Consider the following 72,089-nt stretch of genomic DNA (forward strand, 5'->3'; position numbering starts at 1 on the left):
AGCCACTTTACATGTTTCCTGTCATACATAAGGGAAGATTTTGGCAGTACCTGTATGGTTAGTGAGAAAGTCCATATTGCAAATGTACGGTCCCTTACTAGACGTCCGAAATCGTTTGTAAAATTCGCGGACGGCGTCGGGCCGAGAGGCAGGGCCGGACCTACCAGGAAGTCATCAAATGAACTTTGTCGGACATTCGGTTTCCGTTTTACAAAAATAATAAGATTTAGGTCATTTTTCCGCCGTCCCGGAAATTCCCACAAGAGGGCATAAGCAATCATATTGGTATTGGACAAAACATCACGATTCACGACGGGGCCTTATCTCGAAAACTGAAAATATTTAGAAGGCGAAACTCGGTGAGCGTAGGGGCGGCATAATGGGCAGTTGGCCCCGAACAAGATGGCGTCTAGGCCTCAACGGTTTTGAGTTATGGCCATTCATCTGGGATTAAAGGTCCAAAATGAAAATAGAGAAATTATTTTTCCACTTCACGTCAAAGTCAAGGAGCCTCCGGTGTCAATACAAAAAAAAAGAACCAGCCATTTATCTATCGTCATTTAAGAGAAATCGTACAACGACACCTAGGTGATGTTCACGGATAGGTTTTTTTTTTTCAACGGTTACAGATCCAGTTGCAGGGTGTTCTTACGAATCTTTTTAAAGTGTGCTGCGGAGCTCTGCAAGATTTCTGTGATTTTCTATGATTTTCTGAAATAACACACACTCACTAAACCCTCCGTAAATAACTCAGTTCTTAACGTAAAGACTTCAAACTCAGGATTCTGTAAAGGCATACCCAAATCATGATATGAGTTTATTTATAGCTTCCTGTGCCAACCGGAAGTGCCTTAAATGGTGTCACAGTGGCAGTTTCCAAGGGTTAAAAAGGTCAGATCTTTTCAAAACTTCATATGTGTGATTAGGCAACCCCCATAAACTGTAAGTCAGTCATTTCTCCCAACAGATGTCAAAGAAAAGCTCTCTCTCACACACACACACACACACACACACATAAACACACACACAGCAAGGATGGAGTGACAAAGTGCGGTGCTTAAAGACACACAAAGCCTATAATGGCATTTCCATATTCTCTAGGCCGTGCCGAGTTCAACAAGATGCCCCGCTTGACCGTAGCTCGCTCCAAAATTAAGCCTAGCCCTAAATATAATTTGTTTTGGGTGACAGTGAGAGAACCGTTAGGGTGAGAAGCACAATTCGACCTTAGGTACGTTCCTAAGGTCCTCCCGATCCGTGCAAGCCTAACCTTGACCATGTGGCATTAACCCTTAACAGTTAAAAGGTGTTTACATCAAACAGTTTGCATTGACCTCTCCCCATAGGAATACATTGCCTGCACCTCTAAATTCAACCTGAAGCCTATGTGGGTTATGAATGCCTAATGAACCTGTCTTCTATGACAGTCCATCAGACCACTATGAGGTCTATCTGTGTCGATCCTAAGCTTCCTGGAGCAACCGGAAGTGGTTAAATTGACCCAAAATGAGTTTTGATGTACATAACCTTCAAAGGTGAAAATGACTGCATTCAACACTGTGTAGATCGTAGATCAGTCAATTCTTAACTTAAAGACTTAAAACTCAGGATTCTGTAAGTGTTTATGTCAATCAAGACATGTGTTTACTTATAGCTTCCTGTGCCAACCGGAAGTGCCTTTAATTGGGTCACACTCTCTGTTTTGAAGGGTTAGAAAAGTCATATCTCTCCAAAACTTCATATGTGTGACTAGGTAACCCTCTAAACTGTAAATCAGTCATTTCTCCCAGCAGATATCAAAGAAAAGCTCTCACACACACACACAGCAAGGATGGAGTTAAAAAGTGCGGTGCTTAAAGACACAGAGAGCAGGCAATGGCATTACCATAATCTCTAGGCCGTGCCGAGTTCAACGAGATATCCCGCTTGACCGTAGCTCGCTCGGTCTGAGCGCAGCGACCATTAGAAAAGTAGGCCCAAAATGAAGCCTGCCCCACAACGTCATTTGCTTTTGGGTGACAGTGAGAGAACCGTTAGGGTGAGAAGCACAATTCGACCTCAGGTGTGTTCCTAAGGTCCTTCCGATCTGTGGAAGCCTAACCATGACCGTGTGGCGTTAATTAACCCTTAATAGTTAAAAGAATGTGTTTACTTCAAAGAGTTTGCATTGACTTCTCTCCCCATAGGAATACATTGCCTGCACCCCTAAATTCAACCTGAAGCCTATATGGGTTATGAATGCCGTATGAACCTGTCTTTGGTAACAGTCCATCAGGCCCGTATGAGGTCTACCTGTGTTGATTCTAAGCTTCCTGGACCAACCGGAAGTGGTTAAAATCACCCTAAAAGTGTATATCCATACCCTGCCTACAGTTTGATAGACATAGTGCATTCAACCCTGTGTAAATCAGTCAATTCTTAATGTAAGGACTTAAAACTCAGGATTCTGTAACAGCATACCCCAGTGAGGATATGTGTTGACTTATAGCTTCCTGTGCCAACCGGAAGTGCCATAATTGGTGTCTCAGGGGCTGTTTCGAGGGATTAAAAAAGTCAGATCTTTCCAAAACTTCATATATGTGATTAGGCAACCCCCATGAACTGTAAATCAGTCATTTTTCCCATAAAATTTCAAAGGAAAACTAAATCGCACACACACACAGCTTGGAAGTTTTTATTTTTATTTTTTTTATTTCACCTTTATTTAACCAGGTAGGCTAGTTGAGAACAAGTTCTCATTTGCAACTGCGACCTGGCCAAGATAAAGCATAGCAGTGTGAACAGACAACACAGAGTTACACATGGAGTAAGCAATTAACAAGTCAATAACACAGTAGAAAAAAAATGGGCAGTCTATATACAATGTGTGCAAAAGGCATGAGGAGGTAGGCGAATAATACAATTTTGCAGATTAACACTGGGGTGATAAATGATCAGATGGTCATGTACAGGTAGAGATATTGGTGTGCAAAAGAGCAGAAAAGTAAATAAATAAATAAAATAAAAAAACAGTATAAAAACAGTATGGGGATGAGGTAGGTGAAAATGGGTGGGCTATTTACCAATAGACTATGTACAGCTGCAGCGATCGGTTAGCTGCTCGGATAGCTGATGTTTGAAGTTGGTGAGGGAGATAAAAGTCTCCAACTTCAGCGATTTTTGCAGTTCATTCCAGTCACAGGCAGCAGAGTACTGGAACGAAAGGCGGCCAAATGAGGTGTTGGCTTTAGGGATGATCAGTGAGATACACCTGCTGGAGCGTGTGCTACGGATGGGTGTTGCCATCGTGACCAGTGAACTGAGATAAGGCGGAGCTTTACCTAGCATGGACTTGTAGATGACCTAGAGCCAGTGGGTCTGGCGACGAATATGTAGCGAGGGCCAGCCGACTAGAGCATACAAGTCGCAGTGGTGGGTGGTATAAGGTGCTTTGGTGACAAAACGGATGGCACTATGATAGACTGCATCCAGTTTGCTGAGTAGAGTGTTGGAAGCCATTTTGTAGATGACATCGCCGAAATCGAGGATCGGTAGGATAGTCAGTTTTACTAGGGTAAGCTTGGCGGCGTGAGTGAAGGAGGCTTTGTTGCGGAATAGAAAGCCGACTCTTGATTTGATTTTCGATTGGAGATGTTTGATGTGAGTCTGGAAGGAGAGTTTGCAGTCTAGCCAGACACCTAGGTACTTATAGATGTCCACATATTCAAGGTCGGAACCATCCAGGGTGGTGATGCTAGTCGGGCATGCGGGTGCAGGCAGCGATCGGTTGAAAAGCATGCATTTGGTTTTACTCGCGTTTAAGAGCAGTTGGAGGCCACGGAAGGAGTGCTGTATGGCATTGAAGCTCGTTTGGAGGTTAGATAGCACAGTGTCCAATGACGGGCCGAAAGTATATAGAATGGTGTCGTCTGCGTAGAGGTGGATCAGGGAATCGCCCGCAGCAAGAGCAACATCATTGATATATACAGAGAAAAGAGTCGGCCCGAGAATTGAACCCTGTGGCACCCCCATAGAGACTGCCAGAGGACCGGACAGCATGCCCTCCGATTTGACACACTGAACTCTGTCTGCAAAGTAATTGGTGAACCAGGCAAGGCAGTCATCCGAGAAACCGAGGCTATTGAGTCTGCCGATAAGAATATGGTGATTGACAGAGTCGAAAGCCTTGGCGAGGTCGATGAAGACGGCTGCACAGTACTGTCTTTATCGATAGCGGTTATGATATCGTTTAGTACCTTGAGCGTGGCTGAGGTGCACCCGTGACCGGCTCGGAAACCAGATTGCACAGCGGAGAAGGTACGGTGGGATTCGAGATGGTCAGTGACCTGTTTGTTGACTTGGCTTTCGAAGACCTTAGATAGGCAGGGCAGGATGGATATAGGTCTATAGCAGTTTGGGTCCAGGGTGTCTCCCCCTTTGAAGAGGGGGATGACTGCGGCAGCTTTCCAATCCTTGGGGATCTCAGACGATATGAAAGAGAGGTTGAACAGGCTGGTAATAGGGGTTGCGACAATGTTTCAGAAATAGAAATAGTTTCAGAAATAGAGGGTCCAGATTGTCAAGCCCAGCTGATTTGTACGGGTCTAGGTTTTGCAGCTCTTTCAGAACATCTGCTATCTGGATTTGGGTAAAGGAGAACCTGGAGAGGCTTGGGCGAGGAGCTGCAGGGGGGGGCGGAGCTGTTGGCCGAGGTTGGAGTAGCCAGGCGGAAGGCATGGCCAGCCGTTGAGAAGTGCTTATTGAAGCTTTCGATAATCGTGGATTTATCGGTGGAGACCGTGTTACCTAGCCTCAGTGCAGTGGGCAGCTGGGAGGAGGTACTCTTGTTCTCCATGGACTTCACAGTGTCCCAGAACTTTTTGGAGTTGGAGCTACAGGATGCAAACTTCTGCCTGAAGAAGCTGGCCTTAGCTTTCCTGACTGACTGCGTGTATTGGTTCCTGACTTCCCTGAACAGTTGCATATCACGGGGCTATTCGATGCTATTGCAGTCCGCCACAGGATGTTTTTGTGCTGGTCGAGGGCAGTCAGGTCTGGAGTGAACCAAGGGCTGTATCTGTTCTTGGTTCTGCATTTTTTGAACGGAGCATGCTTATCTAAAATGGTGAGGAAGTTACTTTTAAAGAATGACCAGGCATCCTCAACTGACGGGATGAGGTCAATGTCCTTCCAGGATACCCGGGCCAGGTCGATTAGAAAGGCCTGCTCACAGAAGTGTTTTAGGGAGCGTTTGACAGTGATGAGGGGTGGTCGTTTGACTGCGGCTCCGTGGCGGATACAGGCAATGAGGCAGTGATCGCTGAGATCCTGGTTGAAGACAGCGGAGGTGTATTTGGAGGGCCAGTTGGTCAGGATGACGTCTATGAGGGTGCCCTTGTTTACAGAGTTAGGGTTGTACCTGGTGGGTTCCTTGATGATTTGAGTGAGATTGAGGGCATCTAGCTTACATTGTAGGACTGCCGGGGTGTTAAGCATATCCCAGTTTAGGTCACCTAACAGAACAAACTCTTGAAGCTAGATGGGGGGCGATCAATTCACAAATGGTGTCCAGGGCACAGCTGGGAGCTGAGGGTGGCCGGTAGCAGGCGGCAACAGTGAGAGACTTATTTCTGGAGAGGGTAATTTTCAAAATTAGTAGTTCGAACTGTTTGGGTATGGACCTGGAAAGTATGACGTTACTTTGCAGGCTATCTCTGCAGTAGACTGCAACTCCGCCCCCTTTGGTAGTTCTATCTTGACGGAAGATGTTATAGTTGGGTATGGAAATCTCTGAATTTTTGGTGGCCTTCCTGAGCCAGGATTCAGACACGGCAAGGACATCAGGGTTAGCAGAGTGTGCTAAAGCAGTGAGTAAAACAAACTTAGGGAGGAGGCTTCTGATGTTGACATGCATAAAACCAAGGCTTTTTCAATCACAGAAGTCAACAAATGAGGGTACCTGGGGACATGCAGGGCCTGGGTTTACCTCCACATCACCCGCGGAACAGAGAAGGAGTAGTATGAGGGTGCGGCTAAAGGCTATCAAAACTGGTCGCCTAGAGCGTTGGGGGCAGAGGATAAGAGGAGCAGGTTTCTGGGCATGGTAGAATATATTCAGGGCATAATGCACAGACAGGGGTATGGTGGGGTGCGGGTACAGCGGAGGTAAGCCCAGGCACTGGGTGATGATGAGACAGGTTGTATCTCTGGACATGCTGGTTGTAATGGGTGAGGTCACCGCATGTGTGGGAGGTGGGACAAAGGAGGTAACAGGGGTATGCAGAGTGGGTCTAGGGGCTCCATTGTGAACTAAAACAATTATAACTAACCTGAACAACAGTATACAAGGCATATTGACATCTGAGAGAGACATACAGCGAGGCATACAGTAATCACAGGTGTTGAATTTGGAAAGCTAGCTAAAAACTGTCGTTCTGCCCCTGAACAGGCAGTTAAATCCGCTAGCACAACAAACAGCAGGTAAAATCACAGGTGTTGAATTTGAAACTAGCTAAAAACAGTAGGCGAGGGCTAGCACAACAAACAGCAGGTAAAAAGACAAACAAGCAGAAAGGAGTACCGTGATTAATGGACAGTCCAGCGTCGTCAGCTATGTAGCCAAGAGATCAGTGTCCAGGGGCAGCGGTGGATGGGCAGGGGGCTGGCGAGTGTTATCCAGGTTTTTTTTTTTTTTTTTTTTAAACTAACAATGACTAACTAGCTTGTAGCTAGTTAGCTGGTTAGCGTCTGGAGGTTCTTGAGTGTGTCATAAAAATAAAAATAAGAGTAAAAGTAATAGCGATTCCGTATCACATTGGGTGAGGCAGGTTTCCGGAAGGTATAAACAAATTAAAAATCAAAAAGAGATAGAAAGTAAATGGGGTCAGAGAGTGATTGGGACGCGGTGGTACAGACGGTTAGCAGGCCTGTGCTAACAAGCTAACAGTTCGTAGGCCCGAGCTAGACAAGGTAGCAGTTAGCGGACCGGAGCTTGACAAGCTAGCCGTTAGCAGGCCGAATTAGCAAGCAGGGAGATAGCGAGGGCTAGAGAGTTAACCTTTGGGGACGTCGCGATGGGGTGAGTCTGTTTATTTATCTTGCTCTGGGACAGAGCGTTAGCCAGGAGTAGCCACTCGGATTGCAGCTAGCTATTTACGATGATCGGTATAAAGCTTCAGAGCTTGCGGTAGGAATCCGGAGATGTGGTAGAGAAAAGCAGTCTGATATGCTTTGGGTAGATGTCGCTGGTGTCCTAGTTAGCGTTGAAGACCGCTAGCAGTGGCTAGCTAGTTAGCGGCTAGCTTCTGATGAGGGTTCGATTCTAAAGCATAGAAAAGCAGATCAAGTACCACATTGGGTGATGCGGGTTGCAGGAGAGTATATTCAGCCTGTGGTTGGGAAGTGAGATTAAAATATGCGAAATATATACTGAAAAAAGAGGAAAAAACTATATTTACACTATACAGGACGGACAAGACAAAACACACGTCCGACTGCTACGCCATCTTGGACATAGTGAGGAGAGTGGGTATAGGCTTAACTCTACATATAATGAGAGAGAGTGAGTATAGGCTTACCTCTACATATAATGAGGAGAGTGGGTAAAAGGCTTACCTCTACATATAATGAGAGAAAGTGGGCTTACCTCTAAATATAATGAGAGAGAGTGGCTATAGGCTTACCTCTAAATATAATGAGAGAGAGTAGCATATAATGGGGAGTGGGTAAACCTCTACATATAATGAGAGAGAGTGGGTATAGGCTTACCTCTACATATAATGAGAGAGAGAGCACCTCTACATATAATGGCTATAGGCTTACCTCTACATATAATGAGAGAGAGAGTGGGTATAGGCTTACCTCTACATATAATGAGGGAGAGTGGGTAAGGCTTAACTCTACATATAATGAGAGAGAGTGGGTATAGGCTTACCTCTACATATAATGAGAGAGAGTAGGGTATAGCTTAACTCTACATATAATGAGAGAGAGTGGGTATAGGCTTAACTCTACATATAATGAGGAGAGAGTGGGTATAGGCTTAACTCTACATATAATGAGAGAGAGTGGGTATAGGCTTACCTCTACATATAATGAGAGAGTGGGTATAGGCTTACCTCTACATATAATGAGAGAGAGTGGGTATAGGCTTACCTCTGCATATAATGAGGGAGAGTGGGTATAGGCTTAACTCTACATATAATGAGAGGAGAGTGGGTATAGGCTTACCTCTACATATAATGAGAGAGAGTGGGTATAGGCTTACCTCTACATATAATGAGAGAGAGTGGGTATAGGCTTACCTCTAAATATAATGAGAGAGTGGGTATAGGCTTACCTCTACATATAATGAGAGAGTGGGTATAGGCTTACCTCTACATATAATGAGGGAGAGAGAGTGAGAGAGAGTGGGTAGGCATATAATGGAAGCACACCTCTACATATAATGAGGGAGAGTGGGTATAGGCTTACCTCTACATATAATGAGAGAGAGAGGGTATAGGCTTAACTCTAAATATAATGAGAGAGAGTGGCTATAGGCTTACCTCTACATATAATGAGAGAGTGGGCTTACCTCTACATATAATAGGCTTACCTCTACATATAATGAGAGAGAGTGGGTATAGGCTTACCTCTGCATATAATGAGGGAGAGTGGGTATAGGCTTAACTCTACATATAATGAGGAGAGTGGGTATAGGCTTAACTCTACATATAATGAGAGAGAGTGGGTATAGGCTTACCTCTACATATAATGAGAGGGAGAGTGGGTATAGGCTTAACTCTACATATAATGAGAGAGTGGGTATAGGCTTACCTCTACATATAATGAGAGAGAGTGGGTATAGGCTTACCTCTGCATATAATGAGGGAGAGTGGGTATAGGCTTAACTCTAAATATAATGAGAGAGAGTGGTATAGGCTTACCTCTACATATAATGAGAGAGAGTGGGTATAGGCTTACCTCTACATATAATGAGAGAGAGTGGGTATAGGCTTACCTCTACATATAATGAGAGTGGAGAGTGAGGAGAGTGGGTATAGGCTTACCTCTACATATAATGAGAGAGAGTGGTATAGGCTTACCTCTACATATAATGAGGAGAGTGGGTATAGGCTTACCTCTACATATAATGAGAGAGTGGGTATAGGCTTACCTCTACATATAATGAGGGAGAGTGGGTATAGGCTTACCTCTACATATAATGAGAGAGAGTGGGTATAGGCTTACCTCTACATATAATGAGAGAGAGTGGGTATAGGCTTACCTCTACATATAATGAGAGAGTGGGTATAGGCTTACCTCTACATATAATGAGAGAGAGTGGGTATAGGCTTACCTCTGCATATAATGAGGGAGAGTGGGTATAGGCTTAACTCTACATATAATGAGATAGAGTGGGTATAGGCTTACCTCTACATATAATGAGAGAGAGTGGGTATAGGCTTAACTCTACATATAATGAGAGGAGAGTGGGTATAGGCTTACCTCTACATATAATGAGAGAGAGTGGGTATAGGCTTACCTCTACATATAATGAGGGAGAGTGGGTATAGGCTTAACTCTACATATAATAGATGTATAGGCTTACCTCTACATATAATGAGAGAGAGTGGGTATAGGCTTACCTCTACATATAATGAGAGAGAGTGGGTATAGGCTTACCTCTACATATAATGAGGGAGAGTGGGTATAGGCTTAACTCTACATATAATGAGGAGAGTGGGTATAGGCTTAACTCAAACATATAATGAGGGAGAGTGGGTATAGGCTTACCTCTACATATAATGAGAGAGAGTGGGTATAGGCTTACCTCTACATATAATGAGAGAGAGTGGGTATAGGCTTACCTCTACATATAAAGTGGGAGGCTTACCTCTACATATAATGAGAGAGAGTGGGTATAGGCTTACCTCTACATATAATGAGGAGAGTGGGTATAGGCTTAACTCTACATATAATGAGGGAGAGTGGGTATAGGCTTAACTCTACATATAATGAGAGAGAGTGGGTATAGGCTTACCTCTAAATATAATGAGAGAGAGTGGGTATAGGCTTACCTCTACATATAATGAGAGAGAGTGGGTATAGGCTTACCTCTACATATAATGAGGGAGAGTGGGTATAGGCTTACTCTACATATAATGAGAGAGAGTGGGTATAGGCTTACCTCTACATATAATGAGAGAGAGGAGAGTGGGTATAGGCTTAACTCTACATATAATGATGAGGAGAGTGGGTATAGGCTTAACTCTACATATAATGAGGAGAGTGGGTATAGGCACCTCTACATATAATGAGAGAGAGTGGGTATAGGCTTAATGATGAGAGAGAGTGGGTATAGGCTTACCTCTACATATAATGAGGGAGAGTGGGTATAGGCTTACCTCTACATATAATGAGAGAGAGTGGGTATAGGCTTACCTCTACATATAATGAGAGAGAGTGGGTATAGGCTTACCTCTACATATAATGAGAGAGAGTGGGTATAGGCATATAATGAGGAGAGAGTGGGTTACTCTACATATAATGAGAGAGAGTGGCTATAGGCTTACCTCTACATATAATGAGAGAGAGTGGGTATAGGCTTACCTCTACATATAATGAGGGAGAGTGGGTAAAGGCTTACCTCTACATATAATGAGAGAGAGTGGGTATAGGCTTACCTCTACATATAATGAGAGAGAGTGGGTATAGGCTTAACTCTACATATAATGAGAGAGAGTGGGTATAGGCTTACCTCTACATATAATGAGAGAGAGTGGGTATAGGCTTACCTCTACATATAATGAGGGAGAGTGGGTATAGGCTTAACTCTACATATAATGAGAGAGAGTGGGTATAGGCTTACCTCTACATATAATGAGAGAGTGGGTATAGGCTTACCTCTACATATAATGAGAGAGAGTGGGTATAGGCTTAACTCTACATATAATGAGAGAGAGTGGGTATAGGCTTACCTCTACATATAATGAGAGAGAGTGGGTATAGGCTTACCTCTACATATAATGAGAGAGAGTGGGTATAGGCTTAACTCTACATATAATGAGAGAGAGTGGGTATAGGCTTACCTCTACATATAATGAGGGAGAGTGGGTAAAGGCTTACCTCTACATATAATGAGAGAGAGTGGGTATAGGCTTACCTCTACATATAATGAGAGAGAGTGGGTATAGGCTTACCTCTACATATAATGAGAGTGGGTATAGGCTTACCTCTACATATAATGAGAGAGAGTGGGTATAGGCTTAACTCTACATATAATGAGGAGAGTGGTATAGGCTTACCTCTACATATAATGAGAGAGAGTGGGTATAGGCTTACCTCTACATATAATGAGGGAGAGTGGGTATAGGCTTAACTCTACATATAATGAGAGAGAGTGGGTATAGGCTTACCTCTACATATAATGAGGAGAGAGTGGGTATAGGCTTACCTCTACATATAATGAGAGAGAGTGGGTATAGGCTTACCTCTACATATAATGAGGAGAGTGGGTATAGGCTTAACTCTACATATAATGAGAGAGTGGGTATAGGCTTACCTCTACATATAATGAGAGAGAGTGGGTATAGGCTTCTACATATAATGAGGAGAGTGGGTATAGGCTTAACTCTACATATAATGAGAGAGAGTGGGTATAGGCTTACCTCTACATATAATGAGAGAGAGTGGGTATAGGCTTACCTCTACATATAATGAGAGAGAGTGGGTATAGGCTTAACTCTACATATAATGAGAGAGAGTGGGTATAGGCTTACCTCTACATATAATGAGAGAGAGTGGGTATAGGCTTACCTCTACATATAATGAGGAGAGTGGGTATAGGCTTACCTCTACATATAATGAGAGAGAGTGGGTATAGGCTTACCTCTACATATAATGAGAGAGAGTGGGTATAGGCTTACCTCTACATATAATGAGAGAGAGTGGGTATAGGCTTACCTCTACATATAATGAGAGAGAGTGGGTATAGGCTTACCTCTACATATAATGAGGGAGAGTGGGTATAGGCTTACCTCTACATATAATGAGAGAGAGTGGGTATAGGCTTAACTCTACATATAATGAGAGAGAGTGGGTATAGGCTTACCCCTCTACATATAATGAGAGAGAGTGGGTATAGGCTTACCTCTACATATAATGAGAGAGAGTGGGTATAGGCTTAACTCTACATATAATGAGAGAGAGTGGGTATAGGCTTACCTCTACATATAATGAGAGAGAGTGGGTATAGGCTTACCTCTGCATATAATGAGGGAGAGTGGGTATAGGCTTAACTCTAAATATAATGAGAGGAGAGTGGGTATAGGCTTACCTCTACATATAATGAGAGAGAGTGGGTATAGGCTTACCTCTACATATAATGAGGAGAGTGGGTATAGGCTTACCTCTACATATAATGAGAGAGAGTGGGTATAGGCTTACCTCTACATATAATGAGAGAGAGTGGGTATAGGCTTACCTCTACATATAATGAGAGAGAGTGGGTATAGGCTTACCTCTACATATAATGAGAGAGAGTGGGTATAGGCTTACCTCTACATATAATGAGGGAGAGTGGGTATAGGCTTAACTCTACATATAATGAGAGAGAGTGGGTATAGGCTTACCTCTACATATAATGAGAGAGAGTGGGTATAGGCTTACCTCTACATATAATGAGAGAGAGTGGGTATAGGCTTACCTCTACATATAATGAGAGAGAGTGGGTATAGGCTTACCTCTACATATAATGAGAGAGAGTGGCTTACCCTACATATAATGAGAGAGTGGGTATAGGCTTACCTCTGCATATAATGAGGAGAGTGGGTATAGGCTTACCTCTACATATAATGAGAGAGAGTGGGTATAGGCTTACCTCTACATATAATGAGAGAGAGTGGGTATAGGCTTAACTCTACATATAATGAGAGAGAGTGGGTATAGGCTTACCTCTACATATAATGAGAGAGAGTGGGTATAGGCTTACCTCTACATATAATGAGGGAGAGTGGGTATAGGCTTAACTCAACATATAATGAGAGAGAGTGGGTATAGGCTTACCTCTACATATAATGAGAGAGAGTGGGTATAGGCTTACCTCTACATATAATGAGAGAGAGTGGGTATAGGCTTACCTCTACATATAATGAGAGAGAGTGGGTATAGAGGAGAGTGGGTAACTCTAGATATAATGAGAGAGAGTGGGTATACCTCTGCATATAATGAGGAGAGTGGGTATAGGCTTAACTCTAAATATAATGAGATAGAGTGGGTATAGGCTTACCTCTACATATAATGAGAGAGAGTGGGTATATGCTTAACTCTAAATATAATGAGATAGAGTGGGTATAGGCTTACCTCTACATATAATGAGGGAGAGTGGGTATAGGCTTACCTCTACATATAATGAGAGAGAGTGAGTATAGGCTTACCTCTACATATAATGAGAGAGAGTGGGTATACCTCTACATATAATGAGAGAGAGTGGGTATAGGCTTACCTCTACATATAATGAGAGAGAGTGGGTATAGGCTTACCTCTACATATAATGAGAGAGAGTGGGTATAGGCTTACCTCTACATATAATGAGAGAGAGTGGGTATAGGCTTACCTCTACATATAATGAGAGAGAGTGGGTATAGGCTTACCTCTACATATAATGAGAGAGAGTGGGTATAGGCTTACCTCTACATATAATGAGAGAGAGTGGGTATAGGCTTACCTCTACATATAATGAGAGAGAGTGGGTATAGGCTTATACCTCTACATATAATGAGAGAGAGTGGGTATAGGCTTACCTCTACATATAATGAGAGAGAGTAGGCTTACCTCTACATATAATGAGGGAGAGGCTTAACTCTACATATAATGAGAGAGAGTGGGTATAGGCTTACCTCTACATATAATGAGAGAGAGTGGGTATAGGCTTACCTCTACATATAATGAGAGAGGCTTACCTCTACATATAATGAGGGAGAGTGGGTATAGGCTTACCTCTACATATAATGAGAGAGAGTGAGTATAGGCTTACCTCTAAATATAGAGTGTATAGGCTTACCTCTAAATATAATGAGAGAGAGTGGCTATAGGCTTACCTCTACATATAATGAGAGAGAGTGGGTATAGGCTTACCTCTACATATAATGAGGGAGAGTGGGTATAGGCTTAACTCAACAGTTTGAACTTCCGGGTTGGAGCGAGTGGTCGCATCCGCACTTCGGTCCGCAGGTAGTATAACTTTTCATTACATTTCATTACATTTCATTATAGTACAACGGTTTGATTTGTCTAATCTTAGCAATTTCTTCTTAGCTAGCTACATAGCCGTCTTTGTATCAAAGATAATTGCGTAATTATCGTATTTCGTCGTCCTAACGTAGTCTACACTGCTATCTGCCCAGCAGCTAGCCAGCTAGCCAGCTAGCAAACGTCCACCGTCTACCGAATAGCAGCACTGTAAAAACTATTACACTCAACTGAACGACTTGATTAGTGTAGTGTTAGCTAGCTACATAGTTGTCTTTGCTGTCTTCGTATCCAAGATAATTGTGTAGTTTAGAGTGTGTAGTCTTAGAGTGATTATCTTAATTTACCGAGGTTAGCTAGCCAGCTATTTGTCGTCCTTAACGTAGGAGACACTGCTAGCTAGCCAACAGCTAGCCAACGTCTACCGAATAGAACTTCCTCACTCAACAACCCGGTCGCATTCCTCTTCGCTCCACAGGTAGTATCACATTTTCATTTCATTTCATTACAGTACAACGGTTTGATTTGTTTGATCATAGCTAGCTACATAGCCGTCTTTGTATCAAAGATAATTGTGTAGTCTAGAGCGATTTTCTAGGTTAGCTAGCCAGCTATTGTCGTTCTTTTAACGCAACGTAACGTAATCAACACTGCTAGCTAGCCAGCTAGCCCCCGAATAGCAGCACTGTAGAAACTATCACACTCAACGGAACGACTTGATTAGTGTAGTGTCAACAATGCAGCCACTGCCAGCTAGCCTACAAAGTCAACAACGCAGCCACTGCCAGCTAGCCTACTTCAGCAGTACTGTATCATTTTAGTCAATAAGATTCTTGCTACGTAAGCTTAACTTTCTGAACATTCGAGACGTGTAGTCCACTTGTCATTCCAATCTCCTTGCATTAGCGTAGCCTCTTCTGTAGCCTGTCAACTATGTGTCTGTCTATCCCTGTTCTCTCCTCTCTGCACAGACCATACAAACGCTCCACACCGCGTGGCCGCGGCCACCCTAATCTGGTGGTCCCAGCGCGCACGACCCACGTGGAGTTCCAGGTCTCCGGTAGCCTCTGGAACTGCCGATCTGCGGCCAACAAGGCAGAGTTCATCTCAGCCTATGCCTCCCTCCAGTCCCTCGACTTCTTGGCACTGGACGGAAACATGGATCACCACAGATAACACTGCTACTCCTACTGCTCTCTCTTCGTCCGCCCACGTGTTCTCGCACACCCCGAGAGCTTCTGGTCAGCGGGTGGTGGCACCGGGATCCTCATCTCTCCCAAGTGGTCATTCTCTCTTTCTCCCTTACCCATCTGTCTATCGCCTCCTTTGAATTCCATGCTGTCACAGTTACCAGCCCTTTCAAGCTTAACATCCTTATCATTTATCGCCCTCCAGGTTCCCTCGGAGAGTTCATCAATGAGCTTGATGCCTTGATAAGCTCCTTTCCTGAGGACGGCTCACCTCTCACAGTTCTGGGCGACTTTAACCTCCCCACGTCTACCTTTGACTCATTCCTCTCTGCCTCCTTCTTTCCACTCCTCTCCTCTTTTGACCTCACCTCTCACCTTCCCCCCTACTCACAAGGCAGGCACACGCTCGACCTCATCTTTACTAGATGCTGTTCTTCCACTAACCTCATTGCAACTCCCCTCCAAGTCTCCGACCACTACCTTGTATCCTTTTCCTCTCGCTCTCATCCAACACTTCCCACACTGCCCCCTACTCGGATGGTATCGCGCCGTCCCAACCTTCGCTCTCTCTCCCCCGCTACTCTCTCCTCTTCCATCCTATCATCTCTTCCCTCTGCTCAAACCTTCTCCAACCTATCTCCTGATTCTGCCTCCTCAACCCTCCTCTCCTCCCTTTCTGCATCCTTTGACTCTCTATGTCCCCTATCCTCCAGGCCGGCTCGGTCCTCCCTCCCGCCTCCGTGGCTCGACGACTCATTGCGAGCTCACAGAACAGGGCTCCGGGCAGCCGAGCGGAAATGGAGGAAAACTCGCCTCCCCTGCGGACCTGGCATCCTTTCACTCCCTCCTCTCTACATTTTCCTCTTCTGTCTCTGCTGCTAAAGCCACTTTCTACCACTCTAAATTCCAAGCATCTGCCTCTAACCCTAGGAAGCTCTTTGCCACCTTCTCCTCCCTCCTGAATCCTCCTCCCCCCCCCCTCCTCCCTCTCTGCAGATGACTTCGTCAACCATTTTGAAAAGAAGGTCGACGACATCCGATCCTCGTTTGCTAAGTCAAACGACACCGCTGGTTCTGCTCACACTGCCCTACCCTGTGCTCTGACCTCTTTCTCCCCCTCTCTCCAGATGAAATCTCGCGTCTTGTGACGGCCGGCCGCCCAACAACCTGCCCGCTTGACCCTATCCCCTCCTCTCTTCTCCAGACCATTTCCGGAGACCTTCTCCCTTACCTCACCTCGCTCATCAACTCATCCCTGACCGCTGGCTACGTCCCTTCCGTCTTCAAGAGAGCGAGAGTTGCACCCCTTCTGAAAAACCTACACTCGACCCCTTCGATGTCAACAACTACAGACCAGTATCCCTTCTTTCTTTTCTCTCCAAAACTCTTGAACGTGCCGTCCTTGGCCAGCTCTCCCGCTATCTCTCTCAGAATGACCTTCTTGATCCAAATCAGTCAGGTTTCAAGACTAGTCATTCAACTGAGACTGCTCTTCTCTGTATCACGGAGGCGCTCCCGCACTGCTAAAGCTAACTCTCTCTCCTCTGCTCTCATCCTTCTAGACCTATCGGCTGCCTTCGATACTGTGAACCATCAGATCCTCCTCTCCACCCTCTCCGAGTTGGGCATCTCCGGCGCGGCCCACGCTTGGATTGCGTCCTACCTGACAGGTCGCTCCTACCAGGTGGCGTGGCGAGAATCTGTCTCCTCACCACGCGCTCTCACCACTGGCGTCCCCAGGGCTCTGTTCTAGGCCCTCTCCTATTCTCGCTATACACCAAGTCACTTGGCTCTGTCATAACCTCACATGGTCTCTCCTATCATTGCTATGCAGACGACACACAATTAATCTTCTCCTTTCCCCTTCTGATGACCAGGTGGCGAATCGCATCTCTGCATGTCTGGCAGACATATCAGTGTGGATGACGGATCACCACCTCAAGCTGAACTCGGCAAGACGGAGCTGCTCTTCCTCCCGGGGAAGGACTGCCCGTTCCATGATCTCGCCATCACGGTTGACAACTCCATTGTGTCCTCCTCCCAGAGCGCTAAGAACCTTGGCGTGATCCTGGACAACACCCTGTCGTTCTCAACTAACATCAAGGCGGTGGCCCGTTCCTGTAGGTTCATGCTCTACAACATCCGCAGAGTACGACCCTGCCTCACACAGGAAGCGGCGCAGGTCCTAATCCAGGCACTTGTCATCTCCCGTCTGGATTACTGCAACTCGCTGTTGGCTGGGCTCCCTGCCTGTGCCATTAAACCCCTACAACTCATCCAGAACGCCGCAGCCCGTCTGGTGTTCAACCTTCCCAAGTTCTTTCACGTCACCCCGCTCCTCCGCTCTCTCCACTGGCTTCCAGTTGAAGCTCGCATCCGCTACAAGACCATGGTGCTTGCCACGGAGCTGTGAGGGGAACGGCACCTCAGTACCTCCAGGCTCTGATCAGGCCCTACACCCAAACAAGGGGACTGCGTTCATCCACCTCTGGCCTGCTCGCCTCCCTACCACTGAGGAAGTACAGTTCCCGCTCAGCCCAGTCAAAACTGTTCGCTGCTCTGGCCCCCCAATGGTGGAACAAACTCCCTCACGACGCCAGGACAGCGGAGTCAATCACCACCTTCCGGAGACACCTGAAACCCCACCTCTTTAAGGAATACCTAGGATAGGATAAAGTAATCCTACTCACCCCCCCCTTAAAAGATTTAGATGCACTATTGTAAAGTGGCTGTTCCACTGGATGTCATAAGGTGAACCCACCAATTTGTAAGTCGCTCTGGATAAGAGCGTCTGCTAAATGACTTAAATGTAAAATGTAAATGGTATAGGCTTACCTCTACATATAATGAGGGAGAGTGGGTATAGGCTTACCTCTACATATAATGAGAGAGTGGGTAAAGGCTTATCTCTATATATAATGAGGGAGAGTGGGTATAGGCTTAACTCTACATATAGTGAGAGAGAGTGGGTATAGGCTTACCTCTACATATAATGAGAGAGAGTGGGTATAGGCTTACCTCTACATATAATGAGAGAGAGTGGGTATAGGCTTACCTCTACATATAATGAGAGAGAGTGGGTATAGGCTTAACTCTACATATAATGAGAGAGAGTGGGTATAGGCTTACCTCTACATATAATGAGAGAGAGTGGGTATAAGCTTACCTCTACATATAATGAGAGAGAGTGGGTATAGGCTTACCTCTACATATAATGAGAGAGAGTGGGTATAGGCTTACCTCTAGATATAATGAGAGAGAGTGGGTATAGGCTTACCTCTACATATAATGAGAGAGAGTGGGTATAGGCTTAACTCTACATATAATGAGAGAGAGTGGGTATAGGCTTACCTCTACATATCATGAGGGAGAGTGGGTAAAGGCTTACCTCTACATATAATGAGAGGGTGTGGGTATAGGCTTACCTATACATATAATGAGAGAGAGTGGGTATAGGCTTACCTCTACATACAGTATATAGTGCCTTCAGAAGGTATTCACACCCCTTGACTTTTTCCATATTTTGTTGTTACAGCCTGAATTTAAAATGGATTAAATTTGGATTTTGTGTTTACTGGCCTACACACAATAATCCATAATGTCAAAGGAGAATTATGTTGTTATAAATGTTTACAAATTAATTAAACCTGAAAGGCTGAAGTGTCTTGAGTCAATAAGTATTCAACCCCTTTATGGCAAGCTTAAATAAGTTCAGGAGTAAAAATGTGCGTATCAAGTCACACAATAAGTTGCATGGCCTCACTCTTTGTGCAATAATAGTGTTTAACATGACTTTTGAATGACTACCTCATCTCTGTACCCTACACATACAATTATCTGTAAGGTCCCTCAGTCGAGTAAGGAATTTCAAACAAAGATTCAACCATAAAGACCAGGGAGGTTTTCAATGCCTCACAAAGAAGGGCACCTATTGTTAGATGGGTAAAAAAAAGCAAACATTGAATATCCCTTTGAGCATGGTGAGGTGGTTACACGTTAGATGGTGTATCAATACACCCTGTCACTACAAAGATACAGGTGTCCTTCCTAACTCAGTTGATGGAGAGGAAGGAAACAGCTCAGGGATTTCACCATGAGGCCAATGGTGACTTTAAAACAGTTACAGAGTTGAATGGCTCTGATAGGAGAAAACTGAAGATGGATCAATAGCATCGAAGTAACTTCACAGTACTAACCTAAATGACAGAGTGAAAAGATGGAAGCTTGTACAGAATAAAAATATTCCAAAACATGCATCCTGTTTTCAATAAGGCACTAAAGTAATATTACAAAAATTGTGGCAAGGAAATGAAGTGTATGTACTTAATACAATCAATCATTCAAATGTATTTACAAAGCATGTTTTACATCAGCAGATGTTACAAAGTGTTTAAAGAGAGAGAGAGAGAGAGAGAGAGAGAGCATTATGTTTCGGGCAAATCCATCACATCACTACAGTAAGTACCACTCTTCATATTTTCAAGCATGGTGGTGGCTGCATCATGTTATCGGTATGATTGTCATCGACGAGGACTACCGAGCTTATATATATAATGGAATAGAGCTAAGCACAGGCAAAATCCTATAGGACAATCTGGTTCAGTCTGCTTTCCAACAGACACTGGGAGACAAATGTACCTTTCAGCAGAACAATAACCTAAAACACAAGGCCAAGTACACACTGGAGTTGCTTGCCAAGACGACATTGACTGTTCCTGAGTTGCCTAGTTACAGTTCTGACTGATAATAAAGCCCAAATATTGTACAATCAAGGTGTGCAACGCTCTTAGAGACACACCCAGCAAGACTCACAGCTTTAATGTTTTCACTTTCTTATTATGAGGTATTGTGTTTAGATGGGTGAGAAAAAAATGGATTTAATCCATTCTGAATTCAGGCTGTAACTCAATGAAATGTGGGATGAGTCAAGGGGTATGAATACTTTCTGAAGGCACTGTAATGTGAGAGAGTAATTCTACATATTTGTTTTATTTTATTTCACCTTTATTTAACCAGGTAGGCCAGTTGAGAACAAGTTCTCATTTACAACTGTGACCTGGCCAAGATAAAGCAAAGCAGTGCGACAAAAAATAACAACACAGAGTTACACATGGAATAAACAAAAGTACAGTCAATAACACAATACAAAAATCTATATACAGTGTGTGCAAATGGAGTAAGGAGGTAAGGCAATAAATAGCCCATAGTGGCGAAGTAATTGCAATTTAGAAAATGAACACTGGAGTTATAGATGTGCAGATGATGATGTGCAAGTAGAAATACTGGTGTGCAAAAGAGCAAATAAAAAGTTAATAAAAACAATATGGGGATACAATGAGAGAGAGTGGGTTTAGAGTCATGTAAACACTGTAGGGGACAAAAACACCACTAGGTGAGAAGAACAAATGGCTGTGAACTACAAATATGAACATGAGATACAATTTTCCAAGTGTGAATATGAAAGGGTACATCAGGCATAGTATAGTTTACAAGACCTCATGGAGACCATATAACTCTTGGCACTAGCATTGTTTTATCTAACAATGCCTTAAAGGCGGTGCCAAAACCTGTGATCTTGCTGTGTTTCCTGAAGGTATCACCACAGGTAAAACAAGTTATTTCCCTTCTAATAAAACAAATCTCTTTAGGTTCCCTATGTTAATTAAACACCAGACCCTGTACAGCGAGTTTACAAAACATGAAGAACTCTTTATCTTTCCATGACCAGGTGAATCCAGCTGAAAGCTATGATCCCTTATTGATGTCACTTGTAAAATCCACTTCAATCATTGTAGACAAAGGGGAGGAGACAGGTTAAAGAAGGATTTTTAAGCCTTGAGACATGGATTGTGTATGTGTGCCATTCAGAGAGTGAATGGGTAAGACAATAGATAGTGTGCCAGGCACACCGGTTTGAGTGTGTCAAGAACTGCAATGCTGCTGAATAAATGTTGGACACTCTACAAGGTGTCGAAAGCGTTCCACAGAGATGCTGGCCCATGTTGACTCCAATGCTTTCGGTGTGTATCAAGAATGGTCCACCACCCAAAGGGCATCCAGCCAACTTGACACAACTGTGGGAAGCATTGGAGTCAACATGGACCAGCATCTCTGTGGAATGCTTTCGACACATTGTAGAGTCCATGCCCCGATTAATTGAGCCTGTTCTGATGGCTAAAGGGGTGCAACTCAATATTAGGAACGTGTTCCTAATGTTTGATATACTCAGTGTATAAGAGCCAGTATTGTCTGTGTGATTGTGCGTGTGTGAGAGAGAGAAAGCAAGAGAACGTGGGAGAGAGAAGAGACAGAGCGAGAGGGGCCAAACCCATTTTGGTGAGGCAGAAAACCAACACGGAGAGCACAGAGGGTTATCTGAGACTGCTGTCCTTGTAAACAGAAAGTGATTATGCCAAAGACATGATAGAAACGTTTAGCCAACATGTCCTTGTTCTTCTCTCGCATGAGCTACCGCTAGCCTCAAGGCTATTAGCCAGGGAGGTGTTTAATGTCTACATGAAGTAACCCTGTAGTAGGGTTGTTGCTGTTATTCTAGGGGAGTAGAAGAGACTAAGGAACATGGAGGGAAAGAATCAAGCTGTTCCACCCTTGACCCTTGATGCAAAGAGCAATAATGTTTTATACATTCCTTCTCTGAAGTAAACATGATTCAATCCTTCCTTTCCAAACTAAACAGAGCTGGATGAATCGCAAACGTGTGGTTCTGACATACTCAACAGGTGGGGAACTTCTGAGTCATACCAATTCACAATTAAGACCTGCTTCTTTTTCCTTTTTGAAAGCATCAAAACTGTATTCAGTCCGTAAACTTCAGAAATTCTCTCTTTAACATAGTATTGATGCATTGCTCAGTCTCGTCAATGAGAACAGCAGCTCAGCTTATCAGCAGCTCAACAAACAGCATAGTTCTGCCTGGTGCGTGTAGCATTCAGTCGCCAAGCTGATTCAAAGTGGTTTGTGTATCTACAAGTCTCCCCCTATGAGTGAGCGAGTGTGCACAGACACGGCACAGACAAGCATGTACAGACTCGCACACACACACGCAAAACCACACATGCGCATACAAACACACACACACACATACCCACACTCCCTCATTCTCCACAATCACTGGGGGACCGGCATCTGCTACCTGTTTACTTTGAGATACAGTACACAGCTCGACCTGACACAACACCTAGCCCCCCTCCCTTCCCTTCCTTGCACGTTGTTATTCACAACATATTTTTATCTTGTTTTTGCTAAAATGCCTCTTCTCCTTTAGCTGTTTGACAGTCCCTCGTTTTGTGGATTAGGAATATCCAGTGGACTTTGTTTTTAATTCACTACCAGCATTTAATTTGTGAAAAGTTATCAGAAAGCGTGGATTGGTATGAAACAGAGAAGAAATTAAGGTACACTACCGTTCAAAACTTTGGGGTCACTTAGAAATGTCCTTGTTTTTGAAAGAAAAGCAATTTTTTTGTCCATTAAAATAACATAAAATTGATCAGAAATACAGTGTAGACATTGTTAATGTTGTAAATGACTATTGTAGCTGGAAACAGCTGATTTTTAAAGAAATTTCTACATAGGTGTAGAGGCCCATTATCAGCAAGTCAGTTAAGAACAAATTCTTGTTTACAATGCCGGCCTACAACGGCCAAACCCGGATGACGCTGGGCCAATTGTGCGATGCCCTATGGGACTCCCAATCACGGCCGGTTGTGATACAGCCTAGATACAGCATTCATGGTATATGGTATACCCCCCCCCCCCCCCCCATGATATCTGACATAAGACAGAATTGGGAAGACATGTTCAGAGGTTTCGGATAACACAGGAAGCAGAGCTAGTTTCTAACCATACTATAAAAATATGTGTTAAGATCTGATTTGACACCAAACTGTCAAACTGTGACATGGTGAGGTTGGACACAGGTGCAGAGAAGAGACCAGACGAGGAATCTGTGGTTAAGGATAAAAATAATACTTTACTGAGAACCGGTAGCCGCAGGATCACAGTACACTTGAACATTAGCAAACACTAAGTTTCAAAACCGCACTCAGGAAACAACCGCACACAGTAAACAATTCAAAGGAAAGGAAAGGAAACCAGTTTGCAAAAGAAACCAGAAAACAGGGAAATCATAATGAGTGATAGGACACACCTGAGTGTCTTTAATGTCTCTAGGACGGTCTCTGCCGCCCCCTGGTGACAGGTGGAACCATGGCACGTACTGCAAAAAGTGAAATCTAAGCAAGCCAAAATATCTCATATTGAGTGATAATTCACTTAAAATTGTTGTTTTGTTCTTGTAAATTATCTAACGTTATTGCTTATTTTTTACCTAAAAAAAGGCTTAAAGCAAGTAATTTATCTTATTTCAAGAAAAAAATATCTTGAAATAAGATAAATGACTTCTAGTAATCTGGATCAGCATTGGTAAGGCACCAACGTCCTTGACCCCGCAGGATCATTCTACTAGCGCCAATCACAAACCCTAAAATGCACTTTTCCCAACAAACAGTTTTAGGATTTCTTCAGGAAATTAATAAAATACCACTTTTTCTGGGAGGATGCAGGGTGGATATGGAATCTCTATTGATGGATTTCATATTTTGATTATATTTTAAAACTTCCAGTATAATGTTTCACTCAGCTTGTTTTCTAGTGCCTTTAAGTGTTTCAGGAGGCAAATCTCTCTCAGATATATACTCACCCACAGTGAAGTGCACTCGGCTCTGATGGGTGCTCTATAAGTGTCCTTTTGAATGACACTCTGAAGAGTTTGATTAACAATTTACATGTCATGACAAAATATATTAATTTAAACCTTGCATTTGTGCATTGGTACTAGTAGACCTACATCTACAGAACTACATATCTCTCGCTTTCTCTCTCTTTTTCCCTCTGGCACGCATGAACACGCACACACTCCCACCACCCCTCCCCACACACACACTGAACTATTATCTGTTGCTGTCTCTGTATGGTAGTAAATTCATAATAGCTTTAATGAGCTGAAATATTTGAATCAGACCCAGCGAGTAGTGAGTGGCCTAGGTAAATAAGATACAGATAGATAATGCTCTGTGAGAAAATGATTTGGTTTCCTTCCCTGTCTCTCCCTCTCCACCACCTTCTCCCTCTGTCTTCTCCCTCTCCCCTTTTAAAACTTGATTGGAAATGACTCGCTCACAATGCATTTCTCCACAGAGGAATACACAAGGCGGTGCATCGGTGAGTTCATGTTACATGCTTCAAGATCTGTAACCGGAGACATAGAGTATCATCAGCAAGCAATATAAAAATGTCAAGACGAAATCACAGGTTGCCACCGCCGTGAATGTAAAGTAGAAAACACCTTGCGTCTGATAGACACGGAAATGAGGAAAGCATTATGCTGCTGATATGGCTTTTTTGCTGAAGTCTGTCACCACATCCACAGAATCGACAAAATATTTTAAAAAATGGCAGCAATATGTGAACAATCGGTAGACGGATCGCTAATTTAACTTTGAAACAGGATGGGATTGGATGGAGAAATACTGATAACTGAACAGGGCATACACTAAGCAGCACACAGAAGCAATCTCTACCCTTAAACATAGCCACAGAAAGAAAAAAATGTGGCCATGCTACAGACGTCTATATTGGTCCACTAATACAGGACTAGTAAAGGCCCAGTGCACTACTTCAGTGATTTTTTTTATTTTTCAAAATAAATAAATTTGATTCATATATTATTTTTTTCAGAATTATTATAATACATGTTTTTGCCCCCTAAAGCACTTGTGTAGATCTGGAAAGGTTGTATAGGTTTAGCAATATGCCAAAAATGTCCACCGGGCATAGAAGGCAAAGCGGAGCTGCTTGTTGTCATATTGCTTGAACACATCACATCTTCTCTAATCTAGACAAGTTTCTACAGGGGTTAGGGGCTATACACCAGGCGTTTAATTTGGTACAGGGCCTTGGCTTTCTCTCAGTATCTACCTTCACTTTCCACAGTCACTCCCACGTCAGACACAGAGTAGCCTCTCTCTCCTCTCCAACACTAAGAGACTCTATAACCGGCCACTCCACTGGCTCTCTGTGCTTAGTGCCTTATTGCTGCATCTCTCTCTCTTTCTTCAGGGGAAGGTGGGAAAGGAGGGAGGGAGGGGGGGGAGGTTGGGGGAAGAGCTTGTGGAGGAGGTTCACATAGTAGTATAAATTGCTTCTGAAGAACTGTTTGAGAGGAGAAAAGATTACAGAGAATGAGGATAGAGGAAGAGTGGTGGGGAGCGAGAGGATAAGGAGAGAGGGGGTGGAAAGAGAGAAAGAGTAAGAGTCTATAGAGAGCGGGGTCTGAATTACTCTCCTCTTCCATACCTGGCACTAATGGCTCCTGGTGGAATGGCGGCACCCGCCTGTCATGGATGTGTGACCCCTAGGGCAGCGAGCTGAGTGCCGCTGAAACACAGTGACTACATTGAGTGAGACACTGCCACATTTCCATTTCAGAACCTTGTCACACATACATCTCTGTCTCCCCCCACCCTTGCAGGGTTGTGTCAGGCAGGCTGCCGCATTACTGTAGCCAAGTTACCACTCTCTCTGTCTCGGTCTCTGTCCCTCTCCCTGTTCTTTTCCTCGTATGGAGAAAAATACATTGCTGGTAGCAATGAGTACAATTTGATATTTTGCATCTTTGGAGAAATGGTGGATGAAGCAGTGCTCTCTTCAAATCTCTCTCTCTCTCTCTCTTTATATATACGTATATATATATATATTGCTTATTTTCTCTCGTGGTAAATAACAGGTTTGAACATCTGTATTTTTGATCACAGCGTTTGGAGCCATTATAGGTGTTGCCTTCTCCACCCTGGTGGAGTGGAGTATGATTGTGCGTTCCTTTGTATGTGTACATCCATGTGTGTGTGTGTGTGTGTGTGTGTGCATCCGAGCATTTTGTGTGTGAATGAGGGTTAGTTCATGTGTGTGTGTGTGTCTGTGCATCCATCCATGAACATGTACGTGTGTCTGTGTGTGTGGGCATCCATTCATGCAGGTTGAAGTTTATTGTCTGAGAACGGGGTGATTTCCCCTTAGATAGGCCAGCTGCAAAGTCAAAATTGGCTATAATGTAAAAATGTATGAAAACAAAAATGTGGGTAATGTAAGGTTAGGGTTAGGCATTAGGGTTAGCAGTGTGGTTAAGGTTAGGTTTAAAGTTAGGTTTAAAATCAGATTATATGACTTTGTGGCTGTGCTAGCTAGTGACCACTCTGTAGAGCTGCCCTCAGAACATGATTCATAACCAAAAACGCTTACCTGCTCCATTTGTGCATGTGTGTGTGTGTGTGCATTCGTCTGTGCACGTGTGTGTGTGTTCCAAAGTGATGGCTCCTCCTTGGCCAGCTCTAGCCCCAGCCCCCCTCCTGGCTCCCAGTGACATGGTTAGGGGCCCCGGTGGTAATAAGACCGCTGGGAGTGGCTCTTAGGCAGCACTTTCTGCTATTGATACTTAGCCATTCTCCACACACAAGGGCACAGAGAAGCTCAGCCCAGTCTGAAGGTCTTCCTCTCACCTCTCCATCGACTGAGCTGCATGGAATGGAGTGTGTGCGTGAGAGTGCTGGGGTGGGCGTGTGTGTGGTGGTGGTGGTGGTGGTGGGGGAGCTTGTGTGTGTGTAGGAACGTTGACTGTGAAGACTATAGGGTCTTAGGGAACGGTTATTTGGAATCTGTCAATAAACCAACCCTCCTAGCTTTTAAGTCTATATCGCTATTTCACTACACTGTTTCATGCACTATTTTCTAATTAGCCACATCTTTACTTACAAGCAATACATATAACCCCCCCCCTCCACATACACACTTGATAAAGTAAGATATTTCATGGTATTCCTTCATACAAATTGTTACATCTTTTGGAGAAAAAAATAACAGTTTGGCTTGATTTCTCCTCAGATGTTAATTTGTATTCTTTTTAACTTAACCTTTATTTTAACATGGAAGACATATTGAGACCTAGGTTATAATTCCTTGAATTCATTGAATAGATATTACTCCACTTCTGTCACGTTGGTATAAAGGGATCTTGAGACAGGCGCAGGAATGCGTAAAAGGGTGTTTTATTTACCCAAATTACAGCGTGCCATGTAAAGGCCCGGGGACACGAACACAAAACACAGGATTGAAACCCAAACAAAAGAGCGAGGAGTACCTTGAATAAATACACTGGGGCGAGACCCGTAACATACAAGTGCACAATGATATCACACGGGACGAAACCCGTAATCATCTGCGCAATACAAGAGGCACGAAAGCCAAAGCAACACAGCACATGTACTCACACGACCAATGGACATTGGAACTATAATCAACAGGACAATGGTCAACAAAGGGCACACTAATACAATTCCTAATCAATGGGAATAGGGACAAGGCGTGCGTAATGACAGTTCCGGAAAGATCTGTGACAAATTCTATAAAAACAACTACATAAAACAGGTGCCAGAATAGTTTTAGGCCGAATTTAGACTGGTCAGGGTTTGTTTACCTTGTCCAAAACACTTTCACTCAAGGTCAGAGAGCACTAGCCTCTCTCTCTGCACTGGTAGTATTGACAGAGCAGGATTTGATTGGAAGTGTGGGAAGTTGGGTATTTCCAACCAATCAATCCACAGACAGTTAGGTACACAGCTTCCTGTGTTTTATGGAAATCAGATGTCAGAATCGACTAATCAAATCCCCCAAAGCTTCCAGAGTAATCTTGCCCCGAAGCGTTGGGATTTAACCCAAAAACACACGGTCAGCTCTCCCCCATGATTGGTGGACGGCTACTCTGAGGCTTAGACCTTGGCCAGTCAGGAGCCTTGAAACTAGGTGAGTAGTAGTTCCATCCAAATTCAGTCTGTCAAGAGCTTTTTTCTCTCTGTATAGGAGCTTGAAAATATTGACGGAGGGAAAGTGCAGAGGCTGAAATGTAGAGTAAAAATAAAGTTATACGTTAGGTGCCAGATTCCAACCCACTTTATGACTTGATTTCATTACTGTAGACACGGTTCATATTTCCCTATGCAATTGTTATACAGTGGGTCTCATTAAACTGAGCGAATGTTAAGCTTAGTATAAGTAATGCAGGTGAATAATGTGGACAGAGCTATAGCGCATTCCTTCGGTTGGGAGGTGAATATAGGGCCAAATCTGAATCTCAATGAATACTCGAATAGCCTATTCTCTGGTGAGTGTTTTACCTCACCGGTCAGTTTATTAGGTACACCACCCCTGTTCACTCCTACAGACAGTCACGTGGATGTGGCTTGTTATATAAAGCAGGCAGACAGGCATAGAGGCATTCAGTTACTGTTCGATTGAACGTTAAAATGGGAAAAACAAATGACCTTCCTGGGATTTTTACGCATGGCAGTGTCTAGGATTTACTGACAATGGAGCGACAAACAAAACACATCTACTGTAGTCAGCAGCAGTCCTGTGGACGAAAACAGCTCATTGAGGAGAAAGGTCGAAGGAGAATGGCAAGACTCGTGCAAGCCAACAGACAAATAATGGCGCAGCACAACAGTGGTGTGCAGAACGGCATCTCGAAATCACAACTCATCTGCCCTTGTCACGGATGGGCTATTGTAACAGACAACCACACCAGCTTTGACTCCTATCAGCTAAAGATAAGAAGATGCGGCTCCAGTGGGCCCGCGACCACTAACACTGGACAATTGAGGAGTGGAAAAATATTGCCTAGAACATGACAGCGAGTTCAGTTTTTTGAGTGGCCTGCGTAGTCCTCAGATCTTAACCCAAAAGAGCATTTTTAGCAAGGACCAACATCCCTGTGGAACGTTTCTGACACCTTAGAAACGTAAAATGCCCTGAAGAATTCAGGCGATTCTGGAGGCAAAGGGAGGTTCGGCCCGGTGCTAAATGGGTGTACCTAATAAACTGGCCAATGAGTGTATGGTCTTGGGTGCTTGTGGGTTACAGAGAAAAGAGAAGCTTACATTCTGTTTTCTGAGCTCTCGGCACCCCAGATATAAGATATTCAAATATTATTTGGAATGATCATTAATCACGTTTGCCGAATTTTAACGCTAAGCAATAATCATTATTCTTCTGCAGTCTTAAAGGCCCAGTGCAGTCAAAAATGTGATTTTTCTATGTTTTATATATATTTCCACACTATGAGGTTGGAATAATACTGTGAAATTGTGAAAATTATGATAATGACATTTTTGTGTAATAGCTGTTTGAAAATTTCAGCCTGTTTTGGTGGGATGTAGTTTTGGCCTGGTGACATCAACAGGCGGTATATTATTTAATAGACCAATAAGAAAGAGCGTTCCAAACCTCTCTGCCAATATCAATCTTTTTTTCTCTCACTCAGATCACTTCCAGACAGTCTTAGCAAAATTCTTGCTTGAGAAATTGCTCTGCTAAGAAGCTTTTTTAAATTTATTTTTGACAATGTGTTTAATTTTGTTACCCAGAAATTATTTGATATTGAGATAAAAACAGCTGCCTTGGACCTTTAATGGACCCGGGCACACATGCAGGCACACATACTGAGCATACTTTCACACTGGCAGCCCATCTGCATAATGGACACATGCATTAACACACACACGCACACATGGACACACACGCAGGGAAAAATTAAACAATTTCTTAGTTCTGACTTTCTCTTTTAGAAAGAGCAGGGGGAGCAAGGTGGGAGCCGATATTAACCAGACTGTTTCGTGTTGCTATTGTTCCTTGTTCAGACATATTCTGGATGGCACCACACACAGTTTCACCCCGTCACACAAGACAGGACAATACAGGATGAAAATGGTTTGATTAAAATATCTTAAATGGAATGGAAAGATCTTAGCTGGAACCTGACCAAGGCCAACTCCAAGCTGGAGAGAGATGAGGAGTTTTACTTTTTTGAAGCTGTTACTTTTTTTGGTGCATTTGATTCATTTCTGTTACATGTTGGTTATCTGTGTACGTTATTTCTTCTATTCCGGCACCAGAACATCTAATTCAACTTGTCAAGTGCTTGACGATTAGTTGACTGGCTAAGTCAGATGTACTATCGCTCCCATCGAACAAACATGTTCAGTGGTTGTGGTTCCCGGGAAACACTGCTCAAATGTTTAGGGAACGCAAAACTCTCATCAGACAGAATCCTCTCTCTCTCGAGTGTAGGCGAAGGTTTAACGTCATCTATCAAGATGTCTGTTAGTGTTGTAATTGGTGAAGATGGTTCAAGCCCTTGTCAGATCCTACAGTAGCTGTACACCACACGCCCAATAATGGATGAAGTAGTCCAGATTCTTCAGTGATTGGCATTCCCAGTGAAGACTGAGCAAGAAAAGACTCATCGCTAGAAAAGACTGACATGAATTTGCCACATATGATAACCTGTAATCTGACTTGTTAACAGTAATTAAGATCACATTAATGGAGCAAAAAAATGCATACATCTCTATTTAATAAGGGTCATGGGAGAGGGCAAGAGGGCGAAAACATTCCCCAGGCCTTGGATTGGCATCAAAACGCAAAGGCACCGGTGTTTCGCTTGTCTGCCACTGCGAAATATTCACTGAGAAGCCAGTGACATATCTTACCCTCCCTCTTCACTGTTGACCTTCAGCTGAAAAAAACATGGGAGAAGAGGGTTCGGGGATAGGCTTTGACTCAAACCAGAACAGTCACCTGTCCTCCCCAATCATTCCTACCCAGCATTCACCTCTCCTCTACAAAGATGGAGAGAACGAGAGAGAAAAAGACACAGGAGAGTGTCATCTCAGACAAATGAGAGGTCTGGCTCTCCTGCGACCCTGTGGGTAAACTCCGTGGCTCTCCCCCACTCGTGGTGCTCTGTCCCTGGGTAGAGTACGTCAGACGTGGGTCGAGGCAATGGGTTGTGACATGGGTCTCCATCGGGGTCCCAGAGGGAGAGTAGGTGAAGAGGTAAGGTCCTGGTTGATGTGCGGCGTAGTCGGCACAGGGTGGGTGATAAGAGTGAGAGGGAAGGTTCTGTGGTAACATGGTGGGTTGATGGATGGTCGGTGGAGGTGGGGATGGCAGGCAGGGTCGCTGTGTATCAGCAGAGGACACTGGCTCTATCAGGCTGGAGGAGAACAAATTGGTTCAGCTTTCACTCCAGCACAAGCTAGCCAACACGCTATGAAATGGACTGATCATTGGCTAGCATACCCATACGCTATGAAAGGGATTGCATTGGCTACCATAACCAACGTGCTATGAAAGGGATAGGCCATTGGCTAGCATACCCGATATGCTTGTGATGGAGCTGTGGATACCATGAACTTCTATTGCTGTATTGGTGAAACAGAGAAGATTAGTTGGACTGTTTCAGAGTCATATCTGAGACTTGGGTCATTCAAAATGATCTCCAAACAACTCGTCTTTTCTCTTCTGTCTACATCTGTAGTGCCTCCTCAAAACTTAGATTCACTTCCAGCCACATCCAGAGTAGGGAACAGTTCATCATCATATTGTTTCAGGGATACACTTTGTCACACCGCACCGCCATGCTGTGTGTGTACAGAGATCAAGTGTCCCTGTGATGTGTTAATCAGAGCTCCCCTGTCGACTCTGTTTCCGACCGGCAACACGCTTTATCACAAGGAGCGTAGGCTGGGGAGGTTTTTTAATTGTCGACCTGGGGCAAATTAACGAGTTTCACTAATCACCCCCACATGAAGGGATTTCCTAAAAGGACACAATCATAAAGCCATCTCCCTAATTAGAACACATGATATGACGAGTTTGATAACATGAGGTGGCAATAAAAGTGCTAATGACTGTGATGTAGGGAGGCTCACGTGTCAGTGTTTATCAAGTGATTGATGCGTTTTGACGGCATTGATCACACAGTCGATCAACCAGGCCTAAATCATTGTTATAAGAAATGTAATGGGTGTCATTTGCATTCCGAGAAAATACATGTATTGTATTCTGATCACATTCTGAGAATGATCTCTGTTAATTATCTATAAGGAAAATGTATAGGAGGACTCAGAAAGCACATAAACATCAGTTAAAAATGAGATGTTTCTGCCACGCGTAACCTGCTTTAATTTATTGAGCACTTTTATTATCCCTGAAATAACCATTTTCTTTAATCTAGATAATGTAATCTGCATAAATTTCAGCACATGGCCAGTGTAGCTCTCAGCCATATGCCTCCGACTGAGTGCTCGCATGTATTATGCATGGTCTCTTCAGGATCACTCAAAAATCCCCCTCCTCTTTTCTTCCCCGACCGCAGCTGATTCTACAAGGACAATGATGGCACATCTTCTCACCAGACACAGGAAATATGGGAAACAAAAGGCGGCCTTCAGTATGGTAAATGCATTAAGAGGCCTTGGAACAAAGGAGCAACTAAACAGAATGACAGCTGAACAATGTGAGTGAAATGTAACGTTGATGATTTTAGTCTGTCACTTTGCCTTTACTGTGGAGGTTGAGAGAAAAAGGCGAAATGCGACAAACGACAATCACTGTGAATGTTTAATGGATTCCTCAGCAGTTTGAGTGTTCATTTAAACAACCATTGATAATTGTAGATCAAAGCAAATTATCATAATTAAGTACGCTGTCATGCAATGATTTCTCTCGGCTGCTTTCAGTGCTACAGCCTGGCTGGCTCAGCCTCCCTCCCCCCTCCCTCCCTCCCTCCCTCCCTCCCTCTCCCTACAGTTGAAAGGAATAAATCATTATCATAACCACCTCTCCCTAAATGATTTTACTTCAAGCACCACACACTACGGATCATGACGTGTCTACATTGACACATGGTAATCAATGCGACACATGGCGATCAATGTGTTCCTAATCACATACATTGACCATTGCTGAAGCCGAACAAGTCTACTTAGAGATCTACTTTCGTTCAGTGATAGTTTTATTAGAACTAGTTTCTTGGCTTCTGCACCTTGGTTGTCACACTAAAAGGATATTGTGCGTCAATCACAGATTTAATCTTCTCTACTTTTTTTCACACTCTTCACCTCTCTTTCCTCCTTTCCTCTTTCTCTCTAATATACTCTTTCCTTTGATTTCCCCTCTTCTCTTATGTTCTCTACCTTTCTTTACCTCTCAAGTCTTCTATTGAACCCTTTTTGTCCGCTCTCTTTCTACCCTTTTGCTGCGTCTCCGTTCATTGTTACTGTCTGAGTAGATGATGTAGAGCTCCACAGGGGTCCCTTCTCCCTCCACCCTGCCCAGTGAGGGTTACTCTCAGCCTGGGGTCTGGTTTGTCCTTGGCCCCTTCAGAGACAGAATCTCCAGGGGGTCATCAGTCTCTGAGGCTATCAGCCCAATTGTCTTCCATAACACTCCTTTTGTGATTGATGCCAATTAGGAACATGGGAGAGAGAGAGAAAGAAAGAGAGATATCTCTGATCTACAGTATGAAGTGGCAAGAGTAGAGATACTGTTGGAAGAGCACAACTGTGGTAGAGCCAGTGTTGAAAGTAACAACTACAATACGTTGGATGTATGGAGATATATTGGTAAAATAATTGGCATGAACCTTTGTTATTTCCTTCTCTATGATCTGGCATAGCAGAGAGATGAATGGAGAAGCTTTTTGTTTCTCCTGCCAGTATTCCATTTGTTTACAGACCCTGCAGAAGTAGCCTAACACTTTCCATTCAATCTACAACTGGGACAACAATACATCAGAAACATACAATAAAACCAGGAACAGCAAACCCACAAGGGACTCTCTTTGACTATGTCAGCTTGGCTGGTTTGTGAACTGGGCTGATAGGGCAGCTGGAGGCTGTAAAACGGAGACAACCAAGGTAAAATAGGTCCTTTTTTGATGGGATTATGGGTAGGGAAATATCGGGAAGCAAACACAGGAAGTACACAAACAAGCCCATTTCAAACAGTTCTGCAGCCTGGAAAAAGGAGACAGGCAGCTGGCTAAGCAGTGGTGTGGCACACCTGGCAAAGAGCTGATAGAACAAACTAATCTCAGAGAACAGGTAGCTCTGGCACCAACCCTCCATAAATACACAAGCAGTTGGCGTTGGTCTGTTTTGCTGCTAGTTGACGAGTATGTAAGCTATACTGCTACAGAAAGAACAGGCCAAGATTGAGAAGTAAAGAGGGACTGTACTTAACTCCCCACCCCCACCAAAACCTGTTCTGATGATCACTCTAATAGAGATAGTTAAGGAACTTCGACATTTTCAACCTGTTAACTGCATAAATACATGTTTATGCTTACTATTTACTATTGACATTAAAGAGTGATTTACACTTCTCAAGTGAGGAATCTTTAGGATAACAACAAGGCTCCTCTCTACATCCAAACCTAATTACTGATGTCCTTGAGCCTCTCTCCAGCCCGTCTCCTTACTGACATAGACCAGTTACCACTGTCCGATCATCGTTACTCTTCCTTAACATGATACTCCAATAATAGTCCCTGTCATTGGCCGGACTTTGGAGAGAGATAATGGCCCCCGAGATGCTGTTTCACACTGGGACTTCATAGCAACCTCCTACTGTATAGGGGGCATGTGAAATGACCTAGGCCTGAGTACAGTCATTGGTGATAGAGATAGCGATAGCACCTAGAAGATAACTCTCCATATACACTACCTTTCAAAAGTTTGGGGACACTTAGAAATGTCCTTATTTTTGAAAGAAAATACTTTTTTTGTCCATTAAAATAACATCAAATTGATCAGAAATACAGTTTTGACATGGTCAATGTTGTAAATGACTATTGTAGCTGGAAACGGCAGATTGTTTTTAATGGAATATCTACATAGGCGTACAGAGGCCCATTATCAGCAATCATCACTCCTGTGTTCAAATGGCATGTTGTGTTACCTAATCCAAGTTTATAATTTTAAAAGGCTAATTGATCATTAAAAAAAACATTTGAAATTATGTTAGCACAGATGAAAACTGTTTAAAGAAGTCCTGATTAAAGAAGCAATAAAACTGGCCATCTTTAGACTAGTTGAGTATCTGGAGCATCAGCATTTGTGGGTTCGATTACAGGCCTGAATAATGGCCTGAAACTCGTCAGTCAGTTCTTGTTCTGAGAAATGAAGGCTATTTCATGCGAGAAATTGCCAAGAAACTGAAGATGTCATACAACGCTAGGTACTACTCCCTTCCCAGAACAGCACATACTGGCTCTAACCAGAATAGAAAGAGGAGTGGGAAACCCTGGTGCACAACTGAGCAAGAGGACAAGGACATTAGTGTCTCATTTGAGAAACAGACGCCTCACAAGTCCTCAACTGGCAGGTTCACTAAATAGTACCCGCAAAACACCAGTCTCAACATCAACAGTGAAGAGGCGACTCCGGGATGCTGGCCTTCTAGGCAGGCTCATCTGTAAACAAGAACTTGGTCTCAGTATGACTCCCTGATAAAATAAAGGTTAAATAACAAAAAGGTCAACTCTATCAGGTGTTCGGAAGCCTGCTATACAGTAGTTGGTGTGTTTTACGTTACTAAGAGAATAGTCTCGTGGTCTTGTGAACGTTCTAACCGAAAGCCCTTTATCTTCTTTTATGAGAATGAAAATGCCAAAGTGAAATGGTCTCATAGCAACAGGCTCAGCCTTTATTTGAGGGCAGGAAGCAGCTTGTTAAAAGTGAGTTGTCACCAGCAGCCAGTGCTAGGGCTCAGTGTCCATGCAGTGTCAACAGCAGTTTGAACTCGGGTAGACCTTTAACGAACAGCAACCTGCTCTGAGGTAGGGTGCTAGAGCCCATGGTCCGTGGTAACAGCTCAAGCGTGTAAATTGTGCGGCAGAGTACAGCTCAAGGGAGGAGGGGGAATCATATTGAAATACATCAGTCTGCAGATTGCATCTGTAAATTGCATTATAATCTGTGACAATGAAGAGATTGGTTGAATCTCTGCTCCGTTGCGTTTGTTTCTGCAGATCAAATGATACCGAGAGAGTGAGTAATAGTAACAGGAAAATTGTAACTGTAACAATTGCATATTATTGTCAAACTTGCTCTACAAATTCATGGATTGCAGGTTATGCATATGTAAATTACAGAACGCATAGGCAATTCCAACCAAATTGTACCTTAGTCAGTTTACATTAAGGCAGTGCTGAAGGCGTGCTTCAATATTGGAAATCATTTTAGCATTTACATGGTGAGAGATTTTTTGATTGAGGGATTTTCTTTTCCTTCCAACCATAACCACACATCTACTTTTTCACTGTACACAATCACAACTACATTTGTGTTTTTCCCGGCGCGTGTGTTAATTGTTTGGTCTCCTACCCCGGGTGTTGTGGCCCTTAGCACTGTATGAGGTTCCAATCTCAACAGTGGAGAAGATGGAAAGAGGAGTCACAGGCTACTTAAAGAAGTGGCTCGGAGTTCCACGATGCCTTACCACCATAGGCCTCTATGGAGATGGTGTCCTCAAGCTGCCCCTCACCAGTCTAACAGAGGAATTCAAGTGTGCAAAAACCAGGCTCCAGATGACACTGAATGAATCTCGAGACCCAGTGGTGAGCAACAACGCGCCGACCTTGGCAACTGGGCGCAAATGGAGGCCAGGAAAAGCAGTCCAGGAGGCAACAGCAGCCCTCAGACATGCTGACATTGTGGGTCATGTTCAGCAAGGGAAAGGAGGCCTTGGGCTAACTAGCCGTGCTGCTTGGAGTAAGGCCACTGCACCAGAGCGGCAGAAGATGGTAGTGCAGGAAGTACGCCATCAGGAGGAGGCTGCAAGGTGGGCCAAGGCAGTCTCTCTTGCCAAACAGGGACAGTGGACTCGATGGGACAGTGTGGAGAAGAGGAAGATCAGCTGGAAGGATCTGTGGGCCATGGAAGCGAGGCGGTTGAGCTTTTCCATCAGAGCAACATATGACGTCCTTCCAACACCAGTTAATCTTCACCAATGGTATGGTGAAGATCCGGAATGTGCCCTCTGTTCCATGCCAGCCAACCTCAGGCACATTCTCACAGGGTGTAAAACAAGCCTCACCCAAGGACGCTACACTTGGCGTCACAACCAAGTCCTTAAAAACCTTGCGTCCGCCCTGGAGGACAAGCGAGCTGCCACCAACTCCCTACCACCCACAGCAGCATCACACTCCTTCCGGACAAACTTTGTCCTCGAAGGGGCTAAACCACCGAAGAGCGGCTCTACACCATTAGAGCGAGACCAGCTGCGCTTGGCCCGCGACTGGAAAATGCTAGCTGACATTGGCCGGCAACTTGTGTTTCCTCCGGAGATCGCAACCACCACCCTAAGACCTGACATGGTGCTCTGGTCCCGTTCGCTCAATAAGGTCTTCATCATTGAGCTCACAGTACCCTGGGAGGACTCAGTAGATGAGGCTTATGAGCGAAAGCATCTGCGTTATGCTGATCTAGCTGCCGAAGCACGGCATCATGGCTGGAACACAGAAGTCCGACCAGTGGAGTTGGGCTGCAGAGGTTTTGTGGCAACATCTACAACCAGACTGCTTAGAGACCTGGGAATTAAGTGCCAGAGCCAGCGTTCGGCAATCAAAGCTGTATCGGAGGCGGCAGAAGGCAGCAGTCAGTGGCTCTGGATGAAGAGGAAAGACCCCAGCTGGGCCCCGAAGTGAGAGGGCCAGGAGGTATGCGGTCAACAATGCTTGACTCAGGGAGGAGGACGCCCCTGCCATGCATAGTCCCATGGGATGTTGGCTATCAACAACAAGGCAACTCCTATGACTAATTGGGAATGGGACGCAAGCGTAGGATTGATCACCCTGTCGCTGGCCGCCTTTGGGGAGGGTGTATAGTGTGAAAGGCCGAAACACCCTAGGAACCAAAGGTACACTACTGACGATGCGCTCCCCAAATTTCACCACGCTCAATGTTCATTAACTCTTGGAAGTGCTTGCACAAAGGATAGTAACATCTCATCCTGTGTTCTTGGAATCTGTGAGAGATTGAGGGATTTTATTTTCCTTCCAACCATAACCACACATCTACTTTTTCACTGTACACAATCACGACTACATTTGTGTTTTTCCCAGCGCGTTTGTTAATTACATTTCCCTTTGTAGGAATTCCATATTCACTGTTGGAGAAAAATATTTTTCATTTCCATGGCCCCCTGCTTTCCCTTACATAAGACCACCCATACAGTAGATTAAAGTAACATACCTACCAAACTCCAGACCAGGCTGCTGAAGTGCAGGAAGATAGTAGACGAGAGAAAATGAGAGACTTGAGATGCAAATATTTTAATTGATTTTGGTTTGTCCTTGTATAGTAACGATGAATGGAATTTGGTCTCAATGTCAATGAAACATTGCTGTTCGGAATTGTATGTAAAGACACTGTGGACATGAGCTAGGTTGATTTGGTGCAATATTTTTCTGTGAACTGTTCCCCCATGGATATGCATGGTGTTTAGGTAGATGTGTTACCGGTAAGGTAAGATAAGATCGAGAGAGAGAGATACAACTAAACCTTCACATTCATTTGTTATGAAATAAAGCATGACTGATGGTCTTTAGAGAGAGACTAACCTGACTAACCTGGAGTGATGGATGAACTTTACTCTGGAGGAGCAGGAGAGTAAGAGTGCATCTTCCCCCCACTACCTCGAGGTAAACGCTTCCTTGTTCACTCACTCAGCCAGTCAGTCAGTCAGAAGATAGCCAGTCAGCCAGCCATTCAGTCAGAAAGGGATTGAGGCCTAAATAAACCTATTAGATCCATCCATCATCTCAGTATTTCAGCTGAAGACAAACAATGATGGATCCCCCTCACAGACACTGTCAAACAGCCATAAAAATGTCAGACGCTCCTCTTCCTGATGTGTGGCTTTGGAAGTTTGTGTGTTTGCGTTTGCGTGTGTGCTGTGTGTGCCTGTGTTTTGTTTTGTTTTGTGCTTGTGTGTGTGTGCATAAGTACAGTGCCTTGCAAAAGTATTCAGACCTCTTAGATTTTTTTCAAATTTGATTGTGTTACCAAGTGTGATTAAATTTAAAACGTTTTAAAAATGTTTTATTATGTAGTCGTTCCATAAGTATTCAGACCCAAGCCTGAATTAGTTCAGGACTAAAATTTGGCTTCACAAATCACACATTTTCATGGACTCACTGTGTGAAATAATAGGGCTTGACATGATTTTTGAATGGCTAACCCTTCCTCTGTCCCCCATACATGCAACATTTGTAAGGTTCTTCAGTCAAGTTGTCACGCCCTGATCTGTTTCACCTGTCCCTGTAATTGTCTCCACCCCCCTCCAGGTGTCGCTTATTTTCCCCAGTGTATTTATCCCTGTGTTTCCTGTCTCTCTGTGCCAGTTCGTCTTGTATGTTTTCCAAGTCAACCAGCGTTTTTCCTGTTCGCCTGCTTTTTGCTATTCTCCTTTTTCTAGTTCTCCTGGGTTTGACCCTTGCCTGTTTCTGGACTCTGTACCCGCCTGCCTGCCAGACTTTCTGCCTGCCTTGACGAGGAGCCACTCTGTACCTCCTGGACAACTTGCAGACTTGTTTACGTGCTGCTGCACGTTTTGTTGCTAACCTTACTTTGCTACCTGACAATTTTACGGTTTTTACTTTTTAATTACCGTTTATATTTGTAGTTTTTCCCTCACTCACTCAAATATATATATTTTTCTTCATACAACTTTTTCACCCCGGGCGCTTATCTGGACGTGGTTCGTCAGGATGCCTTCTTATTGCAGTCGCTATACTCATAATATACAGGAGAAGGATTGCCTTACGGAGAGGATAGCTGTGCTGCAAGCCCAGCTTCAGACGCAAGGGTAATTTCAGTGTAGGAAAGGATGAAACAGCGTCTGTGCCACCAGTAAGTACAGATAGGAGTATAAATCCCCTCACACAATTGCCGCAGCCGGACAACTTTCTCATGACTTCTGGAGGGAAATGCTGTAGGAATGCTCAACCGGTGTCGCTCATTCAGCTGACAAACTTTCAACCGGTTCTCCCCATTAAGCAGCGAGTCGGAGTCAGAGGCCGAGCCTTCTCTGGTCTCTACTTCTCCCGTGATGGGGTCTGAGACGCCGAAGCCTCCCACCATTAACTCTGACAAATTGAAAACCCTAGTCATTGGCGACTCCATTACCCACAGTATGAAACTTAAAACGAATCATCCAGCTAACATACACTGTTTACCAGGGGACAGGGCTACTGACGTTAAGGCTAATCTGAAGATGGTGCTGGCTAAAGCTAAAACTGGCGAGTGTAGAGATTATAGGGATATTGTTATCCACGTCGGCACCAACGATGTTAGGATGAAACAGTCAGAGGTCACCAAGTGCAACATACCTTCAGCGTGTAAATAAGCTAGAAAGATGTGTCGGGATTGAGTAATTGTCTCTGGCCCCCTCCCAGTTAGGGGGAGTGATGAGCTCTACAGCAGTCTCACAACTCAATCGCTGGTGAAAACTGTTTTCTGCCCCTCCCAAAAGATAGAATTTGTAGATAATTTGCCCTCTTTCTGGGACTCACCCACAAACAGGACCAAGCCTGGCCTGTTGAGGAGTGACGGGACTCCATCCTAGCTGGAGAGGTGCTCTCATGTTATCTACGAACATAGACAGGGCTCTAACTCCCCTAGCTCCACAATGAAATAGGGTGCAAGCCTGCCAGCTTAGTGGAGTCTGCCACTAGCACAGTCAGTGTAGTCAGCTCAGCTATCCCCATTGAGACCGTGTCTGTGCCTCGACCTAGGTTGGGCAAAACTAAACATGGCAGTGTTCGCCTTAGCAATCTCACTGGAATAAAGACCCCATTCCTGCCATTATTGAAACAGATTGTGATACCTCAAATCTCAAAAGTTAGATCCCTCACTTCCAAGGCAGTTATAGTCAATGAACTAATCACTGATCATAATCTTGATGTGATTGGCCTGAATGAAACATAGCTTAAGCCTGATGAATGTACTGTGTTAAATGAGGCCTCACCTCCTGGTTACACTAGTGACCATGTTCTCTGCGCATCTTGCAAAGGCGGAGGTGTTGCTAACATTTACTATAGCAAATTTCAATTTACAAAAAAACCCAGACGTTTTTCTCTTTTGAGCTTCTAGCCATGCAGCCTACGCTAGCTATGCAGCCTACTCAATCACTTTTTATAGCTACTGTTTACAGGCCTCCTGGGCCACATACAGCATTTCTCACTGAGTTCCCTGAATTCCTATCGGACCTCGTAGTCATAGCAGAAAATATTCCAATTTTTATTGACTTTAATATTCACATGGAAAAGTCCATAGACCCACTCCAAAAGGCTTTCGGAGCCATCATCGACTCAGTGGGTTTTGTCCAACATGTCTCCGGACCTACTCACTGCCACAGTCATACTCTGGACCTAGTTTTGACCCATGGTAAATATTGTGGATCTTAATGTTTTTCCTCATAATTTTGGACTATCGGAACACCATTTTATTATGTTTGCAATCACAACAAATAATCTGCTCAGAGCCCAACCAAGGATCATCAAAAGTCGTGCTATAAATTCACAGACAACCCAAAGATTCCTTGATGTCCTTCCAGACTTCCTCTGCCTACCCAAGGACGCCAGAGGACAAAAATCGGTTAACCACCTAACTGAGGAACTCAATTTAACCTTGCGCAATAGCCTAGATACAGTCGCACCCCTAAAAACTAAAAACATTTGTCATAAGAAACAAGCTCCCTGGTATACAGGAAATACCCGAGCTCTGAAGCAAGCTTCCAGGAAATTGGAGAGGAAATGGCGCCACACCAAACTGGAAGTCTTCCGACTAGCTTGGAAATACGGTACCGTGCAGTATCGAAGAGCCCTCAATGCTGCTCGATCATCCTATTTTTCCAACTTAATTGAGGAAAATAAAAACAATCCGAAATTTATTTTTGATACCCTCGCAAGGCTAACTAAAAAGCAGCATTCCCCAAGTGAGGATGGCTTTCACTTCAGCAGTAATAAATTCATGAACTTCTTTGAGGAAAAGATCATGATTATTAGAAAGCAAATTACGGACTCCTCTTTAAATCTGCGTATTCCTTCAAAGCTCAGTTGTCCTGAGTCTGCACAACTCTGCCAGGACCTAGGATCAAGAGAGACGCTCAAGTGTTTTAGTACTATATCTCTTGACACAATGATGAAAATAATCATGGCCTCTAAACCTTCAAGCTGCATACTGGACCCTATTCCAACTAAACTACTGAAAGAGCTGCTTCCTGTGCTTGGCACTCCTATGTTGAACATAATAAACGTCTCTCTATCCACTGGATGTGTACCAAACTCACTGAAAGTGGCAGTAATAAAGCCTCTCTTGAAAAAGCCAAACCTTGACCCAGAAAACATAAAAAACTATCGGCCTATATCGAATCTTCCATTCCTCTCAAAATGTTTAGAAAAGGCTGTTGCGCAGCAACTCACTGCTTTCCTGAAGACAATGTATACGAAATGCTTCAGTCTGGTTTTAGAACCCATCATAGCTCTGACACTGCACTTGTGAAGGTGGTAAATTACCTTTTAATGACATCAGACCGAGGCTCTGCATCTGTCCTCGTGCTCCTAGACCTTAGTGCTGCTTTTGATACCATCGATCACCACATTCTTTTGGAGAGATTGGAAACCCAAATTGGTCTACATGGACAAGTTCTGGCCTGGTTTAGATCTTATCTGTCGGAAAGATATCAGTTTGTCTCTGTGGATGGTTTGTCCTCTGGTGTTCCTCAAGGTTCCGTTTTAGGACCACTATTGTTTTCACTATATATTTTACCGCTTGGGGAAGTCATTCGGAAACATAATGTTAACTTTCAGTGCTATGCGGATGACACACAGCTGTACATTTCGGTGAAACATGGTGAAGCCCCAAAATCGCCCTTGCTGGAAGCCTGTGTTTCAGACATAAGGAAGTGGATGCCTGCAAACTTTCTACTTTTAAACTCTGAAAAAACAGAGATGCTTGTTCTAGGTCCCAAGAAACAAAGAGATCTTCTGTTGAATCTGACAATTAATCTTAATGGTTGTACAGTCGTCTCAAATAAAACTGTGAAGGACCTCGGCATTACTCTGGACCCTGATCTCTCTTTTGACAAACATATCAAGACTGTTTCAAGGACAGCTTTTTTCCATCTACGTAACATTGCAAAAAGCAGAAACTTTCTGTCCAAAAATGATGCAGAAAATGTATCCATGCTTTTCTCACTTCTAGGTTAGACTACTGCATTGCTCTACTTTCCAGCAACCCGGATAAAGCATTAAATAAACTTCCGTTAGTACTAAATACGGCTGCTAGAATCTTGACTAGAACCAAAGAATTTGATCATATTACTTCTAACCTACAAAGCCCTCGCTGGAAGCCTGTTCTTCCACTAACCTCATTGCAACTCCCCTCCAAGTCTCCGACCACTACCTTGTATCCTTTTCCCTCTCGCTCTCATCCAACACTTCCCACACTGCCCCTACTCGGATGGTATCGCGCCGTCCCAACCTTCGCTCTCTCTCCCCCGCTACTCTATCCTCTTCCATCCTATCATCTCTTCCCTCTGCTCAAACCTTCTCCAACCTATCTCCTGATTCTGCCTCCTCAACCCTCCTCTCCTCCCTTTCTGCATCCTTTGACTCTCTATGTCCCCTATCCTCCAGGCCGGCTCGGTCCTCCCCTCCCGCTCCGTGGCTCGACGACTCATTGCGAGCTCACAGAACAGGGCTCCGGGCAGCCGAGCGGAAATGGAGGAAAACTCGCCTCCCTGCGGACCTGGCATCCTTTCACTCCCTCCTCTCTACATTTTCCTCTTCTGTCTCTGCTGCTAAAGCCACTTTCTACCACTCTAAATTCCAAGCATCTGCCTCTAACCCTAGGAAGCTCTTTGCCACCTTCTCCTCCCTCCTGAATCCTCCTCCCCCTCCCCCTCCTCCCTCTCTGCAGATGACTTCGTCAACCATTTTGAAAAGAAGGTCGACGACATCCGATCCTCGTTTGCTAAGTCAAACGACACCGCTGGTTCTGCTCACACTGCCCTACCCTGTGCTCTGACCTCTTTCTCCCCTCTCTCTCCAGATGAAATCTCGCGTCTTGTGACGGCCGGCCGCCCAACAACCTGCCCGCTTGACCCTATCCCCTCCTCTCTTCTCCAGACCATTTCTGGAGACCTTCTCCCTTACCTCACCTCGCTCATCAACTCATCCCTGACCGCTGGCTACGTCCCTTCCGTCTTCAAGAGAGCGAGAGTTGCACCCCTTCTGAAAAAACCTACACTCGATCCCTCCGATGTCAACAACTACAGACCAGTATCCCTTCTTTCTTTTCTCTCCAAAACTCTTGAACGTGCCGTCCTTGGCCAGCTCTCCCGCTATCTCTCTCAGAATGACCTTCTTGATCCAAATCAGTCAGGTTTCAAGACTAGTCATTCAACTGAGACTGCTCTTCTCTGTATCACGGAGGCGCTCCACACTGCTAAAGCTAACTCTCTCTCCTCTGCTCTCATCCTTCTAGACCTATCGGCTGCCTTCGATACTGTGAACCATCAGATCCTCCTCTCCACCCTCTCCGAGTTGGGCATCTCCGGCGCGGCCCACGCTTGGATTGCGTCCTACCTGACAGGTCGCTCCTACCAGGTGGCGTGGCGAGAATCCGTCTCCTCACCACGTGTTCTCACCACTGGTGTCCCCCAGGGCTCTGTTCTAGGCCCTCTCCTATTCTCGCTATACACCAAGTCACTTGGCTCTGTCATAACCTCACATGGTCTCTCCTATCATTGCTATGCAGACGACACACAATTAATCTTCTCCTTTCCCCCTTCTGATGACCAGGTGGCGAATCGCATCTCTGCATGTCTGGCAGACATATCAGCGTGGATGACGGATCACCACCTCAAGCTGAACCTCGGCAAGACGGAGCTGCTCTTCCTCCCGGGGAAGGACTGCCCGTTCCATGATCTCGCCATCACGGTTGACAACTCCACTGTGTCCTCCTCCCAGAGCGCTAAGAACCTTGGCGTGATCCTGGACAACACCCTGTCGTTCTCAACTAACATCAAGGCGGTGGCCCGTTCCTGTAGGTTCATGCTCTACAACATCCGCAGAGTACGACCCTGCCTCACACAGGATGCGGCGCAGGTCCTAATCCAGGCACTTGTCATCTCCCGTCTGGATTACTGCAACTCGCTGTTGGCTGGGCTCCCTGCCTGTGCCATTAAACCCCTACAACTCATCCAGAACGCCGCAGCCCGTCTGGTGTTCAACCTTCCCAAGTTCTCTCACGTCACCCCGCTCCTCCGCTCTCTCCACTGGCTTCCAGTTGAAGCTCGCATCCGCTACAAGACCATGGTGCTTGCCTACGGAGCTGTGAGGGGAACGACACCTCAGTACCTCCATGCTCTGATCAGGCCCTACACCCAAACAAGGGCACTGAGGAAGTACAGTTCCCGCTCAGCCCAGTCAAAACTGTTCGCTGCTCTGGCCCCCCAATGGTGGAACAAACTCCCTCACGACGCCAGGACAGCGGAGTCAATCACCACCTTCCGGAGACACCTGAAACCCCACCTCTTTAAGGAATACCTAGGATAGGATAAAGTAATCCTTCTCACCCCCCCCCCCCCTTAAAAGATTTAGATGCACTATTGTAAAGTGGCTGTTCCACTGGATGTCATAAGGTGAATGCACCAATTTGTAAGTCGCTCTGGATAAGAGCGTCTGCTAAATGACTTAAATGTAAATGTAAATGTAAAGCATTACATGGGCTTCCTCCTACCTATCTTTCCGATTTGGTCCTGCCGTACATACCTACACGTACGCTACGGTCACAAGACCTAATTGCTGTCCCCAGTCCACCTGGCCGTGCTGACCTGTTGCACCCTTGACAACCACTGTGATTACTATTATTTGACCATGCTGGTCATTTATGAACATTTTAACATCTTGGCCATGTTCTGTGTTACAGATACAGGTATCCTGGGGGGTATTTGTATTTCTATTTCTCCTCTGTCTTAGTAACAGGTGGCGGTCATCCGTCGCATCAATCTGAAGACACACCTACTCCTGTTTCCCTTACCCAATCACATCCCCTTTCCCTTGGTTTAAAAACCCAGTCAGTTGTTTTCCCAGTGGCTCTCTCTCTCCCTCTGGATTTGCTGAAGACCACATTCTTTCATACCCCACAGTTTAATTTGTTTGTGCGGCTACATCTCACATTGTCTGTTATCATGTGAGTATGTACTGCTGTGGTGTATTATTGTTGGTTTGTTGGTGGGAGAAGGGGATAACCAGCCAAGTCGCCCTTGGGCATACATTAGGAAAACTTTGTCTAAATACCCTAGTTAGACCTGGGCGGAGCACCCACTGGATTTTATTGGTTAGTTAGCTAGCTGTTCTTTACCCAGTAAGACAATTTTTTTATTTTTTATATTTCTTATTTCTCCTCCTTGAGTCCAGCTCAGACCCTTTTTCCCACACCCCATTACCGCGTGTTTGACAATAAACTTAAAGTGTTTGATGGTAGGTTTAGGTTGTCTGGATTTCTTTTAGTTCTCACTGTTCCTTTTCACTGTTGTGACTTGCATGAGATATGTTACGGGTCTCCCCCAGACTGCTGGGAAAAGGGGGTTCCTAACATTCTGTTATAATTCTCCATCCGGCACAGCCAGAAGAGGACTTACCATCCCTCATAGCCTGGTTCCTCTCTAGGTTTCTTCCTAGGTTTGGGCCTTTCTAGGGTGTTTTTCCGAGCCACCGTGCTTCTACACCTGCATTGTTTGGGGTTTTAGGCTGGGTTTCTGTACAGCACTTTGAGATATCAGCTGATGTAAGAAGGGCTATATAAATACATTTGATTTGATGATCTGGTTTTGACCTTTTGCCTGTCCACGACCATTCTCTTGCCTACTCCTTTTGGATTAATAAACATTGTAAGACTCCAACCATCTGCCTCCTGTGTCTGCATCTGGATCTCGCTTTGTGTCATGATACAAGTATTGAATTTCAAGCATAGATTAAACTACAAAGACCAGGGAGCTTTTCAAAAGCCTTATGAAGAAAGTCAGTGTTAGATGGGTAACAATAACAAATCAGACACTGAATATATATTTAAGCATGTTCAAGTTAATAATTATGCTGTGGATTATGTACTAAACCACCCAGACACATCAAAGATACAGTCATCCTTCTGAACTGAGCTGCAGGATAGTTATGGAACTGCTCAGGGATGTTACCCTGAGGCCATTGATTTTAAAACAGCTACATAGTTCAACGGCTGTGATGGAAGAACTGAGGCTGGATCAACAATATTGTAGTGACTCCACAATAATGATTTCAATTACAGAGTTAAAAGAAAAATACAAATATGCAGAATATACAATATTCCAAAACATGCATCTTGTATGAAACAAGGCACTAAAGTTATTCCAAAAAAAGAAAACAGCAAAGGAATACACTTTTTGGCCTAAATGCAAAGCCTTATGTTTGGCGCAAATCCAACATAACACATCACTGAGAAACTGCCTCATCATTTTCAAACATGGTGGTGGCTGCATCATGATATGGGTATGCTTGACATCTGTGAATACTGGAGTTTTTCAGGATAAAAATAAACGGGATGGAGCTAAGCACAGGCAAAATCCTATACCAAAATCTGCTTCAGTCTGCTTTACAGCAGAAACTGGGAGAGTAATTCATATTTCAGCAGGACAATAACCTGCAACATAGGTCCACATCTACACTGGAGTTGCTTACCAAAAATACAGTGAATGTTTCCATGTTACATTTTTGACTTAAATCAGCTTGAAAATCTATGACAAGACTTGAAAACTGCTGTCCAACATCCCCAACATCTTGATAGAGCTTGAAGAATTTTTAAAAGAATAATGGGCAAAAAATGCACAATCCAGGTGTGGAAAGCTCTTAAAGACTAACCCAATAAGACTCAGCTGTAATCAATGCCAAAGTTGTTTCTAACATGTATTGACTCAGGGAGGTGAACACTTTTAAATACTTTTAAAATACTTTAAAAATACTTTTTGAATTTGTCTCCCGTTTTGACATCACAGAGTATTTTCTTGTTGACAATCTATTGTTGACAATTTTTATTTAAATACATTTTAATCCCACTGTGTAACGCAATAAAATGTGAAGAAATTCGAAGGGTCTGAAGAATTTTGCAAGACACTGTATGCGTTATGCTCTTGTGCGTATGTGTGTTTGACTGGTGCAACACTTAATCAGTATTAGCATGACAAAGTGTGAGATGATAAGGGGGTTTGAGAAAAGAGAGAGGAAGAAGACAGTTGGTGTCTTTTCCATTCTAAACGAGAGCCCTGAGTAGAGAACAGAACACAGTGAAGCTGCAAGTTGGGCTAAAGCCGCTTAAAGGGGAACTCCATCTCTCTCCATTTGTAACACTTTTAATCATTTGTGTCATCAAGCAAAACCTAGATCAAAGAATACGATAAGAAACATCCTGTTGTTTTCCATTTTTTCCTTCCCTCTCTTCCTCGTTTAATCTCGCCACTTTGCAATAGCTGCTTGGTGAGTGAAAATGGAACAAAATGATGAATTGTTACATGGACATCTTTAGAATCATCCCCTGTGTGGTGGGAGAAACCTGAGAATAATCACAACTTATTACCATAGCTAAACTGAGAAGCCACGACACCACTTATTCCAAGGGGAGGATATCATCGGAATACCTTGATGATCTGAGATGGGATCACAGAGGGAGATTCATTCCTTCACGCTCTTGAATAAGAAGCTATTTATTACAACAATATACATGTATATAGGAGATAACTGAGAATTTTGTATTTCTTTTTCTGTGGTTTTATACTATATGTATTCACATGTTGTCTGGTGCATCTACCATTACTCCATCAATCACTCTGAAATACTATCTTTGATACATTTGATCAGATAAACATAATAAGTTCTTTATCAATTCCTTTCCAGGACCAATTATTTAACATCTTGGACCCACACTTAAATCATTTACCATTTTCTGACCCTCTATTTGTGGAGTTTTCAGTTCTCTAGATCAGTAGCTCTCAGTGATTCTGAGTGAACTGCAGTGTGATGGAGATTCATTAGAAGGTTGTAACACTCTCCAGTTCTCACCAGATACAGTATGAAGAGATGGCCTCCGATATGTTGCTGATTTATTCTATACATTAGCATGTTCTCTCAGTGTGATACAGTATGAAGAGATGGCCTCCGAGATGTTGCTGATTTATTCTATACATTAGCATGTTCTCTCAGTGTGATACGGTATGAAGAGATGGCCTCCGAGATGTTGCTGATTTATTCTATACATTAGCATGTTCTCTCAGTGTGATACGGTATGAAGAGATGGCCTCCGAGATGTTGCTGATTTATTCTATACATTAGCATGTTCTCTCAGTGTGATACGGTATGAAGAGATGGCCTCCGAGATGTTGCTGATTTATTCTATACATTAGCATGTTCTCTCAGTGTGATACGGTATGAAGAGATGGCCTCCGAGATGTTGCTGATTTATTCTATACATTAGCATGTTCTCTCAGTGTGATACGGTATGAAGAGATGGCCTCCGAGATGTTGCTGATTTATTCTATACATTAGCATGTTCTCTCAGTGTGATACGGTATGAAGAGATGGCCTCCGAGATGTTGCTGATTTATTCTATACATTAGCATGTTCTCTCAGTGTGATACGGTATGAAGAGATGGCCTCCGAGATGTTGCTGATTTATTCTATACATTAGCATGTTCTCTCAGTGTGATACCGTATGAAGAGATGGCCTCCGAGATGTTGCTGATTTATTCTATACATTAGCATGTTCTCTCAGTGTGATACCGTATGAAGAGATGGCCTCCGAGATGTTGCTGATTTATTCTATACATTAGCATGTTCTCTCAGTGTGATACAGTATGAAAAGATGGCCTCCGAGATGTTGCTGATTTATTCTATACATTAGCATGTTCTCTCAGTGTGATACAGTATGAAGAGATGGCCTCCGAGATGTTGCTGATTTATTCTATACATTAGCATGTTCTCTCAGTGTGATACAGTATGAAGAGATGGCCTCCGAGATGTTGCTGATTTATTCTATACATTAGCATGTTCTCTCAGTGTGATACAGTATGAAGAGATGGCCACCGAGATGTTGCAGATTTATTCTATACATTAGCATGTTCTCTCAGTGTGATACCGTATGAAGAGATGGCCTCCGGGATGTTGCTGATTTATTCTATACATTAGCATGTTCTCTCAGTGTGATACCGTATGAAGAGATGGCCTCCGGGATGTTGCTGATTTATTCTATACATTAGCATGTTCTCTCAGTGTGATACGGTATGAAGAGATGGCCTCCGGGATGTTGCTGATTTATTCTATACATTAGCATGTTCTCTCAGTGTGATACCGTATGAAGAGATGGCCTCCGAGATGTTGCTGATTTATTCTATACATTAGCATGTTCTCTCACACAGTCACACGCATGCATGTACTCAGACATGCACATACACACACTGAAGTTGCCATCACAGTGTCAAAAGCTCACACTTGCTCCACACACACCCAAAACACACCAACTGAAATGAATACATGAGATACAACAACAACAACAAACCCCTTGAAACCTGCAAACATACCAGACATCTGGGCAATGTAACGACTTGCGGCAGAACCAGGATCAGTAAAGATTAAATGTAGGGGAGGGCAGAACTGCATGATGATCCCATTCTAGTTACAGTACAGGCATACATTTCTCTCAGGCCTTAGGCCTACATGTGTGTTACTGGCTACACTGACTGTACAAAACATTAAGGAACCCCCCCACACCCATACACATACTTCTGCCCTCAGAAAATCCTCAATTCTTTGGGGCATCGAAAGCTTTCCACAGGGATACTAGCCCATGCTGACTCCAATGCCTCCCACAGTTGTGTCAAGTTGGCTGGTTGTCATTTGGGTGGTTGACTATTCTTGATACACACGGGAAGCTGCTGAGTGTGAAAAACCCAGCTGAGTTGCAGTTCATGACACAAACTGGTGCGCATGACACAAACTACAATACCCTGTTCAAAGGCACTTAAATGTTTTGTCTTGCCCATTCACCCTCTGAATGGCACACATACACAATCCATGTCTCAATTGTCTCAAGTCTTAAAAATCATTCTTTAACCTGTCTGCTACCCTTCATCTACACTGATTTAACAAGTGACATCAATACGGGATCATAGCTTTCACCTGGATTCACCTGGTCAGTCTATGTCATGGAAAGAGCAGGTGTCAATGTTTTGTACACCCAGTGTACAGTAGATGCACTATTGCAGAGAGTTGCACACTGCTGTATTACGTGGAAGTGTCAACTCCATCCAAGACATGCTGCTCTGCAAATCAAACAGACTTCTTAGTGTCAGTGTCAAACCCAGCCTAAGACTATGAGACAAAAACACAGATCTCTATTGTACAGGCAATGTACTCAGAGGTACTAGAGGTAATATTTACATTTACATTTAAGTCATTTAGCAGACGCTCTTATCCAGAGCGACTTACAAATTGGTGCATTCACCTTATGACATCCAGTGGAACAGTAGTGCATCTAAATCTTTTAAGGTGAGAGGGATTACTTTATCCTATCCTAGGTATTCCTTAAAGAGGTGGGGTTTCAGGTGTCTCCGGAAGGTGGTGATTGACTCCGCTGTCCTGGCGTCGTGAGGGAGTTTGTTCCACCATTGGGGGGCCAGAGCAGCGAACAGTTTTGACTGGGCTGAGCGGGAACTGTACTTCCTCAGTGGTAGGGAGGCGAGCAGGCCAGAGGTGGATGAACGCAGTGCCCTTGTTTGGGTGTAGGGCCTGATCAGAGCCTGGAGGTACTGAGGTGCCGTTCCCCTCACAGCTCCGTAGGCAAGCACCATGGTCTTGTAGCGGATGCAAGCTTCAACTGGAAGCCAGTGGAGAGAGCGGAGGAGCGGGGTGACGTGAGAGAACTTGGGAAGGTTGAACACCAGACGGGCTGCGGCGTTCTGGATGAGTTGTAGGGGTTTAATGGCACAGGCAGGGAGCCCAGCCAACAGCGAGTTGCAGTAATCCAGACGGGAGATGACAAGTGCCTGGATTAGGACCTGCGCCGCTTCCTGTGTGAGGCAGGGTCGTACTCTGCGGATGTTGTAGAGCATGAACCTACAGGAACGGGCCACCGCCTTGATGTTAGTTGAGAACGACAGGGTGTTGTCCAGGATCACGCCAAGGTTCTTAGCGCTCTGGGAGGAGGACACAATGGAGTTGTCAACCGTGATGGCGAGATCATGGAACGGGCAGTCCTTCCCCGGGAGGAAGAGCAGCTCCGTCTTGCCGAGGTTCAGCTTGAGGTGGTGATCCGTCATCCACACTGATATGTCTGCCAGACATGCAGAGATGCGATTCGCCACCTGGTCATCAGAAGGGGAAAGGAGAAGATTAATTGTGTGTCGTCTGCATAGCAATGATAGGAGAGACCATGTGAGGTTATGACAGAGCCAAGTGACTTGGTGTATAGCGAGAATAGGAGAGGGCCTAGAACAGAGCCCTGGGGGACACCAGTGGTGAGAGCACGTGGTGTGGAGACGGATTCTCGCCACGCCACCTGGTAGGAGCGACCTGTCAGGTAGGACGCAATCCAAGCGTGGGCCGCGCCGGAGATGCCCAACTCGGAGAGGGTGGAGAGGAGGATCTGATGGTTAACAGTATCGAAGGCAGCCGATAGGTCTAGAAGGATGAGAGCAGAGGAGAGAGAGTTAGCTTTAGCAGTGCGGAGCGCCTCCGTGATACAGAGAAGAGCAGTCTCAGTTGAATGACTAGTCTTGAAACCTGACTGATTTGGATCAAGAAGGTAATATCATTCAGGATTTGTCTCCGGGAGTTACATGATATTGGTGACTGACCCCCTTAAAAACTTATGCAAAGACACAGCAGAGAAAGTAATAACATGTACATTTAAAATAGAGCTTTGTCACACTCTGCAGAAATGACAGTCCTGGTGTTTGGTCACGGTTTTGCAATTACTGTACATGGCTGTTGTAGGGTTTCACTCTCAGACTGCGACATCATCAGCTAAGAGAATGTATAAACCGGTGAGAATGTATAAACTGGGATATGGATGGGAAATGTACGTATGTAATATAATATATAACATACAGTCAGGTCTTTTATTGGCACCCTTGATACAGATGAGAAAAAAATTATATACAAATGCTCAGCAAAAAGACATTTTGTAAAAATCTAAAAAAAATTAAAAATATATAGGGGTGAAAAGTACTGAAAACTGGGCTGTTAATATGTTTTTTGTATTGCTTGTTAAACAACATTTATTTCTCTGAGCAATTGTATTAGTATAAATTATTATAATTTTCATATTTTTTTTGCTCAGAGGTTGGCAATAATTCTGGACCTGAATGTATATACAGTATATGCCATTTGCAAACGTTTTATATCCAAATCGAGTTATGGCCATGCGACCAGAATGTAAATCAATTTGGATTATTTATTTTGCCTGTGACCTGAAGACCTATGTTAGAACCCTCAACTAATGCCTAGGCTTCAGCTCTGTGGTCTGGTTTCACACTCTGCAAACATTGTGCATCTGGTGTAACAGGCCAGTTAGAGTGGGCTTATGTATGTACAGTGCGTTCAGAAAGTATTTACACCCCTTGAATTTTTGTTTTTTTGTTGCGTAACGGCCTGCATTTTAAATGGATTAAATAGAGATTTTTTTGTCAGTGGTCTACAAATACACCTTAAATACAAAGTATGTGGACATCCCTTCAAATTAGTGGATTTGGCTATTTCAGCCACACCCGTTGCTGGCAAGTGTATAAAATCAAGCACACAGCCATGCAATCTCCATAACCAAACATTGGCAGTAGAATGGCCTTACTGAAGAGCTCAGTTACTTTCAACGTAGCCCTGTCATTCCAACAAGTCACATTTCTGCCCTGCTAGAGCTGCCCCGGTACGTGTTATTGTGAAGTGGAAACGTCTAGGAGCAACAACGGCTCTGCCGTGAAGTGGTAGGCCACACAATCTCACAGAACGGTACCACTGAGTGCTGAAGCGCGTAGCAAGTAAAAATCTGCATCTGGAAGCAATATCAAAACAAGAACTGTTCATTGGGAGCTTCATGAAATCGGTTTCCATGGCAGAGCAGTTGCACACAAGCCTAAGATCCCCATGAGCAATGCCAAGCATCGGCTGAATTGGTGGAAAGCTCGCCGACATTGGACTCTGCAGTGGAAATGTGTTTGGCAGTTCAACAGATGAATCTGGGTTTGGAGGATGCAAGGAGAACGCTACATGCCCGAATGCATAGTGCCAGCTATAAAGTTTGGTGGAAGAGGAATAATGGTCTGAGGCTGTTCTTAATGGTTCGTGCTAGGACCCTTACTTCCAGTGAAAGGAAATCTTAATGCTATAGCATACAATGTCATTCCAGATTATTCTGTGCTTCCAACTTTGTGACAACAGTTTGGGGAAGGACTTTTGTCATGCTGAATGGAAGCAAGTCCCCGCCACAATGTTCCAACATCTAGTGGAAAGCCTTCCCAGAAGAGTGGAGGCTGTTATAGCAGTAAAGTGGGGATCAACTCCAAATGAATGCCCATGATTTTGGAATGAGATGTTCGACGAACTTTTGGTCATGAAGTGTAATACTCCATAATGTCAAATTGGAATTATATTTTTAGAATTGTTTCACAAATGAATTACAAATAGCTGAAATGTCTCGAGTCGATAAGTATTCAACCATTTGATATAGCAAGCTTAAATTGTAACGATCGTCATAGGTGGAAGAAGAGGAGGACCAATGCGCAGCGTGGTAAGTGTCCATGTTTTTAATAAAATAACTGAACACTAAACAAAAATACGATAAACGAACAGTCCTGTACGGTGAATGGAAAAACACTGAACAGAAAATAATCACCCACAAATTGCAGTTGGGAAAAGGCTACCTAAGTATGATTCTCAATCAGAGACAACGAACGACACCTGCCTCTGATTGAGAACCATACCAGGCCAAACACAAACGCAACATAGAAAAATGAACATAGACTACCCACCCCAACTTACGCCCTGACCAAACTAAAACAAATACATAACAAAGGAACTAAGGTCAGAACGTGACATAAATACTGTAAGTTCAGGAGCAAAAATGTGCTTAATAAGTCACATAATATGTTCCATGGACTCACTATGTGTGTTATAATAGTGTTAAACACCATTTTTTAATGATTTCCTCGTCTCTTTACCCAATACATAAAATTACCTGTAAGGTCACTCAGTCGAGCAGTGGATTTCAAAACACAGATTCCACCACAAAGACCAGGGAGGTTTTCCAATGCCTGGCAAAGAAGGGTGCCTATTGGTAGATGGGTATAAATAAAAAATCAGACACTGAATATCCCTTTGAGCATGGTGAAGTTATTAATTACACTTTGGTGTATCAATACACCCAGCCACCACAAAGATACAGGAGTCCTTCATAACTCAGTTGATGGAGAGGAAAGAAACCGCTCAGGTATTTCACTATGAGGCCAATGGTGACTTTAAAACAGTTACAGAGTTAAATAGCTGTGATAGGAGAAAACTGAGGATGGATCAACAACATCATAGTAACTCCACAGTACTAACCTAAATGACAGAGTGAAGAAGAAAGAAGGAAGTCTGTACAGAATACAAATATTCCAAAACATACATCCTGTTTGCCACAAGGCACTAAAGCAATACTGCAAAAAATCATTGACAAAGCAATACACTTTTTGTCTTGAAGACAAAGTGTTATGTTAGGGGCAAATTCAATACAACAGATTACTGAGTACCCTCCATACTTTCAAGCATAGTGGTGGCTGCATCATGTTATAGTGCATGCTTGTAATCATTAAACGACTGGGGATTTTTTTCAGGATAAAAAACAAACAGAATGGTGCTAAGCACAGGCAAAATCCTAGAGGAAAACCTGGTTCAGTCTGCTTTCCACTAGACACTGGGAGATGAATTCACCTTTCAGCAGGACAATAACCTAAAACACAAGACCAAATCTACACTGGAGTTGCTTACCAAGAAGACAGTGAATGTCATTGAGAGCCCGAGTTAGTTTTGACATAAATCTACTTGAAAATCTATTGCAAGACATGAAAATGGTTGTCTAGCAATGATCAACAACCAATTTGACAGAGCTTGAAGAATTTAGAAAATAATAATGGGCATGTGTTGCACAATCCAGGTGTGGAAAGCTCATGAAAAACATGTATTTTGTTGTATCAAAAGTAAATGTTATTGCTAAAATAACAAAAGTAAAATAATTTCACATTCTTTATATTATGCTGTTATGGTAACCAGACGTCGTGATTTTCACATTTTTATTTATTTACAGAGAGCCAGGGGCACACTCCAACACTCAGACATCATTTACAGATGAAGCATTTGTGTTTAGTGAGTTCACCAGATCAGTAGCAGTAGGGATGACAAGGGATGTTCTCTTGATAAGTCTATGAATTGGACCATTTTCCTGTCCTGAAAAGCATTCGAAATCTAGTACTTTTGAGGGTCAGGGAAAATGTATGGAGTAAAAAGTACATTATTTTCTTTAGGAATGTAGTGAAATAAAAGTAAAAGATGTCAAAATATAAATAGATATGTGATGTACAGATACCCCCCAAACTACAGTACAAACACACTTTAACGCAAGCATGGACACTCACATATGCACTGTAATTCACAGGGTTATGTAAGTTCCTGTGGCTCGTTGGCCAGGTCTTATTTGGTCCTGCATTATTGAGTAGCTCTCAGTCGATGAAGTACTGTAGTAGACATGTATCCTACAAACTGCACTGGTACAGCTGAGGAGCAGATGGAGTCATACTTTATTTATGGCTAACATCAACATCATACTGTGTATACACACATCAGATAGACATAACCATGAATACACACACACACACGCACACACACACACACACACACACACACACACACACACACACACACACACACACACACACACACACACACACACACACACACACACACACACACACACACACACACACACACACACACACCGCTGTTTCTGGAAGTCTGTTTAATCACTGAACTTTCTTGCACTTGCGAGTCTGACAGAACGACTTTGAAATAATAGCAGAATAATGCTGTTTAAGTCCCTCTTATGCTCTGAAGTGTTTACACAATCCACCAATGGCTTTGCAATTTCAAAGCCCGAATTTGAGCTAATTTTATTGGACGCTGATTCAAGTCCGGTTCTCCTTGAGTTGGCCAAACAATGACGCCCCATAGAGCCTGTTCCTCCTCCAACCCAGTGAATCAGGCTTTGTCCTCCAGCTCTCTCAAAGACACAGCCTCTCAAAACCTAACTGCCTGCAGTAATGCTCCATTCAATTAACTTTATATAAGCCAGGTTTGTTTATTGTGTATGAGAGTGAGTCTGTACATGTGTATGTACACGAGTGTGTGTGTGTGTGTGAGTGTGTGTGCTTGAGCTCGTGCATGCGTGGGTGGGTGAAAGAAAGAGAGAGTGAAAAGAAGAGCTTTACAGAAAAACTGTTAAAACAGCTTTAGTGAGAGTCTATTCTTCCAAGAGAGACGAGTGAGTCTTTCATCCTTTGATCATTGTCTTACTCATGCAAATCAAATGAAGCAGCAACTCCACAGCTCTCTGCTCACAACTCTACATTCACCTTATTTTACAGTCTGCTGTTTTCTTGCATCAGCCGCATGACAAACTTCACATCTGAGAGAAAGAGGAGGCCAGTGAAATGGCTGTCCATTAATAAACATGGTCATGGGGGTTAGGCTCTGCATGGGTTTGTTAGCGATAACATCAGCAAATGGAAAAATCCCCAGAGGAATACGCTAAGCTCTGACTCGGAGAGCTAACACACTGCTGCAACGGCGTCAACGCACGATAATAAGTCCAAAGCGAATCGAGACGGTCACAGATTTGTGTTTATTTCAAGACCGAGATAGAGAGACAGGCTGAGTGAGAGAGAGAGAGAGAGAGAGAGAGAGAGAGAGAGAGAGAGAGAGAGAGAGAGAGAGAGAAAGGGAGGCAGGCAGGCAGGCAGGCAGAGAGAGAATGCAAGAGAGTCAGAGAGATAGAGGAGAAGGAGCTGCAAGAGAGAGGGCACAGAGGAATCATTTTGTTTTGCTCCTTCCTTGTTTCCCCCCGAGAGAACTGAATTTCAGGCAGATTATTGTCTGTCTAGCTCAGTGTCAGCCATGTTTGTCAGCCTATTCAGAATAGCATTATCGCTTATTTTTAGGGTAGAGATTGGGTTTTATGGGGCGGCTGTTTCCAATCCCAGCCAGAAAGCATTTTCCTCTTCGATTGGACTCGCCATCTCTCCTAGAAAAACACACACACTTCAGATTAAGACCCATGTAAGGTCTCTCTTTGAGATGCAAGATGTGTTGAGTTCCTCCATGTAATGATAATCACACTTAAAAGTTGTATTTTTCTCTACCTCTACCGCCGAGATGGAGGGGGCGAGGGGGGGGAAGGGGGTTCTTATGAGTAGTGTCAGATCTCCCGTGCTATCGCTAGACGTCTGCCTGTCCAGATCTGTGCGCCAGCAAGTCGGTTACTGAAGTGTGAACTTCCTGCACTCCTTCATCTAGGGCTCCCACAGGATTGTCTGAGGATAGCACCTTTAAATGGAGATCTAGTTACTTTGAACATACACCAACATTTAGACTTCTGTTGCAAAGTGTTTAACCCCTGTTTTTTTCCTTACTTTCTAACACTGAGGGACATTGATGATGAATTTGAATATGTTTCTGTGCTCTGTTAAGAAGTTTGTTGATATGTACAGTGCATTCTTATAGAAGATTAATCTTTTAAAAAACACAGGTCACAAGCCACCAGTGGCGGAAAGTACTACTTATGTAGTTTTTTGGGGTATCTGTACTTCACTAGTTATTTTGACAACTTTTACTTGACTACATTCAATAATGTACTTTTTACACCATACATTTTCCCTGACACCCAAAAGTACTCACTACATATTGAATGCTTAACAGGACAGGAAAATGGTCCAATTCACGACAGGGCTTTGGGGAAAGGGTGGCCTTGGCCTGGATTAGAGCCGCTATTCAAATCAAAACTGAATCTATATAGAACACATGATGTTGGGCAAAATTTGAGATCAAAGCAGCGTGGTGAGGTAATTAGAACACATTTCACATGATCAGGGTTCTCCAGGGCAAATGTTGGCCATCCCCATCTGGCTGACGCGCTAAGCTGGTCTGGTCCTCCAAACCCATCTCTTACACCCGACTGCCATTCATCTTACTCCAGTTGTACCCAGGGACGGGTTCACCTATCGTTGTCTCAGGTTGCTTTCTTTCAAAAAAGAATGATTCTGTTGTGTTTCAGGCCCCTATTCTGTAGCCCTGACTTCTATATAACCCCCATCACAACATTCAACTCTCTCTCCCTCCCTAGTCCCGACCACATGGTTGCCATAGCACCTTGTGTAAACCCCATTAAAACAGCGGCAGAAACGTAATTAGACTTTAGGCATCACTAAGCATCGGATCAGCAATAATTCACTCATTTTTTCTCTCTTTTCTCTCCTCCATCCTTCTTCCTCCCCTCTTGACAACTGAGAAAGGGATGAGGGAGGAAGAGGATGCAATTTCCTGAGGATCCGGGATTCAGGGAAATGCTTACGGAGGATTAAGCAGGAAATACAAAGACCCCTGTATTCTTGCATTAGACAGGCTTAGGTTCTGCAATAGGGTATGCATAGAATCATTTTTCCTCTATGATGTTCTTTATGCTGGCAACCTAAGAAAAGGCATACACAGTTTATGGAGAAATATACAGTATATTTGCAACTCCTCATACTGCAGCCTTCTGTCAGAATCAGAGCCTTTTCTGTGGTGATACAGTATTACACTATTAAAAGTATTTCCTATTCAGCAGGCAGTCATCAATATAAAACAGTTAAATTAATCTGACTGTGGCTAGCCCGTTGACTGTTTGCCATGTCTTCCCCTGCAATAAGTTAATTAATTAGATAGCCCAGTGTCAGCTATAAGCACCTGTCGAAAGATGAAAAATAAATGAAGAAAGCTGATAAAAATGCATTGTACAGTCTATTAGTGACAAATCATGTCTCGTGATTTAAATCCTGTGATTAATATGCGAATGGGCATATGGCGGAATGTAGAGAATATGAAATGAACTTTTAAGACCTGGGCCCTGTGGGTGGCATGAATACGATTAATAGTGATGAATGACTATCAAACGTTTAATTGGCGGGTATAGCGGGCGCACACAGGATATTTGGCGTTCGTGTACACGCAACACTGCTCTGTGTGAAATTCATCCCTGTGTTAAGGCTCCTGGATCTAATTAAACCAATTGAGGCGGTGCAGTGGCAAACTGGATTGGCGAATGTAGCGCTGTGGAATAAGTGGAGGCAAACCCAGGGAGTTTAGAGTTGCGTGGCAACCTGTGCTGGCGAGCCTCCGATAAAAGCTTTGCTGATCTTCAGCTTGTGTGGGAGGGGCTGGTTGTGTGTGTGTGAGTGTGTGCGTGCGCAAATGGGCAGAAAACTTGTTTGTTCAGAGGGCTTTAAGCAGCCACATATTGCTCTCAATTAGTGCCACAGCAGGAAACTCTATGGCTACTTACTGGAGGAAGTTTGAGGGGAGAACGTTTACCCTCTCACTCTACTCCATGGTTGAACCCCAATTAACCACATTTACCATTCAAAACAGCAACTCAGAACAACATACAGAAACACTTCATTCTTCATTGTTTCCTAGAAAACTGGTCATATTCCCAGAGGTTAGACAGATTTCAGGTGTTGCTATTTATTTTCAGGTTAAAGTATTTGAATGAGTTGACGCAAGCAAGCTGCTCATACAGCTAAATACAGTGCCTTGCGAAAGTATTCGGCCCCCTTGAACTTTGCGACCTTTTGCCACATTTCAGGCTTCAAACGTAAAGATATAAAACTGTATTTTTTGTGAAGAATCAACAACAAGTGGGACACAATCATGAAGTGGCACGACATTTATTGGATATTTCAAACTTTTTTAACAGATCAAAAACTGAAAAATTGGGCGTGCAAAATTATTCAGCCCCCTTAAGTTAATACTTTGTAGCGCCACCTTTTGCTGCGATTACAGCTGTAAGTCGCTTGGGGTATGTCTCTATCAGTTTTGCACATCGAGAGACTGACATTTTTTCCCATTCCTCCTTGCAAAACAGCTCGAGCTCAGTGAGGTTGGATGGAGAGCATTTGTGAACAGCAGTTTTCAGTTCTTTCCACAGATTCTCGATTGGATTCAGGTCTGGACTTTGACTTGGCCATTCTAACACCTGGATATGTTTATTTTTGAACCATTCCATTGTAGATTTTGCTTTATGTTTTGGATCATTGTCTTGTTGGAAGACAAATCTCCGTCCCAGTCTCAGGTCTTTTGCAGACTCCATCAGGTTTTCTTCCAGAATGGTCCTGTATTTGGCTCCATCCATCTTCCCATCAATTTTAACCATCTTCCCTGTCCCTGCTGAAGAAAAGCAGGCCCAAACCATGATGCTGCCACCACCATGTTTGACAGTGGGGATGGTGTGTTCAGGGTGATGAGCTGTGTTGGTTTTACGCCAAACATAACGTTTTGCATTGTTGCCAAAAAGTTCAATTTTGGTTTCATCTGACCAGAGCACCTTCTTCCACATGTTTGGTGTGTCTCCCAGGTGGCTTGTGGCAAACTTTAAACGACACTTTTTATGGATATCTTTAAGAAATGGCTTTCTTCTTGCCACTCTTCCATAAAGGCCAGATTTGTGCAATATACGACTGATTGTTGTCCTATGGACAGAGTCTCCCACCTCAGCTGTAGATCTCTGCAGTTCATCCAGAGTGATCATGGGCCTCTTGGCTGCATCTCTGATCAGTCTTCTCCTTGTATGAGCTGAAAGTTTAGAGGGACGGCCAGGTCTTGGTAGATTTGCAGTGGTCTGATACTCCTTCCATTTCAATATTATCGCTTGCACAGTGCTCCTTGGGATGTTTAAAGCTTGGGAAATCTTTTTGTATCCAAATCCGGCTTTAAACTTCTTCACAACAGTATCTCGGACCTGCCTGGTGTGTTCCTTGTTCTTCATGATGCTCTCTGCGCTTTTAACAGACCTCTGAGACTATCACAGTGCAGGTACATTTATATGGAGACTTGATTACACACAGGTGGATTGTATTTATCATCATTAGTCATTTAGGTCAACATTGGATCATTCAGAGATCCTCACTGAACTTCTGGAGAGAGTTTGCTGCACTGAAAGTAAAGGGGCTGAATAATTTTGCACGCCCAATATTTCAGTTTTTGATTTGTTAAAATTTTGAAATATCCAATAAATGTCGTTCCACTTCATGATTGTGTCCCACTTGTTGTTGATTCTTCACAGAAAAATACAGTTTTATATCTTTATGTTTGATGCCTGAAATGTGGCAAAAGGTCGCAAAGTTCAAGGGGGCCGAATACTTTCGCAAGGCTGAACAAAAATATAAACGCAACATGCAACAGTTTGAAAGATTTTACTGAGTTAGAGTTCATATAAGGAAATCAGTCAATTCAAATAAATTTCTTAGGCCCCAATCTATGGATTTCACATGACTGGGAATAAAGATATGAATATGTTGGTCACAGATACCTTAAAGAAAAAGTAGGGGTGTGGATCAGAAAACCAGTCAGTATCTGGTGTGACCACCAAATTGCCTAATGCAGCACGACAGCTCCTCCGCAAATAGTTGATCAGGCTATTGATTGTGGCCTGTGGAATGTTGTCCCACTCCTCTTCAATGGCTGTGTAAGTTGTTCAGTGGGTGACATGTCTGGTGAATATGCAGGCCATGGGACATTTTCAGCTTCCAGGAATTGTGTACAGATCCTTGCGACATGGGGCCGTGCATTATCATGCTGAAACATCTTGTCACGGTATCTCTGTGCATTCAAATTGCCATCGTTAAAATGCAATTGTGTTCATGGTTCTTAGCGTATTCCTGCCCATACCATAACCACAATGCCACCAAAGGGCACTCTGTTTAAATTGTTGACATCCGCAAACTGCTCGCCCACACAATGCTATACACGAGGTCTGTGTTTGTGAGGCCGGTTGGACGTATTGCCAAATTCTCTAAAAGGACATTGGAGATGGTTTATGGTAGAGAAATTAACATTCAATTCTCTGGCAACAGCTCTGGTGGACATTTCTGCAGTCAGCATGGCAATTCTACACTCCCTCAAAATTTAAGCCATCTGTGGTATTGTGTTGTGTGACAAAACGGCACATATTAGAGTGGCCGTTTATTGTCCCCGGCACAAGGTGCACCTGTGTAATGATCATGCTTTTTGATATGCCACACCTGCCAGGTGGATGGATTATCTTGGCAAAGGAGAAATTTACACTAACAGGGACGTAATCAAATATGTGTACAACATTTTAGAGAAATACGCTTTTTGTGCGAATGGTACATTTCTGGGATTTATTATTTCAGCTCATGAAACATGGGACCAACACTTTACATGTCCAGCCTATAGGCTACAGTAGTTTGAATGAGTACAGAGTAGAGGAGTCTGGACCAAGATTGCATCTGCAGAGTCACAGACTGGGAGTGATTAAATTACTAAGGTACTGACTGTACGAAGTGTCATTTTTCCCATCACCTTTCCTGCATATATCTGAATGCTTCATGACATTTGTCATTCCTTTTAATTCTCTCTCTCACTCTCTCTCAAATTCAAGCTGCTTTATTGGCATGAAAAACATTGTGTCAATATTGCCAAAGCAACAATGTATACAATATACACTGTAATAAAATTATAAACAATAACTAATAATAATATTAAATGGTAGTAAATAATAATACAAAATGAAATACAAAAATAACAACAATATATTAGAAATGTAATAAATATTAAAAGCTAAACATGGAAAATGAAACTATTACGAACTTATAGCTAAATAACTGTCATCTTCACCATTACATCAGTACTACAACTACCATCATCATTATTCCTACTACTACCACCACCATCATTAAACTACTATCATTACCATCACCCTACTACCCATACCACTACTATTTGGAATGATAAACAACAATAATAATAGACATAACAATAATAGTAATAACAATAATAGTAATAACAATGATACTAATAAAGAGTAAGTTATTATTCACTATGCAGATGTTATTATTCAGTGTCCCTCAGGCTATGGCAGGCAAATACATATTTGGTCCTTCGCCCATGAGTATTTTTAGTTTTTCCTCTGGGTTTAATACGTTAAAATTTGGAATAAATGTAGTCATTTCTGTGAATATTGAATCTCTTGGTGAGGATTATTTCTCACAGTAAAGGAGAAAGTGCATCTCTGTTTCTACTTCCCCTGTCGTGCAGTGACCACATACACACTCCTCTTTGGGTAGCCATGTCTTTTTATGTCTGCCGGTTCCTATTGCTAATTGGTGGTCACTCAGCCTGTACTTGGTAAGGATCTGTCTCTGCTTCGTATCTCTGACAGAGTAGTGATAATCAGCCTGTTCATATTCTCTGTTTAGTGTCAGATAGCAATTTGGTCGGCTTTGGGATTTTGTTTAGTTTTTCCAATGTTGTAAATATAAGTCCTCTGATTGGTTCACGATTTTATGTATAGGAATTCTTTCTTTTGAAGCAGTGCTGGTGTCAGCTTGGTTGGTTAGGTCCAACACCAGCGGACTGAGAGGGCTCGTTTCTGGGCTCAGCTCTTGGGTTTGAAGTGCTTTAAATTGCAGACTTGAATTTGGACCTGAATTTAGATGTAGCCAAAAATTTGTATGATCTTTTCTGTATTTTCATTACCATTGGAAAGCGGCCCAATTCTGCCCTACATTGTAACGGCATTCCTCTTCCTCTTCTGAGGAGGAGAAGCGAGAAGGATCGGAGGACCAATGCGCAGCGTGGTAAGTGTCCATAACGTTTTATTTTAAGATATAAACTGAACACTATGAAAATACAAAACAATAAACGTGAACATGAACGAAACCGAAACAGTACCGTGTGGCAACAAACATACACACGGAAAACAAACAGCCACAACTAAAAAGTGAAACGCAGGCTACCTAAGTATGATTCTCAATCAGAGACAACTAACGACACCTGCCTCTGATTGAGAACCATACTAGGCTGAACTCAAAACCCCAACATAGAAAAACACACAGACTGCCCATCCCAACTCACGCCCTGACCATACTAAATAAAGACAAAACAAAGGAAATATAGGTCAGAACGTGACATACATGCATATGGTTGGTGTATTTCTCTGGACTTGTAGAATTTTCCGACAGAATTGGGTGGTCCCCAAACCTCACTTCCGTAAAGAGCTATTGGTAGGATACACTGTCAAATATTTTGGTCCAAATTCTAATTGGGATGTTGATATTGAATAACTTCATTTTTATTGCGTACAATGCTCTGCGGGCTATTTCTTTGAGTACATTCACTGCCATATTAAAGTTTCCCGATGCAGATATGGTCAGACCAAGGTATCTGTCATTTTTTGTGTGTTCAATTATGGTGTTGTTCAGGGTGAATTTATATTTGTGTTTCTGACATCTGTTTTTTGGGGGGGGGAAATCATGATTTTCGTTTTTTTTTAATTTACTGCCAGGGCCCAATTATGGCAATATTGCTCTAGAATATTAAGGTTCTGTTGAAAACCTTATTCGGTTGGTGATATAAGTACCAAGTCATCAGCATATAGCAGGTATTTTACCTCTGTGTCAAATAGTGTGAGTCCTGGGGCTGAAGAATTGTCCAACATGTCTGCTAATTCATTGATATAAATGTTGAAAAGATTTGGACTCAAACTGCAGCCTTGTCTCACACTTCAACGTTGTGAAAGGAATTCTGTTCTTTGGTTTTTATTGCACACTTGTTTTCTGTGTACATACATTTTATTAAGTCATACACCTTACCACCAAGCCCACTTTGGAGAATTTTGTAGAACAACCCTTTGTGCCAAATAGAATCAAATGCTTTTTTAAAGTCAATAAAGCAAGCAAAGATTTTGCCCTCTTTTTTTTGGTGGACATGTTTATTAATGTGTGTGTAAGGTGTGCATATATGGTCAGTAGTGCGATTGTTGGGGAGAAAAGCCAATTTGACATTTACTTATTTTTTTTTTTCTTGAAGGTTTGAATTCTTGAATTCAAAATGCTACAGAAAACCTTTCCCAAGTTGCTGTTTACGTAAATTCCCCTGTAAATATTGGGGTCTGATTTGTCTCCACTTTTGTGGATAAGGGAGATGAGCCCCTGGTTCCAGACATCAGGTAAGCAGCCAGAAGTTTAAACCATGTTGAACAATTTAAGCAAAGCATTTTGCAACTCAGGTGGGCTGTTTTTCAGCATTTCATTTCATTCATTGATTTTTAGAGATTTGAGCTTTTCGTTTAGTTCTTGTTGGGTTATTGGGTAATCTAATGGAATTTGGTTGTTTTTAATTAATGATTCAAGGATGTTCAATTTTTCTTGAATTTCTGATTGGTTCTTTTTGTGGGATGTTTTTGTAAAGATAATACAAATAAGTTGACCAAATTCCTTCATCTTCTAGGGCTAATTATTGTAGCTTTGTCGTGCTTAAATTGTTCCACATGTCCCAGAACTGATTTTGGTCAATTGCATTTTCAATTTCATCAAGTGTCTTGTTGAATTCAAGTTCGTGCATTTCAGTGTATGTTTATACTGTTTCAGAGTTTCTTAGTATACATAGCGTAGCTCTGGGTTGCTTTGCTACTTGTGTTTTCTAATTGTTTTACATTCGTTATAAAACCATTTTTACGAACATTTTGTTTTTTGTTTCTGATGCTGTATTTCTTTGGTTTTCTCAAATTTGCTTTTGATGCTGCTTTTTGGAACATGCAATTGATATTTTGAGTAGCCGAAATTGACACTTTCTTTATCGTTTTGGTATTGTGAGTTATTGAAGAACTGTATAGAGTTCATCATTTCATTTGAGTTCAATGTTTCAATGAATCTCTCTGCACTGCTTTGAGCCCATCTGTACGATTGGTTTATGTTGTAGAGTTTATTGGACTGTTTTTATGAATATTGCCGGTTAATTTCTTCAGAAACATGTTGATCTGACTGTGATTTGACAATGGTGTCTGTGGTCTGATAGTGAATGCACTAATGGAGGAGGGGTCAATGTCAGTGATGGCATAATCGACTACACTTGACCCAAGCGCTGAGCAGTAAGTAAACCAACCTAAAGAGTCCCCTCTGATTCTACCATCAAGCATGTACAGGCCTAAGGCTCGACGGAGATGCACTAACTCCTTCCCATTTTTGTTCAGTATTTGGTCAGGACTGTTTCTATTATTTATAATATGTGGTGGTCACCTCCCGCATCAGTGTAGTCAGGCTCAGAACCTGTACTTGCATTGAAATCTCCACAAAGAAGCACTTTACCCTCTGCCTGAAATGTAATGATTTTTGTAAGGATCATCATACTATGATGAATCTGAAGGAGGAGCATAAAGCTGCACATATGTATACATCATTGTCACAATAGAATGTACCTTTGTTAAGTTTTAGCCAAATGTGATTAGTACCTTTTTTAATTTCATTCAGTGCTAAGTCCTGTTTATGCCAAATGATGATTTCACCTGAGTCCCGGCCCCGTTTAACATTTTTATGATTGATTGATGGTAGTAAACTTTCTCTATAGCCTGAGGGACAATGAGTTTCTATGTCTCCACGACACCATGTTTCCAGTAGGATTATGATGTCCTGTCCCTTGATGTTATTAATCAATTCTGGATTTGTTGTTTTATAACCAAAATGTGAAGAGTAAAATAATAATAATAATAATATATTTACATACATACATACATACATACATACATACATACATACATACATACATACATACATACATACATACATACATACATACATACATACATACATACATACATACATACATACATATTATAATGCCAGTGCAAATAAAATAAAGAATAGTTGTAAACAAATTAATCAGAATGGAATAAGATTGCACAAAAATAAGTACAATGCAAGGCAATCTGCAACCCTGTGTGTGTTTGTGTGTGTGTGTGAGTGAGTGAATTAAAGGGTCTGTCAAGCCCAGTAGTCTGCATATTAGATGCAGTAGTTGGCGCACCTCTCCTATCTCTGATTGTTCTAGGTGTATTTTGCCAGAGGTTACCTCAGCATACGTAGGCCTATGATCTGAATGATACATGGTGTGGACTGCATCATGTAGTGTTCTGCCTGACCTTAGAGTAGTGGTCAGTGCTGTGTTGTGATGGGCCAGGTCCAGTAGACATGTGTTGTGATGGGCCGGGTCTAGTAGAGCTGTGTTGTGATGGGCCAGGTCCAGTAGAGCTGTGTTGTGATGGGCCGGGTCTAGTAGAGCTGTGTTGGGATGGGACGGGTCCAGTAGAGCTGTGTTGTGATGGGCCAGGTCCAGTAGAGCTGTGTTGGGATGGGACGGGTCCAGTAGACCTGTGTTGTGATGGGCCGGGTCTAGTAGACCTGTGTTGGGATGGGACGGGTCCAGTAGAGCTGTGTTGGGATGGGACGGGTCCAGTAGAGCTGTGTTGGGATGGGACGGGTCCAGTAGACCTGTGTTGTGATGGGCCGGGTCTAGTAGACCTGTGTTGGGATGGGACGGGTCCAGTAGAGCTGTGTTGGGATGGGACGGGTCCAGTAGAGCTGTGTTGGGATGGGACGGGTCCAGTAGAGCTGTGTTGGGATGGGACGGGTCCAGTAGACCTGTGTTGTGATGGGCCGGGTCTAGTAGACCTGTGTTGTGATGGGCCGAGTCTAGTAGACCTGTGTTGTGATGGGCCGAGTCTAGTAGACCTGTGTTGTGATGGGCCGGGTCTAGTAGACCTGTGTTGTGATGGGCCGAGTCTAGTAGAGCTGTGTTGGGATGGGACGGGTCCAGTAGAGCTGTGTTGGGATGGGACGGGTCCAGTAGACCTGTGTTGTGATGGGCCGGGTCTAGTAGACCTGTGTTGGGATGGGACGGGTCCAGTAGAGCTGTGTTGGGATGGGACGGGTCCAGTAGAGCTGTGTTGTGATGGGCCGGGTCTAGTAGAGCTGTGTTGTGATGGGACGGGTCTAGCAGAGCTGTGTTGTGATGGGCCGGGTCTAGTAGAGCTGTGTTGTGGTGGGCCGGGTCTGGCTGTGTTGTCCAGAGGCAGGCGGGTTTGGTCTGGTAAATATGTGCTGTGTTAGGCCTGATCTTGTAGAGCTGTGCTGTAATAAGCCATCTCTTCTCTCCTGTGGATGGTGTGGGTACTGTTGTTTCAGAAAGTGGAGCCTCTGCTGCTGGGGTGGTGGGTGTGTGGGTCCATGCCAAGTGCTGCATCCTTTAGATCCTTGTCAAAGGTTCTGATACGGTTCTGATCAAGATGTACATTATCGTATAAATGTTCACATGTCAGAGTGGGGTGGTGAGCCGTTCTGACGTTGAGCAGTGAGGCATAGTCCAAAGTGATCTGTTGATTTATTTTTTCAATCAACTTTCCTGGGAAGTCTTTCCTTGGTAGGAGGGTGGACACAACTATATTGGTTGTTGGGAACATAGCCTGTGCCCGTTCTGGCACTCTTCTAACTGCCCCAGATACATTTTCACCTTCGGCATGAAGGTTGCTTGTGCCAGTGTGGATGATGGTGTTGTCAGGGGTGTCGATCCTGGTCTGACTGAGTAGCTGCATTGCACTCTCAGTTGTAGGACACCAAAACTTATACACCTGGTGTCTAGGGAAGCATCTTTCCTGGACTAAGAACTTCCCATTTTAATCAATAAGGATAGCAGTTGTGGGTGATTGTCTGGGTGGAGTAGACTGGGAGGCTGGTAGTTTGAGCTGGGCTGGAGCAGACTGGGAGGCTGGTTGGCTGACTTGGGCTGGAGCAGACTGGACGGCTGGTTGGCTGACCTGGGCTGGAGCAGACTGGACGGCTGGAGCACACTGTGCTGTAGCAGACTGGGAATCAGGTAGGCAGACATGGGCTAGAGCAGACTGGAATGCTGGTTGGCTGATCTGGGCTGGAGCAGACTGGTAGGCTGGTGCAGTGTCATCAGGCTGTGTGGTGGAGGCCATGGTCTCAGGTTCTGCTTGTGTTGTAACAAGCTGTTGGACATGTTCTCTTGTTGCAAAGGACATAATGACTAGCTGCTGGTTGAGGGTGTCAATGTACCTCTCTCTTTGTTCTAGCTCCTTTCTTGTTGTGCTCAGATGGTCTCTGAGGTCAACATTTGTCTGACTCAGTTTGTCCATTCTGCTTCTAATTTAGCAATATATGCTTTGCTCTCCTCCCTGAACTGTTTCATCTCTTCTTTTAGTTTCTGGACAGTGTCCTCCTCTTGAAGCTTGTTCTCTCTGAGTTCTATAACCTCTGCTTCGACAAGAGAGAGCAAGCTTCTTCTAGCTTCTTCCAGGAGAGTCCCTAGCAACTGCTTAGCAACTGGAAAATAATTCAGCTAGCTAAGATAACTGTACAATTTTATGAAAAATAGTTACTTTTTCAAAAGCCTATCTTTGTTTGTTGCTTTCAGTATTACTTTGCTTTTTCCCAATGTACTTCACTCTAAAAACCATGTAAATTTCAATATTTGTAGGAGCTGCTTCTCTCTCTCTCTCTCTCTCTCTCTCTCTCTCTCTCTCTCTCTCTCTCTCTCTCTCTCTCTCTCTCTCTCTCTCTCTGTAAGCCACATATCAAACATAATTAGAGGATATGTACAGTATGTCTTGTTCCCCTATCCTTATAAATATAGCAGAACACACGTCTGTATGCCTGGCACTAATGTGTTCTGTTACGTAAAATCAATGCCATTTTCCTGCACTCTCTTCGTGTCCCCTGTGAGTTCGCCATAAGCCATAAGCCCTGTGTTAACGGGAGAACACCATTAACTACCGCATTGAGTTATGATCACGATTAGTGATGAGGAGATGAGGAATTTAGTATGGGGTTGGGAGTTGGGGATGGGAGGGGTTAGGAGGATTGGCAGGGAGGGAGAGTTTTCATTGCTGATGCTGCAAGGGGAGACTGCATAGCATGTAGAGGAGGTGGTGAGATATTTGTGTGCGTGCTTTTGTGTGTGTGAATCTAACCAACATCATCACATCAGCCCTGCTTAATCAAGTCCAGACTACTGCCGCATGTGTGTCTACATAGAGTATTTACTGGGAATGAGAACCTAGTCAACGTTGCTGCCGCAGCTGCTGCCTGACATGAGTGATGTGTTCGATATGCAGAGGGAAAGGCCTGGAGGGGTGGTCCTATTGTCACGTTCTGACCTTTATTTCCTTTGTTTTGTCATTATTTAGTATGGTCAGGGCGTGAGTTGGGGTGGGCAGTCTATGTTTGTTTTTCTATGATTTGGGTATTTCTATGTTTCGGCCTAGTATGGTTCTCAATCAGAGGCAGGTGTCATTAGTTGTCTCTGATTGAGAATCATACTTAGGTAGCCTGGGTTTCACTGTGTGTTGGTGGGTGATTGTTCCTGTCTCTGTGTTTGCACCAGATAGGACTGTTTAGGTTTTCGTACATTTATTGTTTTGTTAGTTATTTCATGTCTAGTTCCTTTATTAAAGAACATGAATAACCACCACGCTGCATTTTGGTCCGCTTCTCCTTCACCACAGGAAAACCCTTACACCTATGACTGAT

Source organism: Oncorhynchus nerka, linkage group LG4 (assembly GCF_034236695.1).
Source record: "Oncorhynchus nerka isolate Pitt River linkage group LG4, Oner_Uvic_2.0, whole genome shotgun sequence".
Lineage (NCBI taxonomy): Eukaryota > Metazoa > Chordata > Actinopteri > Salmoniformes > Salmonidae > Oncorhynchus > Oncorhynchus nerka.